The following is a 66833-nucleotide window of genomic DNA, read 5'->3' as shown; positions in this document are numbered from 1 at the left end:
TGAAGAATTTAAGATTTAAAAGATTTCATTTGAACTTCGTTCTTTATTCCTTTTCTGTGACTGGTTCTTGGATTTGTCTGCCACATGTCTCCCTTTTTGTGTGACTGGTTAACCCATATCCTTTTTAATCATCAACTTGAAATTGAATCTTATTACTCATGCTAATACAAGCATCAGTAAGAAGATTGGTAGTGTTACAATATACTAGTGGTTTTTCTTTCATTTAATCATCACTTGTTTGACAGCTTAAACTAGGCTCCACTTAAGAAATAGGTTTTTGGTCTTAATTAAAATAGGTCAAGGGCGCGTCAGAATGGTCAATAGCTGCTTAGTACTGAATTTTAACGTCTCCTCTTTTCGTTTTGGAGAAACCAATGAAAAAGGAGAAAAGTTGAAAGTTTGCTCATTGGAGTTGTAACAGGAAGTTTTATGAGAAATTGGAAAGCAGAAACAAGAAAAGAGAATCTATATCTATATCTATATAGTATTAAAAGGAGAGGACAAAGCCCTCTCCTTAAGCCAAGTGGCAGCCTAAAAAAGCCACATGGCATAATTAGTTACTAATTAGTTATTAGTTTTGAATTTAAATAACAATAAAAATGAAAATAATAAAAAAATCAAAAACTACCATCTATATATATATATATATTGGTTACTTTTAACCAATATATAGATATCTTATGGGAACCTTGAAGCTGTCTGGGGCAGGAGAAAACTCATATTAAGCACTGCCCCAGCATCAACTGGTACAAGGAGGAGGCACGATAGCGAAGATCAATCCATCTCAATCTACAAAAAGCATTGCCTTGGGCATGCAACCCAAAAAGATAGAAAGACCGCTCGCTCGAAGAAAACTCTTTTAGAGCCTGGTACCAGCCAAGCCCCCTCGACTCGGCAACAAAAGTCGGTTATGGAATAGCCTTTTAGTCGGCTTTCTCGTTCTTAAGGACTTTCTGGCCGGCAGGCTTTATAGCGGACCTACCTTGCTGACAGCTAGGATATTACATATATAGTTGCGCTTGCCTTCACTTAGAAACTCTACGCCCCCTATTAGAGTAAGGCATGCTCTCGAAACTAGATTCACTCGTTCTTGTCTCCAGCGATTAACCTATTCCAGAGCAGTCTGGTGATTAGCCTATCCCGCACTACTCGAAGCCTTCGTAAACTCATTGTCGGTTTCTATCGTAGTGGAGGTTGCTGTGAGGAGATCCTTGTGCCAGTGAAGATTACTTCCAATGATCGGGAAATAAAAAATACAAAAAACATTGTTATATTTCCAACACTCCGGATAGGCGGAAGGATCTATGTCCATCCCCAACTTCCTTTCAATCCACATCGGAAAATTTAGGCTTTCTCTACTGGGAGTCATCAAAGGAGGAATGGGCATACGCTGGTTCGATAAGCCAAGGAAAAACAACCACCGCTTGGTTTTGACACTCAAGCGACCCGCCCTGCTAAAGAAGATCGATGCAAAGGTTAGATTTCACCACCTCTATCTACCCAACTAGTACTATTTGATCTAAAAAAATCCAACCTGGAAACTTTCTCTCCCCCAGAAAACCCTCTATCCCCAAGCCCCTTTACTAGGTTGGGCAAGCTTTGATGCCCCTACTCCCAAGAAGTTGCTGGTCGGGATCGTGGAACTATCGCTCAAGGTTCTATATATTCTTTCTTTATTCAATTCATTCCTATCCTTTTTGTTTTCAGTCCCGGGGTTCCTTTCCTCTCCAAGCCAATCGATCGCCTTCTTAGTTAACTGCGGAACCCGCCCTTTAGCCATCTATCTTTAGATACGGAGGGCTTATGAGTCACAGAATTTTAAGCCCAAAAAACAAGGTAAGAAAGGTGGGGAACAGCGGCCTCACACAAAGATTTGTCTAAGCAATCTCAAAGAGATTTTCAATAAGTCAATACCAAGATTTGCTTTGTGGACTGTGTGCCACACGATCCCATAATATAGTATATAAGTGGACGGCATGCCACACGATCCCTTTTAACAATATATAGGTGGACGGCGTGCCACACGATCCCAATTCATCCTTATCACAGTGCACAATATGTCACCGGCAACAGAGGCCAATAACCAAGTGGACGGCGTGCCACACGATCCCATAATATCATATATAAGTGGACGGCGTGCCACACGATCCCAATTCATCTTTATCACAGTGCACAATATGTCACCGGCAACAGAGGCCAATAACCAAGTGGACGGCGTGCCACACGATCCCATAATATCATATATAAGTGGACGGCGTGCCACACGATCCCAATTCATCTTTATCACAGTGCACAATATGTCACCGGCAACAGAGGCCAATAACCAAGTGGACGGCGTGCCACACGATCCCATAATATCATATATAAGTGGACGGCGTGCCACACGATCCCATAATATAGTATATAATATCTGACTTCATATAGTAGACCCCTTCAGGGGAGAATAACAACTCAATACCTTTAACCCGGCAAGGGTACAACTAACAGCCCAAAATATCCCGACAAGGGAGAATATATATATATATCAGTCTACACATCCCGGTAAGGGAGTATTCGCTACACATTCTCCTTTTAAATCATTCTTCCTCAACCGTTCACATTATATGAAACTTATCAAATAAACAAGGAGCTTGTATCACATTATTCGAATTAAAAGCAATCAAGACTCACGGTCATGCTAGACTCCGGTGCATAGATAACCGTCATCATGCCTATATACCGTACTCCACATTAGCAAGTAGCAAATATCATCCTAATCCTATTCCCTCAAGCCATAGTTAGAACAAACACTTACCTCGAATGCTCCAAGCTCAACTCACGCTTCTAGAATAGCTTTACCTCTTGATTCCACCACCAATCCGCTCAAATCTAGTCATAAGTTACTTAATGAAAATGTTGGTTTATGTTTAGTCAACAATGACATGCTGAAAATGTTGGTTTATGTTTAGTCAACAATGACATGTCAATTGGAAGAGTTGGTGGAAAGAGTTGGTGTGGATGCTAGGAGGAAGCTTCCTCCTTTGATGTCACCCATGACATCAAGAGGAGGTAGTTTGATGTCACCAATGACATCAAGAGGAGGTCTTTACCTCTATAAATAGATGCACTCCTTCACTTGTAGAAATCATCCCAAAAATAATACAACACATTATAGTGAGTAGAGAGTTAAGAGAGAAATTCTCTTAAGTGTAATTGGGAACTCTCCCCTTCCTTTGTTAATATTAAAAAGGCAATTGTTCTCTGGTGGACGTAGGATTATTTTGATCCGAACCACGTTAAATCTTGTGTTCTTTCTTTTACGTTTTCGCTAACAATTGGTATCAGAGTAACAGGATTCTTTAACGATCCAAGGAGGAAGAACAAGCAAAGATGAGTTCCATGAAGTTTGAAATTGATAGATTCAGTGGACGCAACAACTTCAATATCTGGAAGATCCAGATGATGGCGTTACTGCGGAGGGAAGGTTCAATCCATGCTATTGACGGAAAGTATCTTAAGGATATATCAACTCCCGACAAGGAGAAGATTGAAGGGGATGCATTGAGTGCAATCCAACTATCCCTTGCACCTAACGTGCTTTGTGAAGTGAGTACGGGTACCGAAGAGACGGCCAAACAGTTATGGGAAAAGCTAGAAGGGTTATACCAAGACCGATCAGTGACAACAAGGATGTTGTTACAACGGCGTCTTCACACATTTAAGATGGGGTCAGGTACTTCGTTACAAGATCCTTTAGATGCGTTCAATAAACTTGTCATGGACTTACAGATTGCAGGAATTAAAAAGGAGGAGGAGACGCTTGCATGTGCTTTGCTATTTTCATTGACTTCAGGATATCGTGATATTGAGAATTCAATGATGTATAGCAAGGAGCCTATCAAACTTGAGCAAGTGCAGCAGGCACTTAACTCTAGTGATGTGCGGAGGCACATTGAAGGAGATAGAGATGACTAGGCAAGTGGCCTCTTTGTAAGAGGCCGGACTAGCCAACAGGGAAAGAGCAAATCAAAGCACAGATCAAAGTCTCGTGTGAACAAGAAGAATACAGAGTGTTGGGGTTATGGCAAGAAGGGGCACTTTGAACGAGATTGCCCAATGGCAAAGTCCAAGGAAAAGGTGAGTGCATCTACAGTTGAACAGGTACATAATTTTGATAATGATTATGTACTAACAACATCGTGTAATAATAATAGTAGTTATGAAAACAAATGGGTGTTAGACTCTGCTTGTACTCTGCATATGACGTTCCGAAAAGACTGGTTTAGCAGCTACGAGAAAAGTGGAGGAACCGTAGTAATGGGCAATAATGCAACTTGTGCAATAGTTGGCATTGGCTCAGTTCGGGTTCGCTGCCATGATGGAATCGTGAGGACTATTACACAAGTCCGTCATGTTCCTGATCTGAAGAAGAATTTGATCTCCTTGGGTACTCTGGATGAACAAGGCTACAGGTACATGAGCGAAGCAGGAACTATGAAGGTGACTAAAGGTTCTTTAGTCATGCTGAAAGGCAAGCTGGAGAACGGCCTTTACACATTGGCCGGAAGCACCATTGTTGGCTCTGCAAATGCATCTACAGTGCAGTTATTTAATGATGACAAGGCAAGACTATGGCACATGAGACTGGGTCATATGAGCGCACGTGGACTGGAGATGTTGAGCAATCGTAAAATTTTAGAAGGTGAGAAGATCAGCACGCTTGACTTCTGTGAGCACTGCGTTCTAGGGAAGCAGAAGAAGGTCAGCTTCAGCACTGGCAAACACAAGACAAGAGGAGTGCTAGACTACATCCATTCAGATTTATAGGGTCCTTCTAAACTTCCATCGAAGGGCGGAAAGAGGTATCTTCTCATTTTTATTGATGATTTCTCACGAAAGGTTTGGGTGTATTTTTTGAAGGCAAAAAGTGATGCTTTTGAAGCATTTAAAGAGTGGAAGATTTTGGTTGAAAATCAAATGGAGCGGAAAATCAAGTATCTTCGCACAGACAATGGCTTGGAGTTTTGCAATGAAGAGTTTAATGAATTCTGCAAGGTTCATGGGATCTCAAGACATAGGACTGTCGGCATACCCCACAGCAGAATGGAGTTGCCGAGAGAATGAACAGAACTCTTCTTGAAAAGGCTCGTTGTATGCTTCTACAAGCCAAAATATCCAAAGTATTTTGGGCTGAAGCAGTTCACACTGCTGCTCATATTGTCAATCGATCTCCAGCATCGGCAATTGACTTTAAGACTCCGAATGAGGTATGGTCAGGTGAACCCTCTAACTATTCATACTTACGAGTATTTGGGTGTCCAGCTTATTATCACGTTAATGAAGGAAAGCTTGAACCAAGGGCTAAGAAGGCCATATTCGTAGGGTATGTGGATGGAGTAAAAGGGTACAAACTTTGGTGTTTGTCTTTACTCAAATTTATAGTTAGTAGAGATGTCACCTTCGATAAATCCTCTATACTTGATCCCCGTAAAGTTTTCATGGAGTTTTCAGGAAACAAGAACAACGAGCAGGTGGAGCTTCCGGTGGAGCTTGCCAAGGAAAAGGATCAAGAGACTCAGGTTAAAGATGAGTCAGAAGATGTAGGCCTTGAAGAACTTGCTGTCAATGAACCATACACAATTGCGAAGGGGAGGGAGAAGAGGCAGACACGAGAACTGGAACGCCTTATAAATCAAGCAAACTTGATTGCATATGCGTTCGTAGCTGCACAAGAAGAGATTAAAGATCTGAGCCCTCCTCGTATATTGAAGCAACTTCTTGCAAGGATGCTGCACAATGGCAGTTAGCCATGACTGAAGAGATGGAGTCTCTTCACAAGAATCAGATATGGGTCTTAGTGAAAAGACAAAAGGGGAAGAGGACAGTTGGATGCAAGTGGGTCTACCGAAAGAAAGAGGGAATTCCTGAAGTGGAAGATGCTAGGTTCAAGGCGAGATTGGTTGCAAAAGGTTTCAGCCAAAAGGAGGGAATTGACTACAATGAGATTTTCTCTCCGGTCGTGTAGCATAGCTCAATTCGCGTGCTACTAGCATTGGTTGCACAATTTGACTTGGAGCTTCAACAGCTTGACGTCAAAACTGCTTTCTTACACGGTGATCTAGAAGAGACAATCTATATGGATCAAGCCTGAAGGTTTCCTAGCTGAGGGAAAAGAAGATCACATATGCCAACTAAAGAAGTCTTTGTATGGTTTGAAGCAATCCCCTAGACAGTGGTACAAGAGGTTTGATGCATTCATGACTACACATGAATTCTCAAGGAGTGCATTTGATAGCTGTGTGTATCACAAGAAGATGTCTGGTAACTCAATGATTTATTTACTGTTGTATGTTGATGATATGCTTATTGCTGCTAACAACATTACAGAGATAAATGCTTTGAAGAAACTGTTGAGTAAGGAATTTGACATAAAGGATTTAGGAGCTGCAAAGAAAATCCTTGGTATGGAGATTTCAAGAGAAGACGATGTTGTACATCTTTCTCAAAAGAGGTATATTGAAAGGGTTCTCGAGAGATTCAATATGCAAACGTGCAAGCCTGTAAGTACACCATTAGCTTCTCATTTTAAACTTTCAGAGTCACAAATGCCTCAGTCCGAGGATGAGGTGGAGTATATGTCAAAGATTCCTTATACCAGTGCAGTTGGTAGTATTATGTATGCTATGGTATGCACACGTCCAGATATTGCTCAATCTGTAAGTGTGGTAAGTAGATACATGTCCAACCCAGGAAAGAGGCATTGGGAAGCTGTCAAGTGGATATTGAGATATCTCAAAGGAGCTTCTGGTATTGGTCTTACTTTTCGAAAAAGTGGTACATGTATTTCAATTCTCGGTTATGTGGATTCTGACTATGCAGGAGATCTTGACAGAAGAAGGTCCACAACTGGATACATCTTTACCCTCGTTGGCAGTACCGTCAGTTGGAAGTCGACTCTGCAGTCGATTGTCGCTTTGTCTACGACAGAAGCAGAATACATGGCAGCAGCGGAGGCGGTAAAGGAAGCTATCTGGTTGAAAAGTTTAGTAGCGGAATTGAGTTTGGTTCAGCTGGAATCAACTCTTAGATGTGATAGTCAGAGTGTTATTCATCTAATGAAAAATCAGAGATTTCATGAGCGCACTAAACACATTGATGTCAGATTTCATTTTATTCGAGATGTTATTGATGAGGGAACTATCAAGGTCGTGAAGGTTATCACAGACGATAATGCTGCAGATATGTTGACCAAGATAGTCCCGCTCGCTAAGTTTGCGCACTGCAAGGACTTGGCGGGGGTGTGCATCAACTGATGCAACTCCGAAGAGAACAGTTGCTAGGTGGAGGTGGTATGTTCAACAATTGTTTGATTCTTCTTGTTTCTTACAACGGGGTTGCCCAGTAAGCTTAGAAGTTTTGGCCAGAGTTGTTCACACGCTCGAAACGCAAACCAAGGTGGAGATTGAAAATGTTGGTTTATGTTTAGTCAACAATGGCATGCTGAAAATGTTGGTTTATGTTTAGTCAACAATGGCATGCCAATTGGAAGAGTTGGTGGAAAGAGTTGGTGTGGATGTTAGGAGGAAGCTTCCTCCTTTGATGTCACCCATGACATCAAGAGAAGGTCTTTACCTCTATAAATAGATGCACTCCTTCACTTGTAGAAATCATCCCAAAAATAATACAACACATTGTAGTGAGTAGAGAGTTAAGAGAGAAATTCTCTTAAGTGTAATTGGGAACTCTCCCCTTCCTTTGTTAATATTAAAAAGGCAATTGTTCTCTGGTGGACGTAGGATTATTTTGATCCGAACCACGTTAAATCTTGTGTTCTTTCTTCTACGTTTTCGCTAACACTTAATCACATTAATAATTACTAAATGAATCATCCCCAATGCATGAAAATAGATTTTTCAAGGTTTTTCCCAAAAAGGTCAAAAATATCCCCGGACCCACGTGGTCGAAACTCGAGGTTCGGACCAAAACCCGGTTATTCATTCCCCCATGAATCCAAATATATGATTTGTTTTGAAATCGGACCCCAAATTGAGGTCCAACTTCTCAATTTGTAGAAAACCTAGGTTCTACCCAAAACACCCAATTTCACCCCTGAAAATCTTTGATTTGAAGTTGAAATTATGTTAAAAGATGTTAAGGGATAAAGAAATTAAGTTAGAAACCGATCGTTTTGGAGAAGAAAAGTTGTTTGGAAAATCGCCTCTTAGGTTTTGGGTTTTTGAAAAGAGAAAAATGACTAAGATTTTCCGAACTTGTATACCTTTCTGAGGACCTGGCGCGGACCGCACAAAAATGTGTTGCGGCCGCGCCGAGTGGGAGAAAAATTGGGGCTCTTCTGAACCCTTCCAGCGCGGACCACACTGTTTTGGTGCGCGACCGCACTGGTTAACCTGAAACCCTAGCCCTCAGACTCAGCCACGCAGACCGCACAGAAAGGCATCGCGGACTGCGCGGAAATGACCGCGGCCGCGCTGGTGTCTGCAACACCTGAACCTGCATTTTCTTAAGTCCAAGACCTCCCGGGCCCCATTCAAAACTCACCCGAGCCCTCGGGGATCCAAACCAAACATGCACACAACCTTAAAAACATCTTACGGACTTACTCGTGCGATCAAATCGCCAAAATAACATCATATACATAGGATCAAGCCTCAAACACATGATTTTCTTTCTTCAACTTTCATAACTCAAATTCTCCATTTTTTTGTCCGAAACACGTCATATGACGTCCGTTTTTATCCAAACTTTACAGATGGTGCTTAACACATATTTAAGACTTGTACCGGGCGTCGGAACCAAAATACGAGCCCGATACCTATATTTTCTAACTCCTTTTCATTTCAAATTTCATATCAAATTTCAGAAAAACAATTTCTTTCAAAAATTCATTTCTCGGGCTTGGGACCCCAGAATTTGATTTCGGACACACGCCCAAGTCCCATATTTTTCTACGGACCCTCCGGGACCGTCGAATCACAGGTCCGGGTCCGTTTACCCAAAATGTTGACCGAAGTCAACATTATGCATATTAATACCAAAATTCATCAAATTTTTCACAAAATTCACATATTCTAACATAAAAACTTTCTGGCTACGCGCCCTAACTGCGCATGCAAATCGAGGCGACTAAAAGCGAGGTTTTTCAAGGCCTTGGGAGCACAGAACAAGGAAGAATTACGGTGATGACCCCTTGGGTCGTCACATTCTCCACCTCTAAAACAACCGTTCGTCTTCGAACGGACAAGAGAAAGAAGTACCTGAGTCGGGAAATAAATGAGGATAACGGCTCCGCATATCGGACTCGGACTCCCAGGTCGATGCCTCAGGAGGCTGACCTCTCCACTAAACACGCGCCGAAGGAAAACTCTTCGACCTCAACTGTCGAACCTGCCGGTCTAGAATATCCATCGGCTCCTCCTCATATGAAAGATCATTTTCCAATTGGACAGTGCTGAAATCTAACACGTGCGATGGATCTCCGCGATACTTCCGGAGCATAGATACATGAAACACGGGATGCACAGCTGACAAGCTAGGTGGCAAGGCAAGTCTATAAGCCACCTCTCCCACACGATCAAGAATCTCAAATGGACCGATGAACCTAGGGCTGAGCTTTCCCTTCTTCCCAAATCTCATCACTCCCTTCATAGGAGATACACGGAGCAATACCCGCTCCCAAACCATGAAAGCAACATCTCTGACTTTGCGGTCTGCATAACTCTTTTGTCTGGACTGAGTTGTACGAAGCCTATCCTGAATAATCCTTACCTTGTCCAAGGCCTCCTGAACCAGATCCGTACCCAATAATCTAGCCTCTCCCGGCTCAAACCATCCAACTGGAGACCGATATCGCCTACCATACAATGCCTCATACGGAGCCATCTGAATGCTGGACTGGTAGCTGTTGTTGTAGGCGAACTCTGCTAAAGGCAAAAATTGGTCCCGCGAGCCTCCAAAATCAATGACACAGGCTCGGAGCATGTCCTCAAAAATCTGAATAGTCCTCTCGGACTGACCGTCCGTCTGGGGATGAAATGTTGTACTCAACTCAACCTGGGTGCCCAACTCTCGCTGAATCGCTCTCCAGAAATGCGAGGTAAACTGCGTACCTCGATCCGAAATGATAGATAGCGGCACCCCATGAAGGCGAACAATCTCCCTGATATAAATCTCGGTTAACCTTTCGGACGAATAGGTGGCTGCAACAGGAACAAAATGCGCTGACTTGGTCAGCCTATCAACAATGACCCAAACTGCATCAAACTTTTTCCGAGTCTTCGGAAGTCCAGTAACGAAATCCATCGTAATCCTCTCCCACTTCCACTCGGGAAGTGCAATCCTCTGAAATAGACCACCAGGTCTTTGATGCTCGTACTTAACTTGCTGACAATTCAAACACCGAGCCACATGCACAACGATGTCTTTCTTCATCTTACGCCACCAATAGTACTGCCTCAGATCCTGATACATCTTCGCGGCGCCCGGGTGAATAGAATACCGAGAACTGTGGGCCTCCGCTAAGATCAACTCTCGAATCCCATCAACATTGGGCACACAAACTTGCCCCTGCAATCTCAATACACCATCATCATCTAAGGTTACTTTCTTGGCACCTCCACGCTGCACCGTGTCTCTCAAGACACACAAATGGGGATCCTCATACTACCGCTCGCGGATACGCTCTAATAGTGAGGAACGAGCAACCGTGCAAGCTAACACTCTGCTAGGCTCAGAAATATCCAACCTCACAAGACGATTGGCCAAGGCCTGAACATCCAAAGCAAGCGATCTCTGGCTGACTGGAATATAAGCAAGACTACCCATGCTGGCGGACTTCCTGCTCAATGCATCGGCCACCACATTGGCCTTCCCCGGGTGGTATAAGATAGTAACATCATAATCCTTTAGCAACTCTAACCACCTCCTCTGCCTCAAATTCAACTCTTTCTGCTTGAACAGATACTGAAGACTCTTGTGATCAGTGTAAACCTCACGCGTCACGCCATATAAGTAATGCCTCCAGATCTTCAAGGCATGAGCAATGGCTGCCAACTCGAGATCATGAACCGGATAATTCTTCTCGTGGTTCTTCAACTGCCTCGAAGCATAGGCAATGACTTTGCCTTCCTGCATCAACACTGCACCAAGCCCAATACGAGACGCATCACAATAGACCGTATATGGCCCTGAACCTGTGGGCAAAACCAATATCGGTGTCGTAGTCAGAGCCATCTTGAGCTTCTGAAAGCTCGCCTCACACTCGTCTGACCACCTGAACTGGGCACCCTTCTGGGTCAATCTGGTCATAGGGGATGCAATGGATGAAAACCCCTCCACGAACCGACGATAGTAACCTGCTAACCCCAGGAAACTCCGAATATCCGTAGCTAAAGCTGGTCGAGGCCACTTCTTGACTGCCTCTATCTTCTTCGGGTCTACCTGAATACCTGCTGCTGATACGACATGACCCAGGAATGCGACCGAACTCAACCAAAACTCGCACTTTGAGAACTTAGCATACAACTGACTATCCCTCAGGGTCTGAAGAACCACGCTGAGGTGTTGCTCATGCTCCTCCTGATTGCGGGAGTATATCATCAATGAAGACTATCATGAACGAGTCCAAGTAAGGCCTGAACACTCGGTTCATCAAATCCATAAAGGCTGCTGGGGCATTGGTCAACCCAAATGACATAACCAAGAACTCATAATGCCCATACCGAGTACGAAATGTTGTCTTAGGGACATCAGACGCCCTAATCCTCAGTTGATGATAACCAGATCTCAAATCTATCTTAACAAACAACACCGGCGCACCCCAAGGCGAAACACTGGGTCTAATGAAACCTTTCTCAAGCAAATCCTGCAGTTGTTCCTTTAACTCTTTCAACTCTGGCGGGGCCAAATGATATGGCGGGATAGAAATGGGCTGAGTGCCCGGGGTCAAATCAATACAAAAGTCGACATCCCTGTCGGGCGGCATACCCGGCAAGTCTAAAGGGAAGACCTCAGGAAACTCCCGAACAACGGGCACATAATCAATAGAAGGGGCCTCCGCACTAGAATCGCGAACATACGCCAAGTAGGCCAAACATCCCCTCTCGACCATACGCCGAGCTTTCACATACGAGATAACACTGCGGGTACAATGACCAGAAGTCCCTCTCCACTCTAAACGGGGTAAATCCGGTAAGGCTAAGGTCACGGTCTTAGCATGACAATCCAAGATAGCATGGTACGGGGATAACCAATCCATCTCCAATATAACATCGAAGTCGACCATGTCCAAAAGCAACAAATCAACACGGGTCTCAAGACCCCCAAACACTACGATACAAGAACGATGAACTTGGTCGACCACAATAGAATCACCCACCGGTGTTGACACATAAACAGGAATACTAAACGAGTCACTAGGCATAACCAAATAAGGTGAAAAATAGGACGACACATATGAATACGTAGATCCGGGATCAAATAGCACAGAAGCATCCCTATCACAGACCAGAATGGTACCTGTAATCACAGCATCTAATGACTCAGCCTCTGGCCTAGCTGGCAAAGCATAACAAAGGGGCTGGCCCCACCTCCCTGAATCATATCCCTGGGACGATCTGCTGCTGGCTGACCCCTACCTCTAGCGGTCTGAGCTCCACCTCTAAGACCTCTACCTCCACCTCTATGTCCTCTACTCCCGCCTCTAGCCGGCTGGGCAGGCTGTGGGGCAACTGGTGCCTGGATCATCGGGCGAGGACCTTGCTGCTGCGAGCTGCTGGAAGCTCGAGGGCAATATCTGGCAATATGACTCACATCGCCGCAAGTATAACAAGCCCTCGGCTGCTGAGAATAACGAAGTGGTGGTGCACTGATAGGTGCTGATGGTGAACTGAAGAGCTGCTGGTCAGAATACTGCGGCTGAGAACCACGACCACCTGGAGAGCTGACTAAAAGGGCCTCGAAGGATAGCCTCTACCATAAGAATCCCTACCTCCAGACGAGGTACCACTGAATCTACCAGAATGACAGGGCCTCTTATCAGACCCATGACCACCTCCCTGAGCAAGTGCCATCTCTATCCGGCGGGCACCATCTGCCGCCTCCTGAAATGAAATCTCACTACCGGCACTCATGTCCATCTGAACACGGATCGGCTGAATCAACCCATCAACAAACCTCCGCACCCTCTCTCTCTCGGTTGGGAGTATCACAATGGCATGCCGAGCATGATCTATGAACCGGGTCTCATACTGGGTAACTGACATAGAACCCTGCTGGAGACGCTCGAACTACCTGCGAAGGGCATCCCGCTGAGTAACTGGGAGAAACTTCCCCAGAAATAACTCTGAAAACTAATCTCGGGTCAATGATGGCGACCTTGCTGGCCTGGCTAAACAGAAATCTCTCCACCAAGTCTTGGCGGATCCTGCTAGGCGAAAAGTGGCGAAGTCGACCCCATTGGTCTCCAGAATACCCATAGTCCGAAGAACCTCATGACAGCTGCATATGAAATCCCGAGCATCCTCTGAGGGAGTGCCACTATATGTGGTAGTGAAGAGCTTGGTGAAACGATCAAGCCTCCATAAAGCATCCGCGGACATAGCCGCACCATCTGACTGGGCTGCCACAGCAGGTTGAACTGCTGGAACCTGGGCCTGAGGAGCTACCGGCTCTGGAGTACGAGTATCGGGAGTCTGAACTCCTCCCCCAGCCTGAGATGTGGATGGAGCTACGGGAAGCAAACCCGCTCTAGAAATGCCCTCCATAAAGCCTACCAGTCGGACCAAAGCGTCCTGAAGCACTGGAGTGGCTATGAAACCTTCTGGGACCTGAGCTGGGCCCACTGGAACAGCCGGGGCCGGAACCTCCTCCTCCTCAAAATAGACCTGAGGCTCCGTCGCTGGAAATGCTGCTCGGGGCTGAGCTCTGCCCCTAATAGGGCCTGCTGCTGGGGGCTCAGGCTGTTGCGCAGTAGAAGAGGAAGCACGTGTCCTCACCATCTGCGAAAGAACAGAGTGGAATGACAATCAGTACTTGAGAAACAGAATCGCACGACAAGAATGAACAAGGTGAAGTTTTCCTAACTCAGTAGCCTCTGCGGGATAAATACAGACGTCTCCGTACCGATCCCTCAGACTCTACCGAGCTTGTCCGTGAGTTGTGAGACCTAAGTAACCTAGTGCTCTGATACCAACTTGTCACGACCTGAATTTCCCACCATCGAGTGTCGTGATGGCGCCTACTATCGGAGCTAGGCAAGCCAAATATATAAAACATTTTTCCTACTTTCTTCCAAACAATATAATAAACGAGACAAAATTTAAGTGGAAGACTTTAAATCTAAAGCAACTGAGAACCAAAAGTGCGGAAGTTTGAACCAAAATGCTACCCAGAGTCTGGTGTCACTAGCTCACGGACTATTACAGAATACTACAATCAATGTCTGAAAGGAAAATACATCATGTTTGTCCGATACAAGATAAACAAACGAAAAACATAGAAAGGGACTTCGGCCTGCGAACGCCAGCTAGGCTACCTCGAGAGTCCCTGGACTGAAGATAGCTCCCAGAAGTCCTACTGCTGCGGTCCGTAAGCTGCTCCCTGATCTGTGCACAAAAATGCACAGAGTGTAGCATCAGCACAACCGACCCCATGTGCTGGTAAGTGATTGGCCTAACCCCGGCGAAGTAGTGACGAGGCTAGACAGTACCTACCACAATTAACCTGTACAGATATATACAACAAGTGCAAGAAAACAATAACAAGATAATACAAAGTAAAACTGGGAGGGGACATGCTATCGGGGAGTAACAGATAAAAATGAAATATCGGAAATAAACAGAAGAAACTCTGGTTTCCATGATATATATATATATATATATAGTGGACGGCGTGCCACCCACACGATCCCATAATATCATATATAAGTGGACGGCGTGCCACACGATCCCATAATATAGTATATAAGTGGACGGCGTGCCACACGATCCCTTTTAACAATATATAGGTGGACGGCGTGCCACACGATCCCAATTCATCTTTATCATAGTGCACAATATGTCACTGGCAACAGAGACTAATTACCAAGTGGACGGCGTGCCACACGATCCTATAATATCATATATAAGTGGACGACGTGCCACACGATCCCATAATATAGTATATAATATCTGACTTCATATAGTAGACCCCTTTAGGGGAGAATAACAACTCAATACCTTTAACCCGGCAAGGGTACAGCTAACAGCCCAACATATCCCGACAAGGGAGTATTCACTACACATTCTCCTTTTAAATCATTCTTCCTCAACCGTTCACATTATATGAAACTTATCAAATAAACAAGGAGCTTGTCACATTATTCGAATTAAAAGCAATCAAGACTCACGGTCATGCTAGACTCCGGTGCATAGATAACCGTCACCATGCCTATACACCGTACTCCACATTAGCAAGTAGCAAATATCATCCTAATCCTATTCCCTCAAGCCAAAGTTGGAACAAACACTTACCTCGAATGCTCCAAGCTCAACTTACGCTTCTAGAATAGCTTTACCTCTTGATTCCACCACCAATCCGCCCAAATCTAGTCATAAGTTATTTAATCACATTAATAATTACTAAATGAATCGTCCCCAATGCATGAAAATAGATTTTTCAAGGTTTTTCCCAAAAAGGTCAAAAATACCCCTGGACCCACGTGGTCGAAACTCGAGGTTCGGACCAAAACCCGGTTACCCATTCCCCCATGAATCCAAATATATGATTTGTTTTGAAATCGGACCCTAAATTGAGGTCCAACTTCTCAATTTGTAGAAAACCTAGGTTCTACCCAAAACACCCAATTTCACCCCTGAAAATCTTTGATTTGAAGTTGAAATTATGTTAAAAGATGTTAAGGGATAAAGAAATTAAGTTAGAAATCACTTACCGATCGTTTTGGAGAAGAAAAGTTGTTTGGAAAATCGCCTCTTAGGTTTTGGGTTTTTGAAAAGTGAAAAATGACTGAGATTTTCCGAACTTGTATACCTTTCTGAGGACCTGGCGCGGACGGCACAAAAATATGTTGCGGCCGCGCCGAGTGGGAGAAAAATTGGGGCTCTTCTGAACCCCTCCAGCGCGGACCGCACTGTTTTGGTGCGCGGCCGCGCTGGTTAACCTGAAACCCTAGCCCTCAGACTCAGCCGCGCGGAAATGACCGCGGCCGCGCTGGTGTCTGCAACACCTGAACCTGCATTTTCTTAAGTCCAAGACCTCCCGGGCCCCATTCAAAACTCACCCGAGCCCTCGGGGCTCCAAACCAAACATGCACTCAACCTTAAAAACATCTTACGGACTTACTCGTGCGATCAAATCGCCAAAATAACATCATATACATAGGATCAAGCCTCAAACACATGATTTTCTTTCTTCAACTTTCATAACTCAAATTCTCCATTTTTTGTCCGAAACACGTCATATGACGTCCGTTTTTAGCCAAACTTTACATATAGTGCTTAACACATATTTAAGACTTGTACCGGGCGTCGGAACCAAAATACGAGCCCGATACCTATATTTTCTAACTCCTTTTCATTTCAAATTTCATATCAAATTTCAGAAAAACAATTTCTTTCAAAAATTCATTTCTCGGGCTTGGGACCCCAGAATTTGATTCCGGGCACACGCCCAAGTCCCATATTTTTCTACGGACCCTCCGGGACCGTCGAATCACAGGTCCGGGTCCGTTTACCCAAAATGTTGACCGAAGTCAACATTATGCATATTAATACCAAAATTCATCAAATTTTTCACAAAATTCACATATTCTAACATAAAAACTTTCCGGCTATGCGCCCGAACTGCGCATGCAAATCGAGGCGACTAAAAGCGAGGTTTTTCAAGGCCTTGGGAGCACGGAACAAGGAAGAATTACGATGATGACCCCTTGGGTAGTCACAAACTGATAAGAGCCAATCATTTTCGCATGCGAATCAAGCATTCGTAAGTGACTTGTTCTTTTGGTACAAACACAAATATTTTATGGCTAAGATTGTCGTAAGAGACAATTTTGGGGTGCCACGGTTCTCTTTTCAAATCCATAGTCCTTTCTAGGATTGTGGGGCTTCGATTGAATATGTTGGACTGTCCCAAAAAAAAAGTTGCATATTTTTACCCCATTGATTTCATTGTTGGGCTGAGCAAATGTGTATCCTCCATGGAGGTTAATCCCATTGTTTTCTTCTCGATGTTGCGGAATATATTGATATTATTTAGGTGTTTTTTAGCAAAGTAAACAGAGTTCCGCTTTTCTGATCTCACTGAAATGCTTTATAATTTACACTGCAGATGCTCTTTACCGCTCAGATTTTTTTCCCGGTCTTGGATGGATGCTTTCAAAATCTACTTGGGACGAATTATCTCCAAAGTGGCCAAAGGCATATCCTTTCGAACTGATGTGCTTATTTCTTGCCTAAATTGACTACCTTGGAACCTTCAAAGATGTTCTTTGACCTTACTTTTACTTACTGGGACGACTGGCTAAGACTCAAAGAGAATCACAGAGGTCGACAATTTATTCGCCCAGAAGTTTGCTGAACATATAATTTTGGTGAGCATGTATGTGCTCCTTGAAATCAGTGCTAGATGATATTGGCTCAGTAGACATAGTTGAGCTTGAATTTTGATCTTCAATGGTGTGATATTCTTAGTGTTTCTTACTGATCAAGAATTTAATATGTATCTCATTGCTCTTCTTACTCATTTAGATGCTTATCAAGAGGAAAAATGTTTCTTGTTCTTAAAGATGGAAATTTTATCAATTTCCACCATCTAAGTCAATAAAATTAAATCTTTCCCCATTTTTACCATCGTTTACAGAAACTTCTCCTTAAACCTTGTCAACAATCTTACGTTAATTGCAGGGTTTTAGTTTGGGGCAGTTTTTCAAGCAGTATCTTGAGCCAATTAAACTAAATGATGTCCAGGCATGTTATTTTATTTTATTGCCATCACCCCTTTTCTTGCCTACTCATTCTTTCCACTTGTATGACATGTATTCTACCTTGAATTTTGTAAGGTTGATTGGGAGTCAATGGACCTTAGTTACCTTTTGGAGGTAATGACTTGAAGATTATTTTTGTGCTGAAAGATTTAGACAACTTATGAATGCTGGCAAATTATTACATGGTTGATTGAGAAATTTGTCATTTAGACCATCTTGCGTAGGTAACTTGTGGTTTCGTGTTCTCAGGACAATTACGTGAAACACTTTGGTGACTTGGTTAAAAAGGCTAAGCCCATCCATGGAGCTGATGCTGTTTTGAAAGCATTTAACATAGATGGTGATGTGCGTATTCAGTACAGAGATCAACTTGACTTTGAAGATACTTAACTCTTTCGATATATCATCGACGCAAACAGTTGTTGATCTGATATCACAAACGCTGGTAATAGTATTGCGACGCAAAAGTATGCAGGTGCTCTTAGTGTTAGAGTAAGCAATCAGAATCCAATTGCATAACTCATTCCCTTCTATAATTCAGGTGCAAATGGAGGTGAAATTTGAAATACATGCTTGCCATCTTCTCTTTCACTTATGCCTATCTATGGGCTTGGGCCCCAGTAACTTTCCATGCAATATGTGCTTGGGCTAGAGGCTGCGTCTGCAGGAACAAAAAATGGGGTTTGCCAATATGGGCAAGACTTGGACCGTGTTAGGCCAGCCTGTTTGGCCTCATATATTTATTATAATTCATTTTTCATATAATTGATATAGAAAGCATTCTTTTGGATAGGTTGATGTAGTATATTTTGATATGTATTCATTCTGGGTTTTATACCACATGTATAGAATGAGTACAAATGAAATAGGAGATTTCTTAGGTTCATATATTAAAATTTAGACTGATCTATAGCCATTTTGAATAGAATTAGTGAAAATGAAATAGGAGGAGATCTTTTAGTTCCATAGGTTACAATTTAGATTGAGCTTCAGTCATTTACTTGTTTTATTTGTGGCTTTGGTTACTTGGTTAATTGATTACTTAATTCTTAAACAAACTGTTTCTGCAAATTTAGTTACTTTTTGGTAAATAAAGCCTAGATTAATATTCAATATTATAGTTTTTAAATTTAAAGATAAAATTTTCTTAACGCCTATTTGTTGCTCAAGGCCAGTCCTATGGGAAAGGGTGGGGTGGAGTTGAAATTAGACCTATGATAGCCCGACCGTAGTGATGTTAATTGTGGTTACATTCATAAGTAGCTTGGTCCATCTTTATTCCATTTCATATATGTCTGAGGATGTTAATATTGAGGATATTCAAGGCCCATATCTGTTCTTTGCCTGTACTGTGGACAGGTCTATTCACACTAGCTGTGACTGGATTTGTCCTCTTTCATGGTTCTCCTTTTGCTTTCCGTAAAACTTGCACTAACTGTTCATTTCATCAGGATGGTGTACCACGGGCAGCATATAAAGGAATAGTGGTTTTCCGGTACCAAATGTCCAGACGAGTATTCCTTGTTGGCCCTGATTTGCTTCAACAACTCGGAATTGAAGATACTTAACAAAGATATGCTTGGTAAGTTTCTGTCCATAATGAGCAACACTATTGAGTACTCTGTACACAGAGCTTTTGTAGTTTGTCTTTTAATTTTTTTCATGGAAATTTGTTTATTCATCTTCATGAAGGAAAATCCTGAAATGAGAATAATGTAGGAATAAGTTTGGAAACTTTGTAAAACCACTTAATTCAACTCCAGCATCAAATATTTGAGACCTAAGGTAGAAAGATCCCAACGTGCTTGGGATTGAGGCATAGTAGCTCTTCTTGCTGTAAAATAGAAAGAGGGTCATATAAATTGAGATGGAGGGTCTATGTTATAGTCCCCTGTTATAGATCTAGTTATGGGACCTGTAAGACAAAATCAGAGTTAGTTTGGGTAGAGGTTTTCTTTTTTCGACCTATAGTGTTGGTTCGTTAAGAGAGAACCTGCAATCTTGTGAGTTGAAGTACTCAAAGACTAGAATAATTTTCTGCATACCTTTTACCAGAATTCAAATAATTTTAGATACAAACACTAATGGATTAACCACCCACCTAAAAATTGCGAAATACTTCCTAACACAACTGCCACTACTAATAATTGCCACGGGAAATATATTAACATAACTATATGTTTGGAACGCTTCCCATAATTTCCTGATAACTCTGACTCTACATTAGAAACAACTTTAGCGCATGAAGAACCTTCCAGGGGCGGATCTATTAAGGGAGTACGGGGTGCCACGCCACCCGCAACCCTCGGCCGAAATTTATATAATTCTGTGTATATATTGAAGAAATCTGATATATACCAATCGATGACACCCAGATTAGCGAACATGTGTTTGGTGCCACTAGTGAAGTACTTGATTTTGTATCTAGATGCTCGTGTTCGAATCCAATTCAACATTTACTCTTAAAAGTTATATCGCTTCAGTTTTAGGCTTTGCAGCCTTGGATACTTAAATTTTTTGAGCTTCAATTTTAGGCTTTCAGCCTCATATATTTTCATCTTCTGAATTTCCTTATTTTTCTTTACCTTTTTAAATATAACAATATCCTTTTCATTTTTAAACTAAAGAAAGCAACTCCTTTAATAAAATAACAACCAAAATTTCAAAATTAAAGCTCATAGACAAAAACATTTTCTCCACATCTGCTTTTTCGAGTCCTCTATATGTACTATGTACATATTTGCATTGTGTTAATTATTTCTATTTTAATTTTCCCTAACTTTTTTTGGTTGCTCAGTTAATTGAAGAAAAAGAAAAGGAAAAGAATCAGTCAAATGTATTGGTGTAAATGTGCCTAATGTATTGGCATTGTTTACAATTTGCTAAATATACAGGATTAAACTAGTTTCAATTTCTAGGGTCATTAAATTGGTAAGTCTTTTCTTATCTTCTCAAGAATGTTAAAGTTATTAATTTTGGTTCAAACTATTTTCTCCTATAGTTTCAATGTAATAATATCCTGAAAGTTTGTACTTTGCTCTAGATTGTCATAACTATTAATACCAATTCTTTTTGCGTGTTCGGTTTGTCTATATCTCGAAAAGATGAATAGCCCTAATCGAAACTCAACATGGATCAAACCGATCAAATGAAAACCTTACTTTGATCATATAAATAGCAATATATCTATGTTCGTAAAATAGTATGGCACCCGCAACCTCTAAATCCTAGATCCGCCTCTGGAACCTTCCAAACCATATTTAGCACCAGATTCTGAATTAGTAGGCAAGTTTAGCAGCAAAACTTTTATGCGATGGCAATCTACCAACTGCTTAATTCTATTCCTGTAAATCCGTTAGTAGCTAAATTACGTGCCGCCTTTTACCGCAATATCTAGCAACGGATTCTAAACCTGGTGGTATTTTTCCATAAACGAAATATTCTGTTAACAAATTAGTCGTCAGTAATCTATTGATAACCAGTCATGTATGAGTTGATAACGATGCAAAACAATAAGGGAAAGCGATTCAATATCTAGAAAAGAACTCGTCAATTTTTAATAGAGGACGCAAATAACATTTCCAAGTGTCCAACTCTAAAAATATATTTTTTCTCATATCTAAAAAATTTCATTTGACTGGTCAAGGTTTATCAAAGACAAAAATGAACAAATTTGTGGTCAGAGATCATAAGCAATGCTTCAATGTTCAGTCTACAGAATGAATCTTAAATTTCCTTTTATCTTCACAAAAAAATATAACTATTGATGCCTCTAAGCTTCCTTGTTTCTCCCATTAACTAAAAAAATTTAGTTGTTCTGATTTATCAGAATTAAATATGCAAGTTAGATTTCCTTTTGTTATTATCATGTCCGTTTTCGGCCCAAAAAAATATTGTTTGATCCGTGTGATTGCTGAGATAGCATGCTCTGTAAAATGCTTCATGAATTGATATTTAATTTGGAGAAATAGCTTGATTAGGTGCAGCTAAGTAGTACTCTTGGTTAATTAGATTTAGCTACGTACGTCACTTACATTTCCAATTTCCTCCTCTCTCAAATTCTTATCCGCCATATGAGATTACTTGTTTCGATTTATTAACCTCTGTAAATTTAGCACATGTATATATGGCTTGGTGTTTCCAGACATATATTATTATAATTTCAACCATGTTTTAGCTCATAATAATATAATTAGTGTTTAGAGAAGTAACAATTAATATAAACATTCATTAAAAAAAATATTGATCTATCGATCGGCAACCCACACAAAATAGAAAAACGTTAAAGATAAAATTTAACACCATCAATATACTACTAAGTAATATAATTGTATTATAGATTCCTAGTACGAAAAAGTACAACATTGACTCCAAATAAGAAAAAGTTCAAGATGGACTCTATCTATTATATAGTAGGGACTTAAATTAAAAAAGAACAATATGCATGTCCCAAATACTTAAAAGTTAAAAGCCTGGGTAATAGATTTTTCATAGTCAGTATTGACCATCGGCTTGATTGCCTCAGCTGCGGCATTCGCGAGGTTGGGGAGCTCCAAAAACGTTGCTGCCTATAAAGAAGAGGACAGTAAGAATTCTAATTACGTAATCCAAATCAAACACTAGTTAATTGTGTGACTGAGAGCAAGTAGTATTAGAAAGAAAGAATAGACAAACAAGCAAGCTCCAAACACGTATGGTTTTTAAGGAGTAAATAAAAAAAGAGTGATAAATTAAAAATCTCTTAATATATAACATGTATATATATACCCGCACAAAAGCTTTTAATTTTTCTAAATCAGCATTCACAAGCTGAGCTTTGAAGTTTTTGAAAGCATTCCACTCGTCTGCGATGCTAGTCTCGAGGTATTGAATGAGTTCCGGGAGAATGATGCTGGAAATATTAATTAAAGGAATTGTGCCGGCATCTTCAATACCCGAGCAAATGCGACGTATCGTTCCGGATTGAAATGCTACCGCCCTTGGCACTTCAAATGTTTCACCATCACTGCTCGTCAAAGTAAGCATTTCTAAGTAAATTAATGAGTGGGAAAGGAGTTACTCTAGAAAATCCCAAAAAGTTATAGCTATGGGATTAACTAAAAAAGAGTAGATTGATTTTATAGCACTAGCTCACCACCTAATTTCATGCAATTTACATTAGCTACCTAGACCATTTGTTCAAACTCATGCAAAGCTAGTTGATGTAAATGCAATCTGCATTTGGACCAAATCCATGCATGAAACCCATGATAGTTTCTCCAATAAAGCGTTAGTTATGACTAACATGAAAGATAATAAATGATTTTCCAAGTCCCTCGTTTGTCTTAAACTAACTATTTCCACTTTATCCTAGCTCATCCATAATGATTTTTCTTCTGTTGGGGAAGCTAAGCTCATTTTGGTTTATACTTTACTTAACCCAAAATATTAGGAAAAATCACGTGAATATATATGCTTCATAAGGAGAGAAAAAAAAGCATTAAAGAAAATTAAAGTATCTGATTGTAATATTAAAATAATAGGGTAATTAGCTAAGCCATTAAGCACTTTTTCCAGCTTAGCGGGTACAGCTGCCAACAACATAGACCTTTTTTCTTAAATTCATTTTTAGTTGCCTTAAGAAACTTCAAGCTTTAATGTCAATGATTTCATAGAGCATGCAGTATGGAAAGCTTCAAAAAGTAGCTAAAGAGAATATGTGTGGGGACAAAGTTAGCTAGCTAGGTGTTCATAAATATTACAAGGCATACTTTATTTCCACTTATCACTTCAAAGCTTCAAAAAAAAAAAGTAAATTATAGTATACTAATATTATGTAAGATGTTAGTGTAATTAATCTTTTTACCCGTTTTCTGAAGTTTATTTCTCTTTCAAAGATGATGAGCCACTTTAAATCTTTAACTACTACTAATACGATTATTTTAAGAAATTGAATATTTTCTTTGGTAAAAACTAAAAAAAAAAAGACTAGTGAAGCTAAAATCAATGGAAGCGGTCTCCTGTCTTACAGCACCATATTATCAAGGATTCACATTTCCTAAAATGTGTCAACATAATAGCCGATCAATGCGTGTGGGAATAATGCATATTAATGTCTTGATTCACTTTCTTTCCCTACACAATAATAGTCTTATATTCATTATCAAGGATGCATATTAATTATATACTTTTAGTTTAATAATAGTCTTATTTATTTTTTCAAAAGTTTCGTTTATATTCATTGAATACCACTAATTTCTGTTTATATAAATATTATATTAATTAACAAAAATTCTTGTACCTCGTAATTGATAAGAATTATTTCGTTAATCCTAATAATTTATACAAGATCAAGTTATTTTAATATGATAGAAGCTAATCAAGAGATGATGTTACAAAGTAAAACCATATGGTCACTTGAAATTAAGTTTCAATAGTAAACATTTACAAACTAATATCATTTTAACATACTACAATTAAATTTTATCATTTTAAATACATGTGAAAAAATAACATACATAAGACAAAAGGTTAATAAAAGTTAGTTGCATTTTTTATAAATATAATATAATTTTTCTCTGCTTAAAAATTAAGCTTAAATTATGCACTTATGCATGATTTAGTATATTTTCTGATGATATTAACTAAATATGCGAGACATAGCCGTATCTTAGTTTTGTTATATCCTTTTATGTCAACCATATTAAAATTTTAGTTCTTGAAATAACTAGATTTATGCTAATAATTTTGTTATTGAAGTAATTAAAAAAGTAATGACTGACTATATTATGATTTAATGACTTGTAATATTGAACACGTATATATCAAATTTAAATATCTTACGGTAAAATCCTCAGGTAAATTTTGAAGTATTATATATTCAACTAAAGCAGCAACAGTAACATTTCTATCTAAATCCTAAGAACAAATCTCCAATCAAAATTTCAGATAAATTTTTAGGTATGAAAAATCCTAGCTATATCACCAAGAACAAGTTTCTAGCAAAACTTATAATAATAAAATTTCCATGTAATTTTCCAAATAAGCAAATCCCCAAGAATTGTTTTTTTAACTAAATATACAACAACAAAATCTCTAGGTAATTTTTCAAGTAAGAAAATTCTCAAGTAAATCCCCAAGAAAATTTTCCGAGCTAATTCCGCATCAACAATATCCCTATGTACGTAATTTCCCAACTAAGGCAATCCCCAGGTAAATCCCCTCAAAAAAAATCTCCAGCTAAATCCGCAATAACAATATCCCTAGGTAATTCCCCAAATAAGAAAATCCCCAGGTAAATTTCCAAGACAATACCCCAAGTAAATTCACATGTAGCTCTACCTGGGGATTTTCCTACGGATTATCATAGGAAATTTTTTCCATTTTTTTTGTTTAATTACCTGTGAATTTCCCTGCAAAATGTACTTGCCCTAGGTAATTTTCCTAGAAAATATATCGGTGCATTATGGCACCAAATTTACCTACGGATTTTTCTTGAAAAATTATTTTTCGCATGTAAAAAATTCTAAATTTAGGAATTTTAATTTTTCCCATAAAAATCCCCAGGTATTATCTGCAAATAAAATTCCCAGGTAAAATCCCCATGTAATTAGCACTTTTGTTGTAGTGCTTTGTCTTTTAAAAAAGTTGAAGTTGTGAAGTTTCTTATCTCAAAAGATCTTGTAAAACATATCTCAAGGATGTTTTGAGGAGATGTATGTGCTTTCGTGATAGGAGGCTTGGCTCTCATTTTGGAAAAACAAAGATATCATCTTCACGTACATTATTTACTTCCTTTCGCCGTTTCCTTTTCTCCTATTAATTTCATGTAATTTAATATGCCTTGGTGTTTTAGATGAATTCTGTAGTTATAATTGCTTGAGTTTATCTATTAGAGAGCTTAATTAAAAGTTTATTAGATTTTCATTATGAATGTGATTGTTGTAATTAATAAGATCCATCTTTATCCTACAAACAAGGCTGAGACCGCTAATAAGCTTTGATTTTGGGTTAGCATGTATACTTTCTTGGCCGGTTTATTAGTGGTCCGGGTTGATATTTTTACCTTTTTTTCCATTGATTCACGTAATAGTTTCTTTACCTATTGTTGCTTGATCAATTTGCTTCTTTAAAATGGCTTGGGGGACTGACCCACCGCTCATGAGATCTCTTTGCATGTTATAACATATTCTAAAACATCTTAGACAACTTTTGTCAAGATTCTCCTTGTAATCTGCTTGGAAATTGAGATCATTTATGTTACTGGTCTTCATGATATAATTCAGAAGAAAGAATTTTGTTAGTTTGAGATTGAATATGTTCATATTAAAAAAAAGTTTGCTTTTATTATTTTATTTATTTAAAGACCCCAGTCTTAATAGAAGATCACGATATTGAAGAAAGGCCTTGAGGCCTGTCAAAGAGTGTAGATCGAAGGTAAAGTACTTTTGGCCAGCAGCATAAACAGTTTTTCTGTTTTTAGGAAGAACCAGAAAATTCTAGCTTCTTCCAAGAAGTAGAAGCAGAAGTAGAAAATTAATTTATTCAAGACAAAACTATCCTCACCGTAAATATATATATTTCAAATTATCCTTTACTAATTTAAGTTTTTTTCTTTTCATTTTTGTTTCTAGTTTTTACCATTCTTTTAAAATTAAAGACATTGTATACATGAATCATATTGTAACTTTTCAAATTCTTTATTGACTTTTCTTGTTTTTGATTTTTTTCTTTGTGTAATGTCTTGTAACTTTACAAATTATCTTCTTCTTTTTTCACACTAAAGCAAATTATCTACATCCTTCTTTGGATATCAATTCTCTTCCTGCAAATAATCATTTATAATTTATTCTATTATATATTATTAGCTCCCGAATCTTCAAAACAGTCATCAAATCTAATTTGTGAAAATTACGTATAAATAAGTAATAAATTTACAATTGCATCGCATAATCTATCTATCTATTATTAAAAAAAACATCCACATTAAGCCAAGTGGCGGCCTCACAATAGGCCACTTAGCAATTTAGGACAAAGTTAGTAAGGTTATGTAATAATTAGTTTCTTTTTGAATTTAAATTTTAAAAAATATTAAATTATATATTATCTGTTGTTAATAATTAGTTGCACTTTTTGAATTTGAATTTAAACATACTTAACTATTTTTTTACGAATCTTTATATATATTTAAAATAATTATTATTTTACGCTCAATGCCATCTTTCAAGTTTGACACTCAGAATTATCTAGTTACAACAACCATGGCTATATATAATTTCATCCGACGATTCTTCTACCGATAAGGAATTCAACTATTATGCTATTGAAGATATTACTGCAAAGATTGGGGAAGGAGATGGGCCTTCTGTTATTCCTTTAGAAATGCAAGGCAAGTCTTATACTAATATGGAGGCGTTGTGCAATAGAAGTAGAGATGAAATTATTGAGAAATATTATTATATGTGAGTAACTTTACTCATTATTTCATGGTGGATTATCAATATATAGTAATTTGTGGAATAGACTTCTAATTTATATTGAATGATGTATTTTGATTATTCCAATCATCATGTAACGATAAGTAATATACTAGATAATATTATATGCTTTGGTATAACTATATATGTAAAATTGATTTAAATCTTTAATATGTTTGTACTTTTATGTTTTATATTTATTAAATAAAATAAAAAATAATAAAAGCATCTTATGATAAATATTTAAGTTTATTTTTCTCTTTAAAAGAATTATAAGACCTTAGTACTATTCTTTTTGGTAATTTGACACTCAAAAGTACTTTTTAGAAAGATTGGCCAAACACAATTTGTTTACCAAATTGGAAAAAGTATTTCTTAAATGAATTGTCCGAACACAAAAAGTTTTTTTTTCAAAAGTACTTTTGAAAAAAGTACTTTTAAAAAAAAAGTACTTTCCAAAATAAGCAAATTTTGGCAGTTTGGCCAAACGGGCTCTTAGTGCCGTAAACTACAAATCTAATACGTGTAGCAAATACTATCTTTTACCCTATTTGTAATCTTTCCTACATTAATTTAGGAGGAAAAAAAAATCTTTGCATGCTATCGACATCATATATTTATAAGTTGAAATGCAGGAGGCATATATTTTCATGCTACAAGGTTTCAATATGAGCATGTGAAGTACATTTTGTTTAGGGATGGTAATGGGGCGGTGTGGGTGTGGGTTTAAGTGTTAGCAGGGCGGGGCGGATTTGAGAGTTTACGGTTGCGGCGGGTTCAATTTTTAAATTAAAAAATCATACGGGGTGGGGCGAGTCGCGGGTTGGAGATTTTATTTTTTGAACTAATAAACAATACCAAAAATAGGAGAATGAAAATATATGGGAATCTGTACAGAGTGCCATGTTAATTATCAAAGTTACCAAAGTCTACATACTTTGCTTTGTTTCATCGATAGGAAATACCAGAAATAACTAAAAACGTAGAAGATAATTTTGACGGTGTTTCTTAAATTATCTTTGTGAAAATTAATGAATAGCAAATAGAACAAAATGCTTAGGCTTAAAAATACAGAGTGTATCTTTATGCAAAATTAAGATGTTGTGTAGATGTTTGTGGCGTCTTTATATAATACAACTACTGCAAAAAAACCAAAAAAAAAAAGAGAGAGAGAGAGAAAGAGAGAGATTTTAAAAAAAAAATGTGGGGCGGATGAACGCGGGTAGAATGTGGGACGGATGAATGCGGGTTTAAATCCTATGCGGGACGGGACGGAATAAAATTGTACGGATTTAGACAGAACCCACCCGCACCGCCTGCCATTCCTAATTTTGTTGCAAAGGTCGAAAGGAGTACGAGTTATTTGTTGTTAGTTAGAAAAAACTAAAGAATCTTCGCTAAAATAAAAATCCTAATGAAATCTTGCTCTTATATCTTTTGGTTTTTTTTTTTCTGGGTCATAATATCTTTTGATTTTAGGTTTGACAAACAAATGGCACATCTTGAAAGAAAAGTTTATACTTTTAAAGCACAACATCATCTTTCGTCATTGCTTTCAAATAATGATTGATAATGCACGTTAATTTGAATCGCAGTTTTTATAAAAAGCAATGAGCGTGCATTATTACATACAAACTCAGAGAAATAAAATTATCAAAGAAATTATGGGGAAAATCAAATAGATAATGTAAGAAAATCCTTTTTTCACAATTCTCAGCCAATTAATTAAAATATCATTTTGATATTTACCTCATACATGATACTTAAAACAGGCTACCATATAATATCAACAAATGAATATGATTATTTTATTATCGTACAATTTCTTGATAAAGATAAATATCCATCCACAGTTCTATGATAGGAAAAAATGCGAGAGCTTTAGGACGTTGATGAACCATTTTATGGAAAAATAATGATTTTTCGAGGTGATTTATGTCAAGCATAATAAATTGTTCCAAAATTATGGAAAAAAGACTTGCATACACGTGCAACACACATAGACTAAAACTAGTTTAAGAAAACTGTCGGATCACGTTATATCAATTTTCTTTTTTCAAGTTCATATTCAAGCATTTCAGGTAAAAAGAAACTTCAGAGATTACAGAGCCATCTAAGTCTAACAAGCAGCAAAGTGATCAAACTAAACCAAAACGCAAAAACTAAAGGTAGGCCGCAATACCCTCGGAAAGAGGTTTTACACATTGGTCATCTTGGTCAATGATTGTGAAATATCCATGTTATTTATTCATACAGTAGAAAGACGTTGGGACGTCCCTGTCTTCCAAGACAAAAGAAGGTCAAGGTTTCTTCAATGGAACTTGCTCACAATTCTTCCCTCGGAGCCTCATCTCTTGGATGCTCAATATAAGATGCATACGTTTTGATTATTGACTCATAAACATCAATACCTTTCAAATACTCATCCTTGTTCAAGAACTGCAGCAATAGAGAATGTGTATTAACTTATACGCCAAAGTCAGGATCTCCACCAGATAAAGCAAAACTATTTAAACAGGGGAACACAATTTTCAAGTCCAGTCAAATTTACTTTATCACAGGCATAATATTGAAAACTGGTGAATCCTCAGCTGCTATGGTCATAATTTACATCATTTTTTTGGGTCGTGTAAAATGTTGTTTATATGCATCAAATAGTTGATAACTGGTAAAGAGTAACCATAGCCTGGGGCGAAGATATGTTGGCCCAAGGGTGGTAAACTGACCACCCTTCGCCAAAAATATTACTTGTTATTGATTAAAAATAGACTTTGAATACCCTTAACACCCTTATTGAATTTCCTGGCTTCGCCACTGACCATAGCCATCACATTGTTTTCTTCTTCCTTATTGTGGAGTTCTCAATTTCTTTTGGCTTTCCCATCTTAAGAGTATGTTTAATAGGTTTGAAAAACTGTATGTGTTTAAGCACAGACAACACTACCACGTCTCACCAAGTATGCAATAGTAAATAATGCTCACCTCGTTGTGGTCGTGAAGAAGAATGGGAGTGTTTGCCATTGGAGAAAATCCTATTGCTGGCAGGCCTCGCTCCCGAAAATAGCGTGCATCTGTCGATGCAGGAAATATTTCTGGTTTTCCAACTCCAGCATTAGCTTTGACGATAGATTCTTCTAACAGTGCCCACCAAATATTGGAACTGTCAACAGCTGTAATGGCTGGCCTTCCAAACTTGTCATTCACAGACACCTTCTGCTTGAACTGTCGGAGAACAAGGGTATCGTCCAGTCTCTTAAATTAACATACAGCATTTCTAAATATTGTTCAAATAGACAGCTGATACGAAGTCAAACAATAACCAGCAAGGAATTCGATCAAGTAGTATTCAGACAAGAGCTCTCTCAAATATGAACACGCATTAAGCCCGAGACGACAATAACCACCTACAGAATTCAGAAGGTTGGGGGTGAGGACATGTATTTTTTATGGGGTCGGGAATTTGCCATCCATTTACAAATGATGGTATGGTCCTTTCACGTTAGCTAGGTGAAGAGTTTCAGACAAGAGTTTTCTCAAATATAAAAACGCATTTAAGCCTAAGACAACAAATCAACAAAAGCAAAGCCATGTTACTCACAGACTCCCCTACAAGCTCAGGCTATTGTAGGTCCCAGCAGAATATTGAACTTCTCAGACACTCAGTCTCAGATATGAGATAACTATTTCCACCCATCCCACTTTATTTCGCTCATTCTTTTTGGAGGGTCTATTTGACCAACTTCTCTAGAAATATTGAGTTCATTAATTTGTCTTTTAAAAAAGTTGAAGTTGTGAAGTTTCTTATCTCAAAAGATCTTGTAAAAACATAGTCCAAAAAGCAAACAAGAAAACAAATTAGATGATGTATCCTTTTTACTATTCCATTTTAACAAAGCATGTTGTCTGACAAAATAAGAATCAGTCAACTAATACGAGGAACATGACAACATAATATCTTAACTTCCAGTAGCTACAATAAAGGAAGCACCTAACCTCCGACCTCAAGACGAGTTAATATTTAAAAGAATTTCCATTTACGATGTTTTTTTAATCTAAAAGGATTGATAGTTCCTTCACAAAATGATTAAAACTTTTGCATAAAAAGGCGCATAATTTTGCCTCCTTAACACCCTCCTGGGTTGAAGAGACAGGGCAGTGAAAGGACGTGAAATCTCAAATAGTATGCAGGCAAGGAAAGTGGTTTCATTTATGAATTTCCTTAGCACATCCATCATATGTTGCGCATCCAGATGTATTCAAAGTACTTTCATGCTCTTTCAAAAACTCTGGCTGCCTATGCTTACAAGGACATCCTTTAAAATGGGACACCCAAATGTAACTAGCATTTCACATCATACAGTTCAAGCCTAGCATGCCTTGAAGTAGAAATGCGTCCGTGCACATATTAAAATTAAAAGATACAGCATATGCATGAGCATACTGAAGGACACAACCTCCTCGGAAATTGGAAGTTTTGCAAGAAGCTTTACTAAAGTTGTCATCAGTAAAGTAGCGAAGGAAGATTGAAGAAACATAATAGCTAAAAACTAGTGACAGATCCCAGAGCAGATCATTCAGGTTTAGTCTTGGAGAAGCAAAGAAGACAACAACAACAACAACAACAACACTAACACTATCTCAATCCCAAACCAGCTGGGGTCGAGAAGTAAATACTAAGATATAAAAGTCAAATATTCGTTACTTATGTCTCTATTACAAGAACTTCTCCGGAACATGGAAGCAACTAAAGTTTGTTGAAAACAGTAGGGCCTGCCAAATCCTATATTATTCAATTCAGAATATTCCCTTGTATGAGGGAAAACATGGCTGATTAAAGGACATAGAAAGTGAAAGGATGAGAACAAGCTGGAAATGTAGAAACTCTCGCAGTGCAGTAGACTTTTCTACTTCCATAAACTAACTGCAGTGCAGTAACTTGAAAGCAGAGGCGGACGGACACTATGGGTTGAGGGGTCACTGGCACCCTGTAACTTCTGCAAAAACTCCCCTTACACTTGCAAATGTCTTAAAAAATAGTCAGATATTAGCATAGGCTCCCGCACCAATCTTTATGAGCAGTGATAAATTTATATTGAATGTTATGGTGCCCCCGTGACTGCCGATTCCTGGGTCCGCCTCTGCTTGAAAGACAGACCTAATCAAAGCTTCAGATAGACTGCTGGTTACTAGGCTCACTATGCTAACACTTCATGCCAGATTGGAAGAAAAGAAAGGCATGGAACGCTTTTCTTTTGATTATCCACCACTGCACCACACCCAAAATAAGGAAAACAGTAAAATGCAAATTGTTCTAAGCCTCTTTCTCTTTGGAAAAGGACTGAGGAGGTATAGCAAACAGGAGGCAGTCACATCATTACAGATTGTCTATTGCAGCTCTAAAAGGAGAAGTGAGGACTATTATTCCTAATACCTCAAAAGTCATGTTTCGTGAAGCAGGCGCCCATTCCTCAGCTATTCTCTTCTCCAAGGATGCTTGATCTGCAGTTGGTGGTACTCTGATGTCAAATCCTGCTTGGGCTTCAGATGGCTGCAGGTTCATGACAAAACCCTGCCACAGAAATAAAGAAGTCCATGTCTTAAACTTATCTCAACTGCATGAATAAGGGCGCTACTGTTTGACAAGAAAGGGTTGTTCCGCCGAATAAAGAGGAATATATGCGGAAAACACCCTAAATCTTCTATCAATCGCTCTCCAAATGTTTGTTAGATTGAACCTCAGGAACAGCAGAAAAAAGCATATTAAGATGAACTGCGTTATGAAATGTTCAAATTCATATACTCCAATAGTTAAATTTATCTCCATTCACTAAACTACAGTAACATTTAAGCTCTTTTGTCACTTTATGAAAAGCATCTAAGCTCTTCTCTCAGAAAAAATTAGTACTTTACAGAATTTGTAAAAACCATCAAATAGTGTGTAAGGTTACTACTACAGCACTTGATGGCAATGAATGATTAAGCTCAATCAAAGACTCAAAGAATTCGTCAGACAAGGAATACTACAGGGAGAACTAGATGAGCCACAAAGTTCTCGTTGCTAAAAATATCACCAAGGGAAGTTCAATATTCAAGTATTTTTTATAACATAAAAAATGGTCAGAATCAAACAGTTAGCCTGACTTACAGAGGGAGAAGGGGTGCCAGCTTTCAAGAAGACCATATTAACAGAAATGACCTCGCCTTCAGCTTTCAGTCCCGCCTTAACTAAATCGAACTGCGCAGCCCTGAATCTCCTTATAGTTTCGATGCTTTTAAGTAGATTCTCCATGGCAGAATTATCATATAGCTTAGCCCCGTGTCCAGGAGCACCTACAGCTTTAACGACCAGCCACCAGGGGGACCTCTCCCCATAGAATGCACGATAGTTTTCGGTGGGAGAAGGCAAGCCCTCGTCAAGTACAATCCCAACATTCATCTTCACGAAGACATCGGAATCGACAAACTTTCCGGCTCCATCGACACCGCCGATTTCCTCGTCGGGGACGAAGGAGAGGTAGACAGTGCGCGTTGGTTGGAAGCCAGAAGCCTTGAGCTTACGAATGGCCTCCAGGTACTGCAAGCCCACGCACTTCATGTCCTGAGAACCCCGGGCGTAGATGTTGCCGGTAGCGGGATCTAAGTGGGCGGAGAAAGGTGGGTGGGCCCACTTGTGATGCTCGGAAGGGACAACGTCGGTATGTGAGTTGAGGAGGACGGAAGGGAGGCTGGGGTCCTTGCCTGCCCATTTCAGGAGAATCAAAGGCTTGCCCTTCACCAGCTCCAGGGTCTGGGATTCGAGATTCAGCGACTTCGCCTGTGAGGTTATAAACTCGGCGGCTTCATAGTAGTTGGGCTGAGGTTGGGCTGTATTGATCTGAAGGTATTGTTGGAATCTTGATATGATTGTCGACGCATCTTCCGCGGCCGTCGCTGTGACCAACAACAAGACCGACAGACACAGAGAGTAATGATAAGAGTTGTGCTTGTCTCGCCTACCGCCGCAAAAACTCATCTCCGACGCCACTCCTTCTGACTTCAAACTAATGGACAGTACTGTTGTATCAAAAATGGAATATGTTTGTGAACAAAAGGCCAAAGTCGTATGTATTCTTTTCTTTACAGCTTGCTTGTATTGCATTGTATATTTATGATATAATATATAATATTTGGATATATTGTATTGTTTATGCACCAACAATATCAAGAATAAACTTGCAATACAACTACAACAACAACAATAACATACTCAATATTATCCCACACCTTGGGATATGGGAAGGGTAGTATGCAGATGGAAAGGTTATTTCGAATAGACCCTCGGCTCACGAAAGCATGAGCACCACATTAACGAAAAATATAAACAAGAAGGACAGTACCAAAAAATAATAGAATAAAAACAACAAGATAGTAAGGTGATCAACAATGAAAGAAAAAAACGATTAGTCATAAAAACATATTACCAACAGAAAACGAGATTGTGTGTCAATACTACTGTTATGAACACTCTAGACTACCTACTCTACTACCTAATACTCGAAGGGAAATGCGTTGATATGGCTATCAATTCTGATGCAGTTAAGAGATATTATGTATGATTTCTTTTGATTGTAATTGATGTTTGTTTGTACTTGGCATTTATCGGAGAATGAAATGACGGAGGCAATTCTTTCTTCTATCCAAACACTTTAACCTTTGCTTCCCCCTTTGAACCTTATTTATTCTTTCATACCCCTCTTTTGGAATCAGTAATGAAAATGAAAGAAAAAGAGAAGAGAAAAATAATGATAATAAAGACAAAAGAAAGTCACAAGAAAAACAAAGGAATTGGGAATTATGTTTGACCTGATTCCTCAAAGAAGGATATGTAGGCGTCTCACGGCTCGATCATAGTGTAACAAAAAAAATCTCCAAGCAAGAAAATTGGGGCAGGAGTTGTGTTTATAATTTTGGGAAAGAAAGTTGATTCCAAGAGTTGTAATGTGTTATCCCTCAAAATTATTTTGAACCTTTTACCCTTTTTCTTTTAGCCACACACAAAAACCCATATTGATGTCCAAAAAAGACCTCCCGATCAGTATCCGAGAAGTGCCAAGTCATGCAAACGGAAGTTGGGAATAACACTTTGATCCCCAGTAGAGAAGAGGATCATAAGCTGGAAATGAATTGATAGTCGAAAGAATCCCCAGCAGAGAGAGTCATATCGGCAGCACTCCAATCCCCAGCTGAAAATAAAATAAAATGAGAGAGTCTTATCGTTGAAAACCTTCACAGGCACCATAAGGCGACGGAAGATGAGAGAAATAGAACGAGAGAGTCTTATCGGTGAAAACCTTCACAGGCACCATAAGGCGACGGGAGTTGAGAGAAATGAGAGAGTATTATTAGTGAAAACTCCTCGAAGGGCACTATGAGGCGACAAGACAAGATTGGAGGAAAGGATCCGCATTTGGCCAAGAGTCAAGTGCCTGTTTATCCCCAGGGAGATGAGGTCGTCCGAAAGATTGATTGATACAAATAGACTGGGTTGGTTAATCCGGAATGTACGACATGATCGTTGGGATTGGTTATATCATTCAGATAAGTTCTTTTCTTTCTTTTTCCCCAGCATTTGTTCAGAAAAATTTCTTCTTTTTTATCTTTTGAAATCATCACTTTTCATTTCTTTTGTTTTAAGACTTTATCTCCCCAGCAGTTTGTTTTGAGAAAGATTTTTCAGAGCTTACTACTAGTTGCCAAAACAGTGCAAAGCAAAATGCGAATAGGACAGGCCAGAGATAAGGCGCCAAAGTGAAAAGAAGTTTGTCGCAAGACCAAATGATGAATGGATATAGATTCCAAGGGGACCAAATTTCCAGAGGAAGTTGGAGAAAAACAGAAATTAGGAGGTTGAGAAGTTATGGATCAAATTCCAAGAGGATCCCGCAGCAGATTTTCGAGATACAAGAACAACTCCGACAGATTATCGACCAAGTTTCGCGATGATCGGACAACACAGAGCGGGGAAGGAAGAGAAAAGAAAAACCATCCCCAGCAGAAATATCATCCCCAGCAAATAATATCATCCCCAGCAAGTTTTGTAATAAAACGCAAAGCAGGGAAAGGAAAAGAAAAAAACCATCCCCAGCAGGAGTGGCACGACCACTCATCACGTTTTAAACTAACAAATTTTTCTTTGATTTGAAGCAGGGAAATGAAATATTATTGATTGTAGGAAGACATGGCCACAAAGAAGATTATCAAACTGGGGCAGAAAATTTTCTCTCATTGCGAAAATTTTCTTGAGATCAGATAGCCACTTGGGGAAGAGGGAAGATAACACAAGTCTTGAAGGAAGTAAAATCCCCAGCAGTATACGAGAGAAGGCGATACAAGTTTTAAAGAAAGCAATCTTGGAAGAAGCAAGATAACCCGAGTTTTAAGGGTAGTGATCTGTGAATCAGTGCCATCCCCACCATTGTTAAAGGGAGGAAAGTAACTAGTCTTAAAGAAGGAAGATAATTCCCCAACAGTGTTATTCCCGGTAGGTTTCAGAGAAGTGAAAATACCAATCGGAGGGAAGTAATTCAAGTGGAAGGAAAGCGCCAGCTTTAAAGAAAGTAGTCTTTGAAGTAGGAAAATGACATATTTTTTAAAAACAGCGGTGTTATCCCCATCAGTTTTCGGAGGAATAAAACACCAGTTTTGAGGGAAGCAGTTCTGAAAGAGTATGATTCAAGATCAGAAGGAAAAATGGTTCAGGAGGCAGGAAGGAACAACAACAATAAAATGCATTGTTTAAGAAGTAGTTGAAGTTAGGAGCCCGCCTGGAGAATGGAGGTGTTATAGTTTAAAAAAGTAGTTGAAGTCAAGAACCCGCCTGGAGAATGGAGGTGTTATATATTTAAGAAGTAGTTGAAGTCAGGAGCCCGCCTGGAGAATGGAGGTGTTACAATTTAAGAAGTAGTTGAAGTTAGGAGCCCGCCTGGAGAATGAAGGTGTTACATTTTAAGAAGTTGTTGAAGTCAGGAGCCCGCCTGGAGAATGGAGGTGTTATGTTTTTAAGAATCAGTTGAAGTCAGGAACCCGCCTGGAGAATGGAGGTGTTATGTTTTAAGAAATAGTCGAAATCAGGAGCCCGCCTGGAGAATGGAGGTGTTATGTTTTAAGAAATAGTCGAAGTCAGGAGCCCACCTGGAGAATGGAGGTGTTACATTTTAAGAAATAGTCGAAGTCAGGAGCCCGCCTAGAGAATGGAGGTGTTATAGTTTAAGAAGTAGTTGAAGTCAGGAGCCCGCCTGGAGAATGGAGGCATTATCTTTTAAATTATAGTTGAAGTCAGGAGCCCGCCTGGAGAATGGAGGTGTTATATTTTAAGGTTTGTTGAGGTCAGGAGCCCACCTGGAGAATGGAGGCTGAATTATTTTTAAGTTATTGTTGAAGTCAGGAGCCCGCCTGGAGAATGGAGGCTGGTTTATTTTTCAATATTGCTGATGAAGTCAGGAGCCCACCTGGAGAATGGAGGTTGTTAAATTTTAAGTTGAAGGAGTCAGGAGCCCGCCTGTTAGAATGGAGGTTGTTAAATTTTAAGTTAATTGAAGTCAGGAGCCCGCCTGGAGAATGGAGGTACGTTATTTTTAAGATGCAGATGAAGATGAAGTCGGGAGCCCGCCCGTATAACAGAGGAATACATTTTAAGTCTTGAAGTCGGGAGCCCGCCTGTATAACAAAGGAATACATTTTAGTCTTTACATTTCAAGTCTTGAAGTCAGTAAAGCGGAGGGTTACAACAAAAAATCCCCAGCATAAATTTAAGTTCAGAAATCATAAGGAAGGCAACAATTGTCGAAAGAAACAGTTCAAGAACAAAGGGAAAGCAATTCGAGTTTCAAGGGAAAATAGTTCGAGTTTCAAAGGAAGTTAGTCCAAGTTTCAATAGAAGTTAGTCACAATAAAGAAAAAAAAAGAAAAAGAAAAAAAAAGAAAAAGAGGAAGGCAAGAAGTCAATCCAAAATGCTGAAGTTGATGAAAGATGGGGTTGCCCCAGAAGCTTCAGAAGACTTATAGATAGGAATCCTTGTAACTAGTAGCTGATATGTTTTAGTTAGTCTTTTTCATATTTTGATTTTTGATGTAATAGCAGGACCGCGGACCGGAACCTCGACGGAACAGAACCTCGACCGGCTCTTCACTTCAGTATACTCAATCATCCCATTCACCTCTGAACTACACGTGGCCTGATTCCTTTATAGCCAAGGATATGTAGGCAGCTCAGATGCCAGGGCTCGGTCACATTCTCTTCCTTTCCTTTAGTTTCAGTCTCTTCAAATTAGGGTCGGGTCAAAATACCTGTCTAGTCGTTCTTTGTTTGAAAGCTCTTCGTGTTTTCAGTCAAAGAGGGGCAGCTATAGACGTGTGATTTTTGACCCTCCCCAAGATTTTTTATATTTTAGCATGTAAATATTTAATTTAGCCTTAATATAGCCATTTCAACTATTTTTGACTTCTTTTACTTTATTTCGTCACAAAATGAAAAAATTACAAAAAAAAAAAGATATATAATTTTTAGTTTATGTATTTCTCATAAATTTAAAAAATACAAAAATAGTACCTTACTTTTTTTAGCTTTATATAATTACGAAAATTACAAAAAAATAGTTTCATTAATATTTTGTAGTCATTTTAATCTTAAAAAATACCCAAAAAAATAGTTTTATTTTAATTGTGAGTCTCATTTTAATAGTTATTTTGCTTACGTAAGATTAATTAAATAAGATCGTATTTTATTCTCGATTGCAGGGAAAGAATAACATTTGGGTTCAAACGACCCATTTTTAGGCCCAAAATTCGGACCTAGCCCATAACAACCCAAGCCAATACCTATACCCAAGCCCACTACCCTAAAACCCTAAACTAACCTAGACCTATAAATACGCTACTTACTCCTTCAGCCGACAGAGAGGAGAGACGACATACACGCCTGTTCTTTTCTTCTTCTTCATTAAGAAAGAACTTAACAAAATAAAAAAAAACCTAAACCAGTCGCACCCCCAACGCCTGAACCACCAACGAACGACCATAGTCAGCCCCCGTCCCCATCGTCCCTCACGTCCAGCAGCAACCAAGCGACGAACAGCAGACCCGGCGGCAAGCAGCTCTGCTGCTGCTGCTTCATCTGTCCGTGAACGACCCTCTCTCACGCTGCTGCTTCACCCCTCGTCCCAAACGACCACCAGCTTCTGCTCTTTCACGCAGCTGCGGCCTCATCTTCTTCAACCAGCCTACATAACACCAAAACGACCCTCCTGAGGTTTCTTCTTCTTCTTCGAACCAACAACAACCAGACGGACACGAACCAGGTCCGTTTTCATGTCCCTTATGTCCTCCCTTTCTGCAACTCATTTTCTGGGTGGTCGTGAGACCCATTTCTGCTGTTGAAGTTCCATTAGTTTGAGTCCATGTTGGAACTCGCTCGTGAAGATCAGCTCGGAGCCGGTTGTTGAAGTCTCGAGGTCGTTTCCGTCAAGGTTTCCATTTTGGTCCAGTGATTACTGTCGTTTTTGTGTGTGAAGATTCAATCTCATTTTCCGTTTCTCCTGTATAGCCCATTTTGAAGAAAGAGAAAGACCATCCAACAAATATGGAAATAGGTATCATAATGTAGTAACTGTGTTTGGTTATATGTTGAAACTAATTTCGACTAATTTTCATACCCTTTTATTAAGTTTATTTCAAATGGATCTCTGTTCTATTTAATCACAGAAGAAACAAAAATGAGAAAAGTTTTACTGTTCGGTCATGGTTGTTGCGCCAGTTATATGCCCATGTGATTATTTTACTTGTTGTTCTCTTTTTAAAAGTGAATAAAGCCATGATATCCCTGTGGCCCATGCGATTATTTTGCTTGTTGTCTTCTTTTTAAAAGTGAATAAAGTTATGATATCCTTGTGGATTCCTTTACGTTAATGTTGTCTTCATAGTTTATATTTTTTTAGTTTTTCTTGTTTTCCTTATAGTTAGCCTATGGATATGAATATCGTTAAGTTTGTTTTAATTATGAACATTTGTGCTTTAAGTTGAATGTGATCTTTTGAAATAAACCGAGGCGTGCCATTTAGCAAATTTCATGGCCCTCGCAAAGTGCAAACGCGTAGTTGCTTTAGGCGTATATTTAATAAAATTACTTTCCTAAATTCGGGTGCGCATTTATGTGACCCAAATCAAATCTCAACGACGTTAAAATATGTTAAAAACTACGGGTGCATTTATGTGACGTGGTTCGAGACGTGCTTTAACGACGTTGTAATTCTCTTTTAAAATAATAATAATAAAAGCGGCTAAAAGTTAAAATTTGCACAAAGGTTCAAAAATGTATTAAAATCAGATAAATAAGTCGAATATGACGGTTAAGCGACCATGCTAGAACCACAGAACTTGGGAATGCCTAAAACTTTCTCCCGGATTAACAGAATTCCTTACTCGGATTTCTGGTTCGCGGACTGTTAAACAGAGTTATTCTTTTCCTCGATTCAGGATTCTAAACCGGTGACTTGGGACACCATAAATCTCCCAAGTGGCGACTCTGAATTAAATAATAAATCCCGTTTCGATTGTCCTTTAATTGGAAAAAACTCCTTTTACGTCCCTTCACGGGGGTGTAGGTAAAAAGGAGGTGTGACAGCGGTTAAAGCTAAAATTTGCACATAGGTTCATAATTGTTTAAAATCAAATAATTAAGCCGAATATAACAGTTAACCGACCGTGCTAGAACCACGGAACTCGGGAACGTCTAACACCTTCTCCTGGGTTAACAGAATTCCTTACTCGGATTTCTGGTTCGCGGACTGTTAAATAGAGTCAAGCTTTTCCTCGATTCGGGATTCAACAGGTGACTTGGGATACCATAAATCTCCCAAGTGGCGACTCTGAATCTTTTAATAATAAATTCCGTTCCGATTATCCTTTAATTGGAAAAACTACTTTATACCCTCTCGGGGTGTAGGAAAAAGGAGGTGTGACAGGGTTAATCAAAATCATGTGTCACTTTGCCTTGACTTTGCTCACACAGATGCAATTGGGTTGATACTGGGCCGGAACGCGATCTTCCAAGATTCTTGTTGTCTAAATCCAGAGAGTGTGCTCGGGAGCAGAAAATACAGAAAGGGCTCCAAGTATTAGCTGAAAGTTACTCCAAGCAGTCACCACATATTTGGGTCAATAAAGCTACTAGACTCATGTTTACTCTGTTTGGTTTAGTTCATAAAGCAAGGTCTGTTTTGCCGTATATTATCTTTGATCCTGGTCCTTATGTTGATTATGATAGATTTCCCACATTATCCGTCTTCATAGTAGCGAATAACCATAGTGACTACATTTGCTCTACATGCTTGAACTACTCACTTCATTTTTTATATGGATTATTGTGACTGTTTCTTGTACCCATCCTTGTCTGTTTAAAACTCAAGAACTGCTATACACTATTTCATTTGGGACCTGATGGTAGCTTGGAGTTTGATTTGCCTATGATGAAACTGAAAGAGCTTTTCAATGTATACCACTTTATTGTGAGCGAGGAGCATCCACATGTTGCTTCCTTGCTTCAGATCCAAGAGTTGGACGGAGCTTATGGCGGGACAGTTGTACATGATTGTGTAGATGAATACTTTAGTGACTATAACAAGACATTTGGTGGGGATTGCACTACTTATATTCTTGCTTTACAGCTCGAGGACAAGATCCATAAGAATAAGAGACAACACAAGGTCCTTGAATATGTGAGCACCGTACAACCTGGAATCCAGTTGATACATAAGAATATATTCCCTCTTTTTGATCCCGATAAGTTTAGCTACAGAAGAGAGAGAAATAATATGGAGAAAGGTTCTAGCAACATTCAACCTTGGCCTCCACGACTCCTGAAACCACCTTTCTCCAACTTCCTATTGGATATCCTAAACAAAGTCGTGCACTCTGTTGAACTGCGGCCAAGTTCGAAGCACTATTCTATGGATTCACAGATTGACAAATTGAACAATGCTGATATGGGTCATATATTTCCAACAACTACAGATAATTTGAACGCGATAATTGTCCAACATGATTGTGGGAGGATCGCGAACGGACTAGCAAGTGTTGGTGCACTAATGTGTGACTTTCTTGCAGCATTGTCAACTAGATGTAAGCATCATCCAAATGCTTCTGCCTCATATCACTGAATTCATGTTCTGTGACTACCAGCCAGTCGTCCCCAAGTTTATTTCTGCTATTTTAATTTGCCGGGATTTTCGATTTTGAGTTTCGAAGAGTTTTGGGACACTTAGTCCCTAAATGAGAACTTAAGTTTTGGAAAGTTGACCGTAGTTGGAATGGTATGAAGACGGCCTCGGAATGGAAATTCGATGGTTCCGTTAGCTTCGTTGGGTGATTTTGGGGTTAGGAGCGTGTTCGGATTGTGTTTTGGAGGTCCGTAGCTAATTTAGGCTTGAAATGCCGAAAGTTGAATTTTTTAAGTTTCCGGTTCGATAGCAAGATTTTGATCCCAGGGTCGGAATGGAATTCTGAGAGTTGCAGTAGTTCCGTTGTATCATTTGGGATGTATGTACAAAATTTTAGGTCATTCGGACGTGGTTTGGTTGGATTTTTGATAAAAAACGTGATTTAATAGATTTTTGAAACTTATGCTTGAATCCGATGTGTTTTGGTTGATTTGATGTTGTTTGAAGTATTTTGAAAATTGGTACAAGTTTGAATAAGATATTAGGTGATATTTGTGCTTTTGGTTGAGGTCCCGGGGTGATTTCGGATAGTTGACGGAGAGTTTGGAATTTTTGAGGAAGCTTCAGATTTTCTGCTTCTAGTATTTCCGCACCTGCGGATTGGGGACCGCAGGTGCGATGCCTCAGGTGCGGGGAAAAGGAGCGCAGAAGCAAAAAGGACTTGGGAAGGCAGGAACCGCAGAAGCGGCTTAGGGGTCGCATCTGCGATACCGCAAATGCGGAAACTGGGTCGCAAGTGCGAAAATGCCTGGGCCAGAACATATAAATAGTTGCCTTCGCGAATTTGAGCTATTCTTTCACCATTTTCATCCGGGTTTGAAGCTTTTGAGAGAGATTTTTGAGGAAAACAAAGGGGAATCACTTGGAGGTAACATCCTTGACTTCATAACTCATTTTTATGTGATTGAAGACCTAATTAGTGGTGGAACTTTTGGGAAAAATAGGTAATTAGGGCTCTAATTTAAGAGACCTTTAAATGAGGATTTGAGAGGTCATTTGAATTCTGATTTCAGTGTTCTTGTTATGTATAGACTCGTGAGAGTACGAGGTTTCTGGAAATGTAAATTTCACCCGATTTCGAGATGTGGGACTGAGGGGCGTTTTGGTCATTTTATATAATTTCGCGTATTAGCTTAGAGTTTAATTGTAGAATCAGTTACTTGAAGTGTTATTTACATTATGCAATTGAATTGGATAGATTTGGGCCATTTGGAGTCGAGTACTCGTGGCAAGAACGTGGTCTCGAGTTAATTTTGAGCTGGATCGAGGTAAGTGGCTTGTCAACCTTTTGTGAGGGACCTTCCCCTTAGGATTGGTATATTTGTCAATTGAAATGCCCTGTACGTGAGGTGACGAGTTTGTACTTGTACAAATTGTTGGAAAATCCGATTTTCATTAAGTATTTATCAGCATGTTTCCTTTCCTGCTTTTATTACTTGTACTATTAAGCCTGTTGTTAGCTTAGGAAAGCATGTCTGAGTGATTTAATTACTTTGATTGTTCAATCTGTTTACCTGAACTCTGTGCAGCATGCTAGGATAGAATTATTTGTTGCCTTAATATGAAATTTCCCTTCTTTGAATATTTTTCTTGTTGCTGCTATGTATTTACATTGGGACTACGGATGTGGGATTCCGGTAGCTCCCCCTTGTCTGTTTACTTTGGGACTACGAGTTAGATTCCCGGTAGATCCCCTTGCACAGTTATATGGAACTACGGGAATACACCCGGTAGATTCCTCCAGTACTGAGTATTTACATTTGGGACTACGAATCGGATTTCGGTAGATCCCCGCGCATTGATAGTTGGACTACGGGACGAGATCCCGGGAGATCCTTCGGACATATATATGATTGACTACGGGACGGTATCCCCGGGAGATCCACTGGATAGTTATAATTGGGACTACAGGACGGTATCCTGGAAGGTTCCCCGGTTATTATCTATGTGTTGAGATGTATTTCTTCCGTAGTTTGTTTGTCTATATTCTAGTTGTTGTTGTTCTTTTAAATTCTATGTTATTTCTTACTGTTGCACTTAATTATACTGTTTTATTTCACACTGTTAACCCTTATATTTTATTTAACCTCAGTAGGTCCCTGACTTTTCTCGTCACTACCCGACCAAGGTTAGGCTTGGCACTTACTGAGTACCGCTGTGGTGTACTCATGCCCTTTCTGCGCATGTTTTTCATGTGCAGATCCAGGTACTTCTACCTAGGCCGACCATCCTTGAGAGAGACGTCTGCTCTAGAGACTTCGAGGTACATCTGCTGCGTCCGCAGACCGAGAAGTCACTTTCTATTTTCGCTGTTGAACATTGCCCTTCTATATTTTTCTTCCTTGTTAGATATTCTGGAGTTAGACTGTTAGATATTCCAAAAGCTTGTGTACCCGTGAGTTTTCGGGTTTTGGGATAGTGTATTTGGTTTGAGAATGTTATGTTATTTATGCCGAGCGGCATTATAAATATTGTTTCCATTCAGTTATTTTGGTTTTGATTATTCCTTCCGCAAGTTTAGTTTACTTTCCGCACATGTTAGGTTTACCTAGTCGTAGAGACTAGGTGCCGTCATGACAGTTCACGGAGGGCGAACTGGGGTCGTGACATGTTCATGAGGGGCATTCTCTCAAGTGTGAGCCTCAAGCGACATTGCAAAAACTCAATTCACCGCAAGGATGCCGATCCATTAGTTTTTCTCAGACACAAGGAGTTAGTTGTATTGGCTTTGGCAGGGGAAGCATTTTTGCCCTTACCGGGTATGCATTCAATACTGGTGAAGCTTTAAGGTTGCATCGATCGAGTAATCGCTTGGTTTTATATGATAAAGCAAAAAGCTATGAGGGCATAGTGGCAGTTTACTTTTATTTCAGTGACCCGGATATTACGGCCTGACAATAAGATGTTGATTTAAGTGGAGTTCACCAAGAAACGAAATACCCTCTCTTTCAACTGCAATTTAATGCAATTGACAGTGCCCAGCAAGCTCTTCTGTTTGGATATTTTGCTGATGGTCAATCTTCAATATGGCATTGTGATGAACCCCCTATGCTTTCACGAACAACTACAGTGAAGTGCCTAAGTGATGATGGTTACTGGATCACTTTTTCTCTATTGGATGTTCCACTTTCTCATGGATAGATAACTGTAGATCATGATAGTGCCACTGCATTTGACTTAATATCTGACACTACACTGATGGTCACGAAAGATTACATATGGGAATCCTTTTCAATGGTGCAAGCCAACACAAATGCTCATGTTCTCTCATTAGAATTTCCTATCTTGAACCTTGAGGACAAGGCTCTTATTGAGGAGGAAAGAATTATTGTGAACACGGATAACTCCAATAACGCTTATGGGCCAGTTATTTGGACGGAGGCTAGCCAAGCTGTTAGGTCCAAGGCTAAACTGCGAAAAGGCCAAGGAATTAGACACCCAACAAGAGATTTGTTTGGGATCCAGGTTGAGTAGGAAAGCACGTGACAAATGAATAAAAAGGGTTCATTAACAGTTTGAGAATTATGCGAAATGTCATGAAGTATCTGTTGTATTCCCTCACCCCCTTTGTCCGAGTTTTGCTTCTCATCCTCATTCTTATTTCTATCCTTAGTTACTTGTTATTTCAATAATTTCTATTGTAATCGATTAGTTTGAGTGTTGCATTTGATATTTCAAGGTTATAATCAGTATTCCGGTTCTTATCAATATAGTGAGGAAGTTCGGTATTGTTACAATGACTTTGGCCAACAAAAAATGAATGTAGTGTGCCCAGTAACAAAAATGGATAGTTCGATAACTCATACACTAATCAAAGACTTCTCACAATAATACCATCACACTCCAGCGCAATATAAGTCAAATCATCGATCCTGATTTTTTCGTCTCTATTACCCTTTTAAGTTTTTTTTTCCCTATGAAATAGTTTTTCTAAAATTTGTTCCTCCTTAATTCCTATCCCATATTAGCTAAATAGAAAAAGACCAAATTGCTACTATTTCTTTAGTTTAATATCATACCCTTTATCTGCAATTTTAATCAACTTTTAAGATTCTGATTAATTTTTTTTTTGATATTCTTCCATTAGAGAGTTTTTCTTTTTCTAATACTATATATAATTTTCATTTAGGGCTAGGATTTTTCAATTTTCCTCATCATTTTTTATCTTTATTTTATGAGCTGCTACTAAAATATTTTGTTCATTATTATATGTACAAATATTTATTTAGCAAACTTCAATCTTTATAATATACGAGTAGATACTTAGGATATTTATATTATCCATGACTCAACCTTGTTATTTATTCACATTAATTATGGGTGTGGATTGAATTTTATTTGTCCTTGGTTTAACCCGCTTTCAACCTATTTATATTCGATCTGATCCGCTAATTTTCTACAAGTTTGTGAAGAGGGCTGGACGAGTGGAATGAGGGAAAGCGGCTCGATCGACAAAAAAGAAGAGTAGCCCCTACTTCTACGTGGCACAAAATGTGAATTTATCAGTTAGTCAAATTGGAAGACGATGAAAATAGTTTTTTGGGAAATGGTAAATTTAGCCCCTCAATAATTATTTTATTATATTTTAGTCCTTGTGATATTTACTAAATACTTTTAGCTAGTGAAACGGGTGGTTTGGGGCTTATCATCGATGGAACTCTTCAAATGAAACTATCTCGAATGGTGAACTAGGATTACACCCACCATTTTTTGGATGTGCCATTTCAGAATAAATCGGTTACCCTCTGGATCTTATTCCTTTGGAATTTTTGTTTTTACCATAGCAAAATAGCATTAAAGAATTAATCTCACTCATTATCCTTGCAAATTCTCCATGAGAAAAATATTATAAAAAATACGAATAATCAAATAAAATGGAGTTGAATGACAAATATGTAAGTTTAACTAGAGATTTGAATATTACGTTTGAATTTCATACTCATGAGAAGTTTTCATTACAATCAAAGTTGACATAATGGCTAAATTATTTATCTAACATTTGTGATTGTCCAAGTATATGAAATTATCTATTCCGAATATAATTATACCATTCTTATGCCACATATAGCCTCAACGAAAAACTAACATAATGTGTATCGCAGAAAATAAAAGATAACTCATTGTATCCTGAATTTTTAGTTACACATCTTAGGGATAGGGAGTAATTATTTATATGTATCATCCTTATAAAAATAGCCACAAGCTGAAAGAGTATGTATGCTTCATCCCTATAAGATTACCTATTCGCCCTATTTGCTAGCAGTAATCGAGTTTTATTTGTAACTTTTAGGGTTAATTACATTGAATATCGTGATAATACAACTAAACTTTAGACGCACTTCATGTATTTTAAAATCAAACGCTTATACACCACATTATAAAAAATATATATAACTATCGTGATGTTATCTATGTTTTTCAAATTCGAACTATTAACACGTTCATCTACTAAATAAATTTTAAATTTTTTGAATCAGAATCATAAAAGAATCAAACTAAAATAGAAAATAAGAAATTCAATAAAGCTAAATTTTGTATATTTTTTAGAGAAAAAAATAAAAATAACTTACATTCTCTAAATGTAAGTAAGTTATTATATTTTCAAATTATATCACATAAATTAGAATACAGAGGATAATATTTTGTCAAAATAATAAGGAAAACTACCAACTATGTCCATTTATAAGTAGATTATTTCAAAAATTGGCCAAATCATAAAATATTACTAATATTAGACAATTGTTACCTTTATTAGCCAATTAACTATTTGTAGCAAAAAAGGTCAATTTTTTGCTTTCCTTTGAGTGAGTATTATTAGAATAGATTGGGTACATCTTAAGGAGTTTAAATCTTAGTTTGGGATGATTGGGTGGAGCTTTGAGGTGGTTTGAACTGAAAATTGGAAGTAGAAGATGAACATGGAAAAAAATAATAATATGGGTATCATTTGTGTATCACATATGTATCATACGTGTATCAAATGTGCATCACATGCATATTCATGTATATATGTATATGAGTTACGTATGCAACACATGTTTGACACATGTGTCAAGAATCTTTTAAACTCGATTTTAACTACGAATTTTACAACCAAATCAATTCAAATCACCTCAAATCTTGCTCAAAATTTGCGTATTACCTCATCAATATGTCATCAACGAATTCCAACCATATCGATTGGATTTTTTCTTCTTTTTCTTGCCCTATTTTTTTTTAATATTTTATATTATTGGTAATGAATTTTGACTCCAAACTAGTCTAACTCGCCTTCAAACTTCGTCAAATTTTCTATATTGCCTTATTTTTGCCTTTTCAAGGAATCACAACAATGGCCATTGATTTTTTTTGCCTATGTTTTTTGAATGTTATATATCATTGATATTTTTTGTAGTCTTTTTTGGTTGTATGATTAAAATGGCTAGTTATTAGTAAATAATGTCTTTTTTTGGTACATTTCTATAAGATTCCCAACTAATAATTGTGTAGAATTTTCATAATACAGAAGTATTTGATATTAAAACCGGGTGAATCTTACAGGAGGGCTTAATGTAATTTATCCTAAAACTTAGTGGAAAAACACATTACAACAACAACAACTTCCCACCTTGCTCTGGGGAGACTCGAACTCACACCGTCTTGGTTGAAAGTGGAGATTGCTTACCATCAGAGCAACCCTCCTGTGGAAAAACACATTATTGTGCAAAATTTCAATTTCACCTACGTCAGAAGGTGGGGTTGGAGCGTCACAAGCGGGCTCATTAAGGCGGGCCGGGCAAATGAAATCGGGTTAAGGATTGACGAAGGCAGCGCTTATGGGTTCGTATTCCAAAACGTAAGAAATCGTTATCCTGAGTCCTGACATTGAAGATTGAAAGAAGGCTTGAAATTTGTCTTTTCGCGGCTGCACCAAAAATTTAGTTTTCTTTTCCTTTCAGAAAGGTAACAGATTTCACTGAAGTTTAGTGAAGAATGGCGACGCTGGCGGCGGCGCCGTGGTTTAGAGCAAGGTTGATCCCGGAGTTAAAGAACCGCCAGTCACTACTATACTGTCGCGGAGACCACAGTTACCGGCAAAGTCTCTGCTCCCGTAGAAGGAGTTTCTCAGTTTATGCTTCAGCGGGGAACGGAGGGGATGTCAGAGTTCGGTTTGCGCCATCTCCTACCGGTAATCTCCACGTGGGAGGCGCTAGAACTGCACTCTTTAACTACTTATATGCGCGGTCCGTCCCGGTTGTTTTCTTCTCCATTTTATCCATTGAGAAACGCTTTTTTTTTTTAATTGTCTTTCTCTGTTACATTATGTTACTCTAAATTACAGAGCAAAAGGTGGGAAGTTTATACTCCGGATTGAAGACACAGACCTGGAAAGATCCACAAAGGAGTCTGAGGAGGCCGTGCTTCGTGACCTTTCTTGGCTTGGTCTTGCTTGGGATGAAGGTTCTATCATCTACCACCCTTTCTTTCCCTTTGCTAAATTGCAGATTTCTGATGTCAGTGTCTTGTTGTATGTAACTAAAGGTTTGAGCTGAGCTTACATCCTATATAAGATTTATTAGTAACACAAGTATTATAGTAAATCCCCAACTCATCAGCAATATTATATAAAAAATGATGCCGTCTCAGTCAAACAAGTATTTAAAGTATTTCTTCTTTAGACTAGGCTTGTGAAGTAATGAGCCTAAGCTGAGTAAGCTCAGGTAGCTGCAAGATATACCGTTTCGATCCGAGCTCTCTTATTGAGAATGCTCATTCAATGAGCATTCTCAATATTATGTCTTGAAGAGGACTCAAACCTCCATGCTATTAGCATGAGATTTTGAGGCTCGCGTGTCTAATATTTCACCGCCAAGGCATCTTAAAAGTGAATCATATTTCATGAATATGATATCTATCTAGTGTGGTGTGTGGAATATATGACAAAGGTGGATCTATTGATCAATCATGTCATACATGCCGGAGTTGACATCCAATTGCTTCAATTTGAGTTGTCTGGATAATGCAATGCCTGATATATCTCAAAAAGATGCACAATTTCTGGCTTGTCTTCTTAACGTCCTTAGAATGGAACTTTTGGACAAGCCTGTTGATATTTTGCACATACAAAACTGACAAAGCTCAATAGCTAAAATTAGTGTCATAAATTGATCCAATGAAGCTGACACGGACTTTTCGAATGCCGCGATTTGTGGAAGTGTGTGGGCATGTCATCTAAAAGCTTAAGCTATTAGAGATAACACATTTTTATTCATTTAGTTATATCTTCAACACACTCCTCTCATGGTAGCCTGTCTTTTTCATGGGCCAAACATGTGGATATTCTTTTTAATTATGGGTGGCGGTGATATTTGAACCCAGGATTTGTGTCTGCTCTGATACCATGTAGAAATGTGTGACAGTTATTCTTTTAGTTATATTTTCAACACAGTCAAAATCAAAACTACGGGCTCGTTCGCATTAATTTAAATATGTGCTTTTAAAAGTAAGACAATTTTATTAACAACAATTATTTACCTTATAAAAAATATACAAAAGTCAGCACCAAAGAGGTAGTGAAAGTACAAAATTACACAAAAAGCTGGGAATTACTTCACGTAGTGCTGAGACTATCTATGAATTCCAGCATTGACTCTTTATCATTTAAAATGTATCTTTTCGCCAACACTTTAAATTATATAAGCATCTATACTTTACAAGAGAAAATCTTTTCTATTTTCCTTTCAGAATGTCTATGATTCCCTGCAAGGCACACTGGCACACTGTCCAAAAATGTGTAACGAATAGCATTCCATAGCTTTCTGATTTCTTCTCTCATCTTGCAGCCCTGCTGAGAAGCTAACGCTCGTTTCACAGTCCCTGGCATCACCCAATTGATGCCATATATGTTCAAAAACCTACTCCTGATGTCTGTCCTGTGAATCTGCAATGTAAAAAAGGATGTCTTACAGTTTCTATGTCCTTTTCACATAAAAGGTCTTGTGTGAGAACATGCCTCATGTGAAGCAATCCACCCACAGATATCCAGCTTTTGTTTCCATAGCTTCTTCCAAGGCTCCTCCTCCAGTTCCCCTTCTTTAGCAAAAATTAGTATAATTTGGTTCTGAACTTGTAATAACTGTGCAACCCTTTCTATTTCCCAGTCCTTAAAATATCTTCTAATTTATAACTTTTAACCATCACTGGTCCAGCTTTGCGCAATACTGATTTCCTTATCAATCAGCAGATTGAAAGCATGCCTTTTGACTCGAACCATTCTCTTTATTTTACTTTGTGACCTGTTAATTGCTTGTTGCCTTTATAATTTTCTGCTTTAAAGTTTTTTTTATAAGGAAAACCGCAGGCTAATGCTGTTTTTAAGTTCGCAATAAGGAAAACTAGCTAGTAGCAAATGCTATAAGGTGAGACTTATATTGAAGGTGAGGAATCAAATCCTCGTCGCTTGTTGCTCGTCATTGTGGCATTGGGACAGTCTTAAATTCTGTCTTATATTTCACCCTTCTTTTTTCTTAAGATGTAATTCTAATTTCTAAGTCATCACAATTATTGATGACATATTCTTTTACCTATCAAAATATTTAAAAAAATGATGACATCTTTTTTGCAGGTCCTGGAATTGGTGGGGAATATGGACCGTACAGGCAGTCTGAGAGGAATGCCCTTTACAAGCAATTTTCTGAAAAGCTTTTACAATCCGGTCATGTTTATCGATGTTTTTGCTCAAATGAGGTGATTGTATTGAATTTTCATTTCTTTCCTTGGGTATGCTGGCTGGTTTACAGTGTGAATTTTGAGAGTTAGAAATCTGTACATCTAGAATGTAAGTTCACAGAAGCAGATATTTGTGCTACAGAATCCTTTTGGATTCCATCTATTAGACTAGTTTCAGGAGCATGATGCTCACAAGTGTGATGCCTCTTAAACTGCTCCATTGTTTATCTGCTTGATGGGTCAATACGTTGTCCAATTTTGTGGTCTTAGTATATCGTATTGAATGACAGTGTAATAATAAAGCATTTTCTGTTGTGCAGGAATTAGAAAAGATGAAAGAGATTGCAAAGTTGAAGCAGTTGCCTCCAGTATACACTGGGAGGTGGGCAAGTGCTACAGAGGAGGAAGTGGTAGAAGAGCTGGCAAAAGGGACCCCATACACATACCGATTTCGAGTACCAAAAGAAGGGAGCTTAAAAATTGATGACCTCATTCGTGGTGAAGTTAGTGATATTTCTCAACTAATTTGTACCAGTAAAATTTATTCCCATCTAAGCTGGTGCTTCTTTCTTTTTTTATTGTCATAATTCGGGTCCAAACTTATTATGTTGAACCGCCAACTGGTGAATAAATTGAAGATTTTTTTTAGATATCGTCCAAGCTAACAATGGCAATTTTATTGCTAAAACGTTGTGTTATGATATTCTCCTCGTATCTTCTAGAAGATTAGAAACAAAAGAAGAAAGGGGGTGGTTCTGACTTGTTTTTTTCGTAGGGAATAATTAAGTTGGGGGTGACTCTTGCTTAAAGTAAGAGCTATGGCTAGATGAGTCCAATGCCTTATTTGGATAGATGGGCTAATTTCTCTAGGGCATCAATTGGTGGTTTCAAACTCTGTAATTGTTGTGTGGTGATCTGGTGATTATGGGCTTGGGGTTCTAGTGTATTAGAACTTGGAGATTGTAGAAACTAGATAAAAGAGAACTATAGAATACCAATAGTCTAGATTGGGAAATAGGGAGTGGAACTTAGTGATATTAGAAACTAGATAAAAAAGGTACTGCAGGAAGCTAATACCATAATACATAAGTATCATTGCATATTTATTTCTTGTGAATTTTTCTTTCTTCTTTCTTTTTTGTTTCCCCCCTTTTTTCTCAATGATGCACGATAGGCGGAAGTGGTAATGATAAGAAGTTTTTTAAATTGAAATTTGCTATCTATATCAGCTGGCGCTGACAGTGCACAAAGAAGCTGAAGAAATTATGGAGAAATGTCCCTTTGTATATTTTCTGGACAGCATGAAAAGGAACCATAGATGTTTTAAGAATAATTTTCTGTCGTTACCTTTTGTAAAGTTTAAATGCTTACAGAATCTATATTTTTGGGTTAGGAAGAACTCAGTAGGACTAGAATATCTGTTGGAATCCATGTATTCCTTTAATTGAGAAGTCCTATAAATTCTGCAAACTTTTGTGTAATAATACCTGCTTGGTACTTGACAATGGAATAAAAGTTTATTTTCCCTATCAGAAAAAGAAGAGGAAATGGTTGAAATAACATAACTGTGAATTTCTTATCTTTGACAAGAAAGTAAAAAATGCTGGAAATTTTTCATGCAAGGCACGGGCAAAATGCTAGTGCATCTCATTTATTATGGTGGACTAAGTTTGTTGCAATTTCATGAAGGTCAGTTGGAACTTGGACACACTTGGAGATTTTGTGATCATGAGAAGTAATGGACAACCTGTTTACAACTTTTGTGTCACAGTTGATGATGCTACTATGGCAATCTCCCATGTCATAAGGTATTAGAGAAATCTAATTTCAATACTGTATGACAGAACTGATGCTATACTCTATAGGACAAAGGCATTGTAAAATTTCCATTGAAAAGTTGAGTAACGACAAAGAGAGTAATATGATTGTAGTGATCTTTAGTTGTTAAAATGAAACATCAGTCATGATGTAAATATGTGTTTAAATTAGTTCTCAATATTATGGCGTTATGAAGTGATGATTAACAAAATTTATTCCACTTGAAGGTGGATTAAGATTGGTGGTAGTAGACAGTAGCATAGCCGGGATTTTCATTAAGAGGAGTCAAAGTATAAAGAAGTAAATATACGAAGAAGTAAATATATATATATATATATATATATATATATATATATATATATATATCTGTGTGTCTGTGTGAAATTTATACATGGACTGATGAGGCCCTGAAATGTCAGGAACTGACTATTATACATGAACTTTCTTTTTATATAGAAACATATGCCTTTACAATTTTGTTTCCTTTTCAGTTGTGTGCTATCACTACACAAACTCATTCGTTTTCCTTGATACGCCATTGTCAAATGAGTATGACATGGTTACCTTGAGATTGTACAAAAACCTTGCTAAAAACCGAGCTTACCCATGCCATAATTTGTACCTGAGGCTATGGCTCCCTGTAACATAGGTTGTACTATTTTGTTTTCTGCACAGGATACAGCCACTTTTCAATATGTAGCATGTATTTTTGAATTGTTTATTTGGCACTCGAGCACTAATGAAATCTTGATGCTTCAGAGCGGAGGAACATTTGCCGAATACTCTAAGGCAAGCATTAATATACAAGGTACTGCTTTTCCCGGTCTCCTCCCCTTTCTTCCCCACCCCCTCCCCCAAAAAAAAAGAAGAAGAGAAGAAATAAAATGAAAGAAAAGCTAAAGGGAAAAAGAGAGTGAAGAAAATGGAAAAAGAAGAGAAGAATCCTTAGGCAGTTCTGGGTATATGATTTCACTTCTAGAAGCTCATGGAGAAATTTCCTTGTTACCTTGTTGTAGGCACTAGGTTTTCCGATGCCTCACTTTGCGCATGTTTCTTTAATTCTTGCACCTGATAGAAGCAAGCTCTCTAAACGGCATGGTGCAACTTCAGTTGGTCAGGTAAATGGCTGACATGTTATTGCATGCTTCCCTTTTGAAACAATTTTAGGGGTTTACATGTCGGGCAAAATATGTTCTTCCTTTGCTTTGGATTTTCTCTACCCTTTCCTTTTGAACTGGAAAAGGGAGAAATCTCAGTGTTTTCCTTTTCCCTGACAGTTCAGGGACATGGGCTATTTGCCTCAGGCAATGGTGAATTATCTAGCTCTTTTGGGATGGGGTGATGGTACAGAAAATGAGTTCTTCACTCTTGAACAACTTGGTCAGTTGGTTGCCTCTATGCTGATGTTCACATAGCTAATTTTAGCTTGCATTCATTTCTATTTATTTGCCTTTCAAGTGTGATAGCTTCTCATCTCATTTGCAGTTGAAAAGTTCACAATTGAACGTGTAAACAAAAGTGGTGCCATTTTTGATTCGACCAAGTTAAGGTATTATATTTTCTTCTGCTATATAGATAGGATTTCTTGGTTTTACATTTCTTGATTCTTGTTTAAAATCTGAATATGAACTTCAGGTGGATGAATGGTCAGCATTTGAGATCTCTACCATCTGAAGAGCTGAACCGAATTATTGGTGAAAGGTGGAAGGATGCAGGCATCACTACAGAATCACAAGGAATCTTTATACAGGTAGAACTTTTTCTCTTTTTTTCTCTTCTCCACCACATCTTCTAGCCTGTTCGATGAAGAGTTTAACTCTCATTCTTCCTATCCCTTCTAAGTTTTACCAATCCAAGAAGAATAAACTATGTTTGTGCAATGTGATGTGATCTGACAGTTCCGTGTTAATGGTTGGGAGCACCTTCTTATGTATTGTGACTGATAGCTTCTGATGGAGCTTATTCTTAATGCACTGTTGGTGCAAGTTGGGATAAAGTGGTTGCAGACCCTTGTATGAAATGCAACAAGCAGCAGTACCACTATAGGTAGTTGTTTTACCATGTGGTGGTCTGCTACGACTTGGCTGGCTGATTCTGGATAGACCTAGTGCAACACAGCCAGTTGAATTAAATCAGGGATTCTTTTTGCATGACTGAATGAATCAGGGATGTTTGGTGCCGGATATGACACTAAGTCATTAAACTCAAGATCCTACTTAGGATAACTTAAGATTCTCTGGGGTCGGATCTTCAAGTTATAAATTGTTGCAGATAGTCTCTATGCAAAGTTACCGGAAAAAGAAAAAAAGATACCCCAGTACCTTATAAAACATTATAAATTTATGACCTAAATGTCTCATAAAAGAGTTGGAACGAAAATTGTAATATGATATCAAAATGTACTATCCTTAGAGGCTATCAGGAAAGTCAAAACATCTTGGAACTTGACTTACAATTTAGGAGTGTGAAACACATTCTTTGTGCTGTTAACTAGCAAGCTAATTAAGAAATTTATTGTCACATAATGTAAAAGTGACTTGATGTTGGAAAGGTTGGTATATTTCTCTAAGTATATCACATTAAGGTATTTTCATGGCAGGGTTGCTTCAGTACATTTCGATCCATAAAACTGTGGGGTTGTAGGAGTTGGATGGCAATTTTAACAACCTTCTATCAAAACTTGAAAATCTTAATTTGATGTTTGTTGATGTAAAAGAATCCTAAATTTCTAATTTTTTGATTTAAAACTCTGGTATCGGGGGGATATAAGGCTAGTGATGTTCCTGAAACTTAGTTGTAGCTATAACATTGTAAAACATTAATTTCACTTGTTTCAATGCTAGGCTGAGGACAATTAACAAATAGGGCTAAACTCTTGTCACGCCCCAATCCTCGGGGAGCGCGACCGGCGTGCAACCGAGTGAACCTGGTCGAGCAAGCCTATCCAGCCTTTCCTACCCGACTCATTCATAATCCGAAGAAGTAATGCATCACCAATTGTTAAACAAGGGAGAGATTAGTTATATAAATATATAAACGTTGCTAGTTCATTTTTACTTAAACACAATATGCCATAGTTAAGTTTCCAAAATTGCATACAGTTGACAATCTAGTAGCGAAGAGTTTCAAAATACAACGTGATCCAATGACCACCCCGACACCCATACATGACCCGCATAACTGTCTACAGAGCCTCTAAGGATACAAAAGACCAATATGACAATGCCGGCAACAAGGCCCCGGCTATACCTTAAAATATGAAAATTTACACAAAAGGAGGATTGCATAACCCCTAGGAGGAATGTGGGCTCACCAAGACTGTTGTGAGGAGAGAAAGAGAGCACCACTATCTGCAATCAGCGCTATTTGCGATAGACCCACCTACATCCTATCAAAGATGTAGCGCCCCGGGCAAAAGGGACGTTAGTACTGTCGAATAGTACTAGTATGTAAGGCAAACACAAATCTTAATAGGATGAACAAAGAACAAATAGAAGGCAACTATGAGATCAACAAGTACTTCACGGAATTACAAGGGAACACCAAATAAGATTCACATAGTTCCGGTTAAATCTTTCCATCTCTTTAGGTTAATGATCTTTAGTGTCAAGTACCACAACCCATAATGCCACCGTGTTTTTACACGGAGTCCGGTCTCGGCCCGACCGACTAAGCCATCCCAAGTGAGACATATCCAAATTCACAATGATAATCAGAAATCCAACGTAAATGCCACCATGCGTACAACATGGCGTCTGATCTCGGTCCGATTGGCTAAGCCATCTCACTTGGGACATAACCTCTTTCAATTATTCCTTAATTCACATTTCTTTCCATTTTTCCATTACATGGCACAAACACCCCCATTTATTAAGTAATTCTTGGCACTTGGACACATTTTTATAATTCAAGTCTTCCCCTTTTATTGTTCGTTCAAATAACTTCATAATCCATGACGACAAGTGCTATCATATAAGGCATGCGCACATAAGGAAAGAAAAAGAACACTTGGGGAACATAATCACATTTTCAACCGTCATCATTTCAGGGTAAACACTCAGAACAAATTTGGAACAAAATCTTTCAACCCAACACATTAAGGCAATCCATCTAGTATGGTCAACTCGGAACTCAAGCCAATTATTGGACACCAAGAGTTCAACACTAAGAAGAAAAGGGTTAGCCATACATACCTTAATTGAGTCTTTTCCTAATTCCTACGTCAAGTTCCGGAACCTTTAACACCTTCAATCTATTTAACAATGTAGCACAATTGAACTCATTATTAGGAAATTGATCATAGCCCTAGCTCATTTCAGCATTATATCAAACATTATGAGTTAGGGTCTCATGGCCCCTTTTTAGTGGAAGATTCCCCCAACCCACTCCCCATTCTTTCCTATCTTTGTTTTAGCACTCCCCCACATACCTTATGATCACATGCATGCAAGGTAACCACCCTAATCCCATGAATTACCTCACTAATGGTCCCTTTTAGCTACAATATGGAATTGAGAGCTGTAAACGACGGGAAGCTTACCTCTTGGGAGGGAGACCCAGGTGCCTTGATTGTTAATCTTCAAGATGTTTAGGCCAAGATTTGATGAACCATTGATGGAGACCCCTTCCCCTCTCTTTGACCCTTCCTTCTTACTCTAATTATCAGAGAAATATGTTAAAAATGGCCTAAGGGGTTGTGGGGATGGAACGGGGGTCGGGTTTTAAATTAAGAAAATGGGTCCCCCGACACAGGTGCGACCGCATAATGGTTATGCGGCCCGCAAAGTCACCGCAGAAAGGGCCTTAGGAAGTTGAGTTTTCTGACTGTGTATGTGACCGGTATGCGGTCCGCACACCTGTTCTGCGGTCGCATAATGCACCGCAGAACTTCCCTTCGCAAAAGTTCAGGGCAGATATGCGATCAATATGCGGCCCGCATAGCGATTATGCGATCGCATAATTGGGCCGCATAACTGGCCTCAAAATTGGCCAACTTTCTGTTGCACTCTGCGGCCATTATGCGGTCCGCAGAGTGATTATGCGGCCGCATAATGGACCGCAGAAACGCGTCCTTTTGAGCAACATTTTCCTCCAAGTCTGAAGGGTACGGTTCAATCCAAAAGGTCCGAACCGCTAATAACGCCGAAATCCAACTCGGCACCACGAAAACCCGAGTTTTGGTTAAGAATTTTACGGGTCTTTACAACTCTAGCATGGAAAGTACAAAGAAAATTATCGATTAGCCACTTGGAGCATCCTTATGCAATGTGGAGTCCAAGTCACCATTTTTTTAAAAATATTTTATTTTTTACATTTATTAAATTAGAAAATTTAAAAAGAAATTGTCCCAAAAAAGAGAAACCCTTGGAAAAAATTCTCTACAATTTAACATATTTTTCTTCTACAAATTTCATCCTCAAAGCAAAGTACTATCAGAACCTTACAAAGAGCCATGTCAGGTGGCACAGTCGAAGAAGTTGAGGTCGAGAATAAGCTTTAGATAATTTCATTATCTTTGAATCGATCACATAGGATCACCTAAAATCGAGGTCTTCATTGATTGTTAAAAAGAAAAGGACTCAAGATCTGAAAGTTCTTGCTTGTTTTCTTGGCCAAGGTTAATTAGCAGTGTAGTATTATTCAAATCAATTATATCCAATTAAGAAATAAACCAGCAAAATAGTGGCAAAGAAAATGTCAGACACTGCTACTAACGGCGACAAATGCCGAAGCAACTTCCGGCAAGATACTGGTGGTGGAGCTGCTTTTCTTATTTTTGGACAGATCTATGTTTGTATTTCCCCGACTTGCCGTTTTTTAGGCCAGTGCTGTTCACTGTCGTTTCATTTTTTTCGACTAGGATCTGAATTTGGGTAAGCAAGAAAGGTAAATTGTGGTCGAAGAGTTTTTGGGTCTGGTGGCTTCCGGTGGTGTTCGGACAGATTTGGTTTCTGGTGCTGGTGGGTGTTTTCGTGTAGGTTGCAGGCGGATACAGTATATGAGAGAGAGAGAGAGATGAGGGTGGAAAAAAAGGGAGAGAGTTAAGTACAGAGAGATCTGATTTGCTGGTTAACTGGCCTGTTGATCTCGCCGTCGCCGATAACTGCTAAAGGAGAGAGGGAGTGAGTTATTAAACAAAACTAGGTTAAATGTGGGACAATTTCTCTTTAAATTTTCTAATATGATAAATGTAAAAAATAAGATATTAGTAAAAAATGGTGACATGGACTCTACCTTAGCATTTTATTTACTGCGTCAGATGGCCACTGTGGATATCCGTTAGGTATAAGGGCAAATTTGTTTACTGTACTAACGGTAGGTGTAAATTTAGACGACAATTATAACGGAGGATACATGTAAACTATTTTCAATAGTACAGGGATAAATTCGGACCTTTTCCCTTAAATCAAACCAAACATGAAAAAAACGAAACCGTACGGAATTTATTACGGTTCCGTTTCAGTTATCAAAATTCACTAACTGAAAATCAGACCGAACTTTTGCAAAAGTTGAATTAGTCAAGGTAGAATACACAGCTGGCGGTTTTGTTTGCTGGTATGATTCTGGATGCATCAGGTACAGAATTAGCTAAATGTCAAACATGATCGAAACTTTTGAAATGCTGAAAATATTCCCCCCTTTCCCCAATGGCTGTTGCATAAGTGCTATTCGTTAAACATCAATTCAAAAGTTGATGTTCAGTGTACATTGGAGTTATGGTTCTTATACCTGTTAACTTTTCTATATGTACAGGATGCTGTTTTGCTCCTGAAGGATGGGATTGACTTGATAACAGATTCAGAGAAAGCGCTTTCAAGTTTGCTATCTTATCCTTTATATGAAACTTTGGCGAGGTGATTTATGAAATCCTCTTGAGAAACTGTACTATGTGATGCTTATAGATGAAAAGTCCTCTAGTTAAAGAGAATGAATAGTCTAGATAGAAAATGTCTTCAACACGCGCCCCTCACATGCGAACTTGATTCTTTTTGATGAGCCAAGCACGTGAAAATTCTTTTTGATATTGGGTGCGATGAGACTCGACCCCAAGACCTCAGTCTGCTCTGGTACGTTGTTGAAGTGTGTAACCATCTCATCTAAAAGCTTAAGCTGTTAGAGAGAACACACTTTTATTTACTTAATTATGTCTTCAACAATTTCAACTTGGTCTATTCATTAAGGCGTTAATGAAAATATTTGTTGATTAATGAGCTTAATTTGTTCGAATAAGTAAAGGTATTAATTATAGCAAAAAGGATGGTTATCCCCATTTACAAGACGAACAGAAAAGATAATTTCCACAAAAATGATTCCCCATTTAGTCCTTTACAAATTGAATACAAAAGACAATTCAACAAAACATTGATTCTTTGTAAAGGGCAACCAATTATCTATTAGAAGGCCTGAAATGATGTTAAAGGAGAAAAGCTTATAGTATGTGACTGACTTATTATGATATACGCTATGCCATTTGCAGCGCTGAAGGAAAACCAATCTTAGAAGATGGGGTTTCTGAAGTTGCTAAGAGCTTGTTAGCTGCCTACGACAGTGGCGAGCTCTCTGGTGCACTTGCAGAAGGCCAACCTGGATGGCAAAAGTGGGTGAAGAATTTTGGTAAATTGCTGAAGCGCAAGGTTAGATCTGAGTATTTTCTTTTTCCCTTAAGATTCTTTTTCAGTATTTAATAAGGTTGCTTTATGTACCAGGGAAAATCTCTCTTCATGCCCCTTCGGGTGTTACTAACAGGAAAGCTTCATGGACCTGATATTGGGGCCACCACAGTTTTGCTCTATAAAGCTGGAACATCTGGCTCTGTAGTACCTCAAGCTGGGTTTGTGACATTTGATGAAAGATTTAAAATATTAAGAGAAGTTCAATGGGAGTCGTTCAGCACAGATGTGCCTCTGTCTGCTGGTGCTGTAACTCATTGATATTGAGGCAATTTTTGGTTTGATTTTCGATCTTATGCCTTCTGTCTCTCCCCTCCCTTGTAGAAACAAAGAGGGCTGCTAACGAGTGGGGTTCTTTTGTATTTGCACCTCCTCTCTTCCGAATACGAAGAGGGCTGCCGTAGCTAGTGGTATTCCTTTTTGTATCTTCCCCCCTCCCCCTCCACGGGGTAAGGGCGTGTTGAGTGCGTAACTACTTTTAATTTTTGAATGGTGTGACCGTGACCGGCTTGATATCTTACTGCCACTTGCTGGTTGGGGCAAGTCATAGAACAATGGTAGAAGAGATAGCAGGGCATATTTGCAGCTCCAAAGTGGGTTTCGTTGAATACTCACAATGGCTATGTATTTAATTTATTGTTCTACATGTATAACTTTCTGTGACTGACAAGGATATCTTTTTTGGGTTAAGTGCTAAACCGTGCATTCACTTTCTTGGTAGAGTTAAACAGTGGAATTAGGTGTGATACTGTCGGTTGCAGTTCATCATTTGATGAGTTAGTTTCTCTAGATACTTAAGTTTCTTTTCTTGCGTTCTCATTATTACACTATCATGCGTAAATGTGTCGGAAAGGCCGTCATGAGATAATTGGAATAAAATATAAGAGAATATTCGATATAGGACGATCCAATATGATATATAAAGTTATGCATGTGATATACAGGTCTATAAGGCCGACAGAGACGGATCCGGAAGTTTATGAGTTCCTACAGAAATCTCAAGTTAATAAACAATAATAACTGGATTAATGAATTAGTTTTCAAGTTAAATATGCTTATATATTTAATGAAATTTTCAATACAAATATCGGATCTAAGCAAAAGTTATCGGATTTAGTTTTCAATACAAATGTCATAAACCCTCTACGCGTTTTCTTTGTTAATCAAATCCATTCTTGAGTTGCTGCTGCTGCTATTCTTGAGTTGAAAAATGAAAACCCCAAAAAAGGATAAAAGAAAAAGTTGGCAAATTAGCCACAAAAGTCGTAGTTACGACCTATGAAATTTACAGAAAGGAGCAATATATATATTTGGTCTGCTATTAGTAAACCAAATGTAAAAGTGTTTTACTAAAAAATATGAGGGGTGCGTAAACAAATAAATGAAAGGAAAAGAAAAAGAAAAAAAAGGGGAAAATAATGAATGAAGTGTAAAGAAAGAAATGAAAGGAAAAGAGAGGGAAGTTATGGAAGAAGAGGAAGAAGAAAGCAGAGTACGTTGTAACAATAATGGAGAAAAGAATGGAGAAGAAGGTTGCTGCATCAAGAATGGAGAAAAAAAAAAGTTAGTATGGCTGTCAAAACAATACTTGGTCAAAAAAAATATGACTTTTAAGCCAATTTCGAAAAGTTGGGTTTTCCAACTTATTGGTTTTGGCTTTTTTTAAATTAGATTTTAACTTTTTTTAAGCCTTTTTTATGGCTGTCAAATACTTTCACAAGTTAAAAAGTAAATAGCACGGTATAATCAATTTTCGGATTGGTCATTCAAAAATAGTCAGCGTTTACGAAGTCAATGAAAAATAACCACTATTTTGCTGTAGCAGAGATCGGTCCAGCATAATATACTGGAGTTCGGTGCACTTGTGTATGAACTCCAGCATATTATGCTGGACCAGTATACTTTGCTGGCTCCAGTATAATATACTGGAGACTGGAGCACCGGTGCTCCAAACTCCAGTATATTATGCTGGACCGGTATACTTACTGGAACTCCAGTATATTATGCTGGAATTCTAGTGTACTTATGTTGGAACTCCATCATATTATGCTGGAGTTTCAGCATACTTATCTTGGAACTCCAGTATAATATGTTGGAGTTCAAGTATACTTATGCTGGAACTCCAGCATAATATACTGGTGTATTTTCCGGGTTTGAACAGTGTTTTCGCTCAGATTTATCTTTACATGAAAATTGGCTAAATTTCGATTACTTTTGAAACTGGGCTATTTTTGAACGACCAGTTGTAAATCTGACTATTTTTGAATTTCACCAGCTGGTCAAACCATCTTTTAAGCCCATCCAAACAGGCTCCTACTTCTCTATTTACTCTCTCTCCCCCTATATTTTCTTCTATTGCTTCTCTCTCACATGGTCTAGGGAATATTATTGCAAATCATGCAAATATTAGTGAGATCTGATTACACATCCGTGAAAATTTGAATTGTCGATTGCAGGTTAAGCCATGTTGATTGGACCTAAACAAACATATATAGGACCAAACTACCATCAGTAAAAAAATAGCACGATATAGCCAGTTTTCGGATTGGTCATTCAAAAATAGCCAGCGTTTACGAAATCAATGAAAAATAGCCACTATTTTGCTGCAACAGAGACCGGTCCAGCATAATATACTGGAGTTCGGTGCACCTGTGTATGAACTCCAGTATATTATGTTAGACCGGTATACTTTGCTGACTCCAGTATAATATACTATAGACTGGAGCACCGGTGCTCCAAACTCTAATATATTATACTGGACAACTATACTTGCTGGAACGATATCATATTATGCTGGAGTTCCAACATACTTATCCTGGAACTCCAGTATAATATGCTGGAGTTCAAGCATACTTATGCTGGAACTCCAGTATAATATACTGGTGTATTTTCCGGGTTTTGAACAGTGTTCGCTCAGATTTATTTTTACATGAAAAGTGACTAAATTTCGATTACTTTTGAAATTGGGCTATTTTTGAACGACCAGTTATAAATCTGGCTATTTTTGAATTTCTCCCCCATAAACGCCGGCTGCACTTGGCATATGGCAGAGCCTATAGAGAAGCCTAGCCCATTTATGTCGGAACAAGTTCATTGAAAAAGAAAAAGAAAACTACAGTGTATCTACTTGATGCGTTATGCAGTATGAACATGATAACTGTATTCGTTTTTCTTCTCTCTTAATAAATCAAATTCCCATCTTGTATATCAATGTGTGTGTCTATATATTTATTTATTCTATATTAAAAGCAAGAACCTCTTAATTAAAAAGTTAAAATACCGTTTTACCCTTATTATTTTAATAACCTATTAAACTAAAAAAATACAAAGAGACACCTACAATACATAAAGACGCCTACAAAAAGAAAACAACGAGGAAAAGAACCGATGCTTGGAAAGAGGGAAAAAACGTTTGCAAAGAGACACCAAGTTTTGGGTTACTTTAATTCTCTCATTATCATTTTAAGAATTTACTTCGAGATGAAAGCAGGACAATTGCAAAAACGAGATACATGGAAGGAGCACATGGAGTTTTATATCTTGAAAAAAAATTAATCATTTGTCGTTATGTAGTACTGTAGTCGTACTTCAGGTACCACAAAATTAATTTTATTTTTTTGTCATATATATTAGTAAACGTCTTTCACTGGAATTAATTATGTCTATTATGTATGTTTGGCTATTTCCTAAGGTATTTATTTGGTCTAATTCCTCAAGTCTAATTCCTAACGTCTTTCATTGGATGACAATGAAACGAGTTTTGGGATACTTAGAACATACCCAAAACTTTGATTTGCACTACAGTAAATATCCTGCGGTGATTGAAGGATATTGTGATGCAAATTGGATCACCGGTTCAACTGATTCGAAGTCCACAAATGGATATGTATTCACTATTGGTGGAGGAGCGGTATCTTGGAAGTCGTCCAAACAAACATGTATTGCCCGCTCTACAATGGAGGCTGAGTTCATAGCCTTAGATAAAGCCGGTGAAGAAGCTGAATGGCTCTGGAATTTCTTGGAAGACATTCCATTTTGGCCCAAACCGTTGGCACCAATATGCATACATTGTGATAGCCAAGCGACAATTGGAAGGGCTGGGAGCGTTATGTATAACGGTAAATCTCGTCATATACGACGAAGACATAAAACCGTTAGGCAACTTCTCTCTAGAGGAATTATCACGATTGACTATGTAAAGTCAAGTGATAATGTGTCGGATCCACTTACAAAAGGCCTAACTAGAGAGGTAGTTGAGAAATCATCAAGGGGAATGGGACTATGGCCGAGAACAAGTCATTGTGGCGGTAACTCTACCTAGAAGACTGGAGATCCCAAGATCTAGGTTCAAGGAGATCAAACAAAGTCATTAATGACGGTTCAACATTGTCAACAAAATTTTTTTTAGTCCATTCTCGTGATGAGACAATGTTCAGTACCAAGGATAAAGCATTAAGGCTTTTTAATGATTTCTAAATTTGATACAGGGTATATCAAATAGTGTATCTACGGGATGACACGTTTAGGAATCACCTATGTAAGTGTGAAGTGTTAGCCGCTTCAAGGAGAATTTTGCAAGGCCAATTCTCTACGCACTTATGAAACCAGGCAGTGTTCATGGCTGAAACGAACACTATAATGAGAACCAAAGACGGTTAAGGGATTGATTGTGTGACTTATGGTTGTCTAGGTATACACTAAAGTTCAACGGTTCAAAGATATCAAATCTACCGATTGACCGAGTATATCCGACATAAGTTCACTACGGAAAGTTCAAAGGGAAACCTACTTATCCAGATGCAATTAATTCTTGCTGGCAAATCACACAAGTTTTTCATGCATACTTCCGTGATATAGCCATTCCCCATTCATGTGGGGGATTGTTGAGTTTCTTTTTAATATAGAAAGGTATTAAAAAGAGGGTGAATGGGAAATGGAGGGAAATGAAAATTTG

At 38.4% G+C, this 66833-nt stretch overlaps 2 protein-coding genes and 2 long non-coding RNA genes across 4 annotated transcripts; 3 read left to right on the top strand and 1 right to left on the bottom strand.

Annotated features, from left to right (window-relative positions):
* The first annotated feature begins 17502 nt into the window (after positions 1-17502).
* LOC107817857 (uncharacterized) lies at positions 17503-19721 on the top strand. The gene is made up of 4 exons (XR_001655303.2): positions 17503-17592; positions 17898-18091; positions 18227-18469; positions 19429-19721. It is a non-coding gene; the product is annotated as an uncharacterized LOC107817857 (long non-coding RNA).
* A 10036-nt stretch (positions 19722-29757) lies between these two features.
* LOC107817856 (aminoacylase-1-like) lies at positions 29758-34444 on the bottom strand. The gene is given in 4 exon segments (NM_001326006.1): positions 29758-29871; positions 30415-30654; positions 32864-33001; positions 33578-34444. Coding segments are annotated over 4 exon segments (1359 nt in total).
* A 4758-nt stretch (positions 34445-39202) lies between these two features.
* LOC142178897 (uncharacterized) lies at positions 39203-45167 on the top strand. The gene is made up of 2 exons (XR_012707086.1): positions 39203-40058; positions 44884-45167. It is a non-coding gene; the product is annotated as an uncharacterized LOC142178897 (long non-coding RNA).
* Positions 45168-49412: 4245 nt separating this feature from the next.
* Positions 49413-62577, top strand: LOC107774917 (glutamate--tRNA ligase, chloroplastic/mitochondrial-like). Its single transcript, XM_075248696.1, has 13 exons — positions 49413-49906; positions 50005-50123; positions 52288-52409; positions 52712-52894; positions 54081-54199; positions 54969-55017; positions 55226-55327; positions 55487-55589; positions 55695-55758; positions 55845-55959; positions 60963-61063; positions 61687-61843; positions 61916-62577. The coding sequence occupies exons 1-13, from the start codon at positions 49656-49658 to the stop codon at positions 62138-62140; spliced, it is 1710 nt and encodes a 569-aa protein (XP_075104797.1). The 5' UTR covers positions 49413-49655; the 3' UTR covers positions 62141-62577.
* Positions 62578-66833: the final 4256 nt, after the last annotated feature.

The sequence above is a fragment of the Nicotiana tabacum genome, unplaced genomic scaffold (assembly GCF_000715075.1).
Source record: "Nicotiana tabacum cultivar K326 unplaced genomic scaffold, ASM71507v2 Un00025, whole genome shotgun sequence".
NCBI lineage: Eukaryota > Viridiplantae > Streptophyta > Magnoliopsida > Solanales > Solanaceae > Nicotiana > Nicotiana tabacum.
The sequence above is the reverse complement of the archived record's forward strand: the minus strand, read 5'-3'. Positions and strand labels throughout refer to the sequence as shown.

What these genes read in the sequence shown, in the direction of transcription:
- LOC107774917 (XM_075248696.1), top strand. Translation starts at nt 49,656, where the DNA reads ATGGCGACGCTGGCGGCGGCGCCGTGGTTTAGAGCAAGGTTGATCCCG. An exon ending in TTTAACTACTTATATGCGCG is followed by an intron (nt 49,907 to 50,004) that starts GTCCGTCCCGGT and finishes TCTAAATTACAG; the next exon opens with AGCAAAAGGTGGGAAGTTTA. An exon ending in TGGTCTTGCTTGGGATGAAG is followed by an intron (nt 50,124 to 52,287) that starts GTTCTATCATCT and finishes TCTTTTTTGCAG; the next exon opens with GTCCTGGAATTGGTGGGGAA.